Here is a 71,140-nt window from a genome sequence, read left to right on the forward strand (position 1 = left end):
CATCTCCTGAAAACTACATGGACAAGACCACTCACCACTCCATAGGAACAGCTAAAGATCTGAGGTGTAGAACAGTCTCACAGTCCTTATAGGGCAAAGGAACCCAGTCTGTCAGTCACAATCACATAAACAAATTATTTAAGCAAACCAAACACTTAGCTTCAGAGTCTAAAACAGCTGCCTTTGGTTAACTTCATAGATTTTTTATTCGTGTAACAAAGCAAAACAAAGGTCTGAAAGCTGAATTTGAACCTCTATCTCCCATAAGATCAAAACCTATTTCAGCTTTAAACAACAGTTTTTACAGCAGCTTACCCATTAAAGTTTCAGAAATCTTAGGACCTAAGTTACAAAAGACCCTACTTGTATGTGTCAGTAAGAAGCCTTGGTCCAGGGAGAGAAGAGTGCCCTAGATACAAGGAACACCCATGTGGATCATCAGTATCTAAACATCTCTGAAGCTTTCCTTAAGTGAAATACTTTGATGTGGACTTGGGTTGTAGGAATAGCCAGGCAAGCGTCCCAGTTTGCTGAAGGCAGTGAAGCTAATGCCCTGGGAAGAGCGGGCATACCACTTTCAATTTGGAAAGAGATGAAGAAGGCCAAATCATTTGAAAACCTTGGGAGGATACTTGCTGGTGCTCTCAGGATCACCCCAAACAGTGATTCCAGACTTCAGAGCACCATCAGATAGGAAGTAAAAGCTACCAAGACTGGAAGGGGCACCACCAAACCAGAAAGCAGTAGTGTTTCTCAGTGAATTGAGAAACCATTTGGCAGTTTGTAACTGATGGGCAGGATCTCCTTCTACTGTGATGAAAATAAAACTTTGCCCAGTGCTGGGGATGGGGGTGGGGTTTGAAAAGTGAGAGAGGCAGGGCTATATGCCACCCAACTCTTGTAAACGAATAGGCTTAGTTAACACTAGATGCTCTTCCACTTTAGGGATATTAACACACTGGAAGGAAGCCATGAGAAGACAAGATGACACAAGAAGGAAGAAGCAGAGGAGAGAAGCCAGCTATAGTAAAGCTAAGCACCCGGTATTCAGCTGTTCCAAAGAGATTTGGCCATGGGACTCCCCTCACCGCACCCCATGTCCTTCAGCAAAAATCAAAGCCAGGAGAGGGGGGCAGTGGCCCAAAAGGATCCAGCCCCTTTTAACTGTGAAGGAGCCAGACTGAGTGGGTGGAGGTAAAGTGTAGATAGTGATTTTGAGGATGAAGAAGGTGCTGCTGGAGACAAGCTGGGCAATCAGCCTACTTATTTATCCAAATCTAAATCTCTACGCTGCTGCTATTGTGCCTTCATTCCAGGCGCATAAGGCCAAGACAGAGCTTCCCCAGACTCAGTGAAGTGCCCAAAGTGGGTAGCTTTGAAATGGAAAAGATCCTGGATGGAGACCTAGCACCCTGGAGACGAAGCTGTGAAACCTGCTTAGTATTTAGATTCCCTTGTAACTCGGTTGGAGTGCCAGAATAAAGGATCCCCAGACAACTTGACGACGTTTACTGTATGATGGTTCCCAGGGTCCTGGCTCTGGAGTGCCCAGTGCCTTGAGCAAAAGACCTACCCTTTCTTCCCTACCCTCTGCAAAACAGTTCAATTTACTCTCTGTGGCAACGCATTCCTGAACGTTACAGTCTGATCTCACCTATGCTGTGAGGGAATTAGCAGAAGGATGTGTTCCACATTTGAGATCTAGTAGTAAAAGGAAAGAATGATGTCTTTTACTCCCCACCTCTTCTTCATGGCATTAGCAATAGCTATGGCACAGAGGCTGTCAGTCATCTAGAACCAGGTGAAGTCAGAGGCAGGGGTAAAACAGCCTGAATTGAGTCCAGGACAGAGGAACACGAGCACACACATTTTTTAGTCCACCTGAGACAGCTCTGTGGAACTCTCAGAAATGACTCGGAATATCATGGGAGAGGGGGCTAAATTCTTGCAATTCAATAGCTAAAAGTTCAAAGTTCTTGAATTTGGATAATAATGTATTTGGGGAATAATAACATATTATATATATATTATATAATAATGTATGTCATAGGCTGACGAGGCCTGGACATACTGATTACATTTTGGGAATTCCTTGTGAAATCTGTACTGCAGACTAGTTACTGGCCCTAGAGTTAGGGCTAGTTAACAGTGGAAATAGGGTGGAGACTTGAGTTATAATTGTATACTTAAAGGACTCTGTTGACTTTCTGTAAACAATTAACAGCTGACCTCATAGATGAATTCAAGACCCAAAGAAATAAACTATTTACTGCTTTAAGTGAAAAACTTCAAGATTTTGACTCATTAAAGATTTAAATAATAATCTCAAGGCCTGAGTTTTAGCCTGGGCAGCCAGTTACATAAGCATAATTGCAACTTAATTTTTATGCCTACATCTTATACTCCACTCCTCTAGAAATGGAATGAGTGAATGTAAATCTCTGGATACACATAAATCATGTAGCTTTGGTTATACCCATTTATGTGGTCCCCAGTGCGTACAGGAGTCTGCAGCATTGTGTATTGCCATTTAAAAATCTCTGTTAATGGCATGGTTGAAAATTTCTATCCTATTGTTCATTTCATTTGCCTTTCTTTAATGATTGATTGAGGTTAAAATAGTTTTCCTATGTTTATTAGACATTTGTAGTTTCTGTTTTGTGAATTGTCTGTTCACAAAGAATTTAAGTATTTGGGTATTTTTTTCTTAAGAATAATTTGTACTTTTTTATGTATTAAGGCCATTAACCTTTTATCTTTCATATTTGTTGCAAGTATTTTCTGTAGTTTTTCTTTTGAGCTGAAGATGCAGTTCAATTGTCTGCCTGCCTTTGATTTTAATTTCTTCCCAAGATCTTGCTTTAGGATCCTGCCCCTTGGTTCCAAAAGCCGCAGCCCATGGCCAAGTAACTGACTCTCTACCTCAGGATTAGGACCAGGTGCCCCCTCACCTCAGGATCTGGGACTCCTGCTTATTTGAGAACGAGAAATAAACACTTTACTCATGTATGTTTTCTTTCACAGTAACCGCTTCTTTGTGTAAATGTATCTCTCGTGAATGATGGGGAAACTGTTGAGCATAATTATCTCTTTCCTTTTCTCTCTCTTTTTTTTTTTTTTTTTGAGGAAGATTAGCCCTGAGCTAACTGTTGCCAATCCTCCTCTTTTTGTTGAGGAAGACTAGCCCTGAGCTAACATCCGCTCCCATCTTCCTCTACTTTATACGTGGGACGCCTACCACATGTGCACACCCAGGATCCGGACCAGCGAACCCTGGGCTGCTGAAGAGAAAGGTGCGAACTTAACCGCTGCGCCACGGGGCCGGCCCCAATTATGTCTTTCCTTTAAGTCTTGGTTCTGGTTGAAAATCTCATGCATATGGTATCTTCTAGACCTAGAAGCTTATTTCTAAATATTTTGTGTTGGATTTTCGGATTTACTTAAATTAACATAAAATTAGACATTAGTAATTTACTCTAAATAGCTGGCATTTGTTATATTACACCTCTGACACGCATTTAACTTCTTTTCTACTGCTAGCAGAAGAACAATCTGACCTTGAAAATTCAATCTCATGGAGGCAGAGACACTTTGCTTTATCTCCCAGCTATGATCAATCACTTCTCTTCTCTTTCTGCAAACCATATTAGAATACCAATCACCTTGCTTCACAGTAACAGCTCGTAAATAACAAAAGAGTTCTTTCCAGAGAGTGAAGAGGGTATCAACTCATAATTTGGGAGAGGAAACAATCTGGGGTATGAAGGAGAAAGGGTATACTGTGAAGACACCAAAGAAAAGGATGGCTATATTCACCACCTGGCTGAGATCCATCCTGGACTTGGAGAGGTGAGGGCCAAAAGATCTTGGAGGAAGAAAGACGAAGGGCCAATGTGGCAGAAAGCTCTTGAACTGTGGGGCCTGTGGCATTTAATTTAGTGGCACTCACAGGGTGGCTTGGGTGTGTGGCTCCAGCACAGCTCATGGTTGCATGTGATCCAGAGTCCTGCGTAGAGCTCAAGGCCATTCTTGATCACCAGGAACTGCACCCAATTCAGTGGGGACACGCAGATCAGCATCAGGAGGCTAAAACCACAGAGGCTGCCACAGAACATTCGGATGTAGGTGTGTGTTTGATCCACATGCTGCTGCCGCCTCTGGGGTGGCATCGAGGCACTCGGATGTTTGTTGGTGGGGAGGGTAGGCTACAAGGATGAGGGAAATATTGCCTACCCACACAGATAACCTTTGATCCCCCGGGTCTCCTAGTCTTCTCTACTTCAAGTATCCCCATGTGGGTGTGATTTGTGAATATCTTTTCCTACCCCTTCTGTAAAAACCAAGACCGTCAGGGGGGTCTTTTCTCTATCTTTAGGACACTCTGTCTAGGCCTGCCTTTAAGGAAATCCTCTTCCTCCCATCTGACCTATAATTAGGTACCTCCTTACCCTTTGGTATTTCCGGTTCCCCTTAATTTTGGGAACCTTAGGACTGTGGAAGGTCAAGACTAATTCTTTCCTCCTCTCCATCTTGGCAGGCAGTTCACTTCCTAACTGCCACGGAATTTGTCTCAGCACCTCCTCTCACATGCTGGCAGAACCAAAAGGGGCCAGAACCCATGGCACAGATCCCATTTCTGTTTCATATTCCAGGTCTAGTTAGATCAGGAAGAAATCATTACATTTTAAGGTGTGATGTTCACCCTCCCTTCTCGGACTCCTCCCAACTCCTTTATTAAATAAATCCACAAATAATTTGACAGCAGTTGCTGTGTGTCAGGGTTTGTACTAAGTCCTGGGACATAAAGATGAATAAGACACAGTTCCCTAAAAGCAAATAAAAACATTTAACTCAGATGTCTCCAGAACTCAATAGCTTGTGGTTATAATTTAAGATTATATATATGATCTTAATCTACTGATATGTATATATACATCAGTAGGCCAGAATTTATGTTCTTGCCCCAGCTCTAACTGGAAGGCCCAGATGTGTCTCACTAGGCTCATGAACCAGTCTGTCAACCATAGTCCTTGCAGCATCCACTTTTTTCTTCTTTTCTTGCTTTGGTTCTCACTCTTCAATGCTGTCTACTCATGAAGGCGTTTAAGGGTGCTACACCCTGGCCACTGCCACTGCTGAAAGGACCCACTGTGAAAATGCCAGAATCCCTAGCCCGGGGTCTACCAGCCAATGTATGGAAAGCTACAACTCAAGCTACTGCAGCAGTGTTGGGTTCTACGCGGAAGTGAGGAGAATGGCCTTTTCCTAGTTCTACAGCCAGCACAACTTGTGCCCAGAGTATCTCAAAGTCTCCTTTTCAAACCACTCTGTCAGCATTGGTCCTAACTCCTTTCCCCACAAGCACTCAAAATCAATCCAAGATGTTGAACAGATGCCATCCTATTCCACAGCATGAACATGCTTCAAATAAATACCCAGCGGGATTGCCAGCTCTTGTTTACCACAAACAAGATAAACTTTGATTCTTAAGTTTGGGCTGAATCAGAATGTCCTATCACCCTTTTCTCCTAGCATGCCCTCTCCTCACCCACCCCAGCCTGTTGAGGCCTATGCTTTCTGCCAGCTGGCAGGAGCTATCGGCAGTAGCGGGTTTATGTCCATGCCTTAGCAAGCAGTCCTCCTTCTGAAAATGTGTTATTTGACTCTCTGCCTCTCAGTACTTAGCTTAGTACCTGGAAAAAACAGTATTTAATGTTGAGAGAATGAGTGAGCAATACATTTTTATACAAAGTACAGAGGGGGAGAAAGAGGACAGAATAGTTAACACTATCAGAGGAAAATTAAGGAAGGTTTACTGGAAGACAGGATGTTTTAGCTGGATTTTAAAGGAATTTGCCAATTAATCGAGGTGTAAGGGCGTATGAAGCAAAGAGAATAGTGTGTCTCAAGGTCAGAAGCCATGAACAGCATGAAGTTCTCAGGGTACCAGAAGAAGTATGGTTCTACTAGGCACAAAATCAAGGGTAAGAGTTGAGGGTTGCAGATCTAGGCAAGTGCTGGATCACAAAGCGTCTTAGTCTTTTATGCCATGCTGTGCAATTATATTGAAAAGCTTCAATTGCTGGAATACTCTAACCCTACTGGCATGATTATAGGAAAGACTTTCCCATCAGCAGCAAACTGACTCTTACAGCATGGTTGTTAGATAGACATGTATGGCTAGAGAGCTAGCTGTATGCTTTGAATAGGCAGGCCTGCCTTTCTATCCTGGTTGTAGCACTTAGTTCCAACACCTACTGGCAAGCTTCCTTTGGGAAATTTCCTTAACCTCACTGAACCTCGGTTTCCTCATCTCTAAAACTGGGATAATAATCCTTCCCGCCTCATAGAATTATTGTGAAGATGAAATGAGATAATACACATACAGCTCTTAGCATGTTAATATGTGCTCAATAAATACTATTTATTATTGATGAAAATTGATATTATTGATATATATATTATCTTTATTAAGTAATTAATAAGTGCTCGGTAAATACTATCTATTATTATTTTTTTAAATGTCTTTCCAAGTTTGCTTGAGCATGATCTTGGCACAGGCCGCCCTGAGACAGATGAAATACTCATGTTAATGGAAAGGATGTGTCACTCTTCACCTTGTCACTAGTAGCACTAAATAAGCACATTACCAAAGAGATGATATTGATGTAATGTGGGGTAACAGGTCGTCTTGTGAGCAGTGTTTGATTTAGTAAATGATGCAACTCTCTAGCTATTGAAGGAATAGGTCAAGATCATTCAATTCCCAGGCCTACTTCAAGGCCCACCTCAGGCCTACCAAAAGGTAGGAGGTTCTGGCCAGCTGGGAACTTGCTGGGGCCTGGATGCATATGACAAAACAAGCATTTATTCATATCTGGTGGCTGTGTATATTGCCTTTCACTTACTTTAAAAAGCAATTTGGGGTCCCCACCGTGTGCTGCAGCCAGCTGCCCTGGAGCTAGTGGGCAAGCACAGCGATTCCTGGAGCCGGCAGGGTCCAGGCAGAGAGTGGTTGAGGCCAGCGGAGCAAGCGCCTTGGGCACTGACCCAACACCACACGGGCTGCTGTGGAAACGAGATTATGAAGGCTATTTCTGCTCCTGCTGCTCCCTGCAGAATCCCGGAGCTGTGCTTCTGCGTTGAGGCCCTTCAGTGTGGACTGGCTCAGGCTGGTTAAGGACTCGGTCTCTGACAAAACAATTGGACTGATGAGAAGGCAGATTTGGAAAAAAATGTGGACAATATGTACTGTAACAATACACACATCAGCCTGTGGCCACTGAACTATGGAAAGTTTGTGCACCAGCAGAGGCAGGCCCCGTTTCTGGGCCCCAGATTGACTTCACAGAGACCCAGGAAGGATGGAAAACCAGGTCTCCCACATAGAGGACTGAGAAAAAAAGTGGATGGAAAGCTGCTGTCAAGAAACATAATTTGACTAAAAGATGGCTTATGAGAGTCATTGATGAAGGAGAAAAAAATTGGATGACAAAGCATATTGCAATATCCAGGGACTGGAAAATCATGCTGAAAACACACAGAACTCTCTTCTTTATTTGACACCAGAAATATTGGGTATAATGACCTTCATGAAGATCATGTCACAAGCCACACTGGAAAAGCACAAGGCATTGTCACATGCTTGAGAGCAACGTCCTATAGTGGTAGCAGAAGAAGGGTGTGCCCTCCCTTGAATATTTATATCTTTGACCAATACAACACATGGGGTTTCACAAGAGGATTTTCTATGAAGAACCGAGGTAAAAATGTGAGGGATGCAATATATGTCATTTCTAGCCAGGCCCACTTGCACTGACAGCAGGCTAGGTCCTTCCATACAAAGTGTTCTTGTGAAAGCATTTCCTATTTTTCTTCTGGTTCTTCTGGAAGACTATTTAGAGAAAATTCAATAAGTGGATTTTAATATATTCCACCCATCTTTACAGGAGAAGAATACATTGCTTCCATTATCTTTGTATGTTCAGTCATAGAAAAAAAGATATTAGAATAGTTTCATGGTGGGGCCAGCTTGGTGGCATAATGGTTAATTTTGCACTCTCTGTTTTGGTAGCCTGGGGTTCACAGGTTCAGATCCTGGGCACAGACCTACTCACTGCTCATCAAGCCATGCTGTGGCGGTGACCCATATAGAAAATAGAGGAAGATTGGCACAGATGTTAGGTCAGTGACAATCTTCCTCAAGCAAAAAGAGGAAGATTGGAAATGGATGCTGGCTCAGGGCCAATCTTCATCACCCAAAAAAAAAATAAAAAGGAAGAAGAAGTTTCATGGCACTGAAGGAAAAAGCAATTTGATTAGAAGAAAACATAAACATCTTTGTGACATTGAAGTAGGCCAAGAGTATTTTTTTAACAGGACTTCTGTTCACCAGAAGATACCACTGAGAGAGTAAAAAGACAATCCATGGAGTAGGGTAAGATCTTTGCAATACATATATCTAACAAAGGACCTGTAGCAAGAATATATAAAGAACTCTCACAAACCAATAGGAAAGAGAGACAACCTAATATAAAAATGAGCAAAGTCCTTAACTGACACTTTGCAAGACATCAAAAAGGCCAATAAACATATAAAAATGTGCTCAGCTTCATTAGTCATCAGGGAAATACAAATTAGAACCAAAATGCAAAATCACTACACATCACTGGAATGGCTCCAATGAAAAGTATTGCCAAGTATGTGGAGCCACTGAAACCTCAGACACTTCTGTTGGGAGTGTAAAGTGGTATAATCACTTTGAAAAACTGCTTGGCAGTATCTGCTGGAGCTGAACAAACACATGCCCTTTTTACTCTAGGTAGGTGTGCCACAGAGGAGTGTCCATCTGTCCACCAGAAGACATGCATTACAGTGCTCACAGCAGCACTCTTCATTATAGCCCCAAATTGGAAGCTACCCAACTGCCCATCAACAGAATAGGAAATCATGGCACGTTCTCACAGTGAAAGACCATACAGCTAGATGAGTAATCTACAGCATGCAAGCAATATGAACGCGTCTCGTAAACATAAAGCTGAGCAAAAGAAGCCAGACACAAAAGAGTACATACGTGTGATTCCATTCATATGCAGTACAAAACAGGCAAAACTAGTCTGTGTTGTCAGCGGTCAGGGAAACCCTCTGGAGGAAGATGACTACGGACTAGGAGGGGACATGCAAGGGGGTTTGGGGGTGAGGAAATGCCCTATTTCTTGATCTGGGCACTGATTATCAGAGATTTATATGTATTTTATTCTGTAATAAAAAGTTAAAAGAGGGCCAGCCTGTTGGCATAGTGGTTAGGTTCACATGCTCTACTTCAGCAGCCCGGGGTTTGCAGGTTCAGGTTCCCGGGGCAGACCTTCAAGCCATGCTGTGGCGGCACCCCACATACAAAATAGAGGAAGACTGGCACAGATGTTAGCTCAGCAGCAATCTTCCTCAAGCAAAAACAGGAAGATTGGCAACAGATGTTAGTTCAGGGCCAATCTTCTTCAACAACAACAGCAAAAAAGTTAAAAGAATAATTTGGGCATATAAATCAAGAATCTTAAAAATGTCTCTTTTGTCTTGGTAATTTCACCTCCAGGAGTTTATAAAATAAATATTATTATTATTACAGTTTATTTATATAGCCTATCTACTAGGAATTGTGCCAGGTACTTCATATACATTAGCCCTTTTGCTTTTGTGACTCAAAGTTTTCCATTTCATTTTCTAATTTGTTATTGCAAAATATAAAGAAGTTATTTTTTCTACTTTTTTTTATCAGGCCACTTGACTGAATTATTTTTATTCTAATAGTTCCTTTGGATAATTCTCTTGGATTTTCTAAGTAAACAGCATATCATGTACAAATAATGGTAATCTGTCTCTTCTTTTACAAAATTTGTCCTACTGCATTGATTGGACCTTCCAAAATAGTTTTTTTAAGATTTTTTTATTTTTCCCTTTTCTCCCCAAAGCCCCTTGGTACATAGTTGTGTATGCTTAGTTATGGGTCCTTCTAGTTGTGGCATGTGGGATGCCGCCTCAGCATGGCTTGATGAGCAGTGCCATGTCCACGCCCCCGATTCGAACCAACAAAACACTGAGCCACTGCAGCAAAGTGCAGGAACTTAGCCACTCAGCTACGGGGCCAGCCCCCACAAAATAGTTCTTGTTGAGGGCAGTAGGTGTCCTTATCTTACTCTTGACTTAATGGAACTGACTCTATTGCTTTTTGTTTCATATGTATGCTCATTTTCAGGTTAAAGAAGTTTCATTCTATTTGTATTTTATCAAGATTTTAAATTTAGAATGGCTGTATCAAATTCCTTCTTAACCTCTAGAATATGGTCTTTCTCCTTTAATCTATTTAATATAAACATCTCTGAATGTGTTTCCTAATATTATCTAATTTTGCATTCCTGTAATAAAATATGTTTAGACAGGATACATTATTATTCTGGTATACTATTGGGAATATTTATTTTCATAGTTGACCCAAGAATTATTTAAAATTTAAAAAAATACACATATTTAGATTTTTCCAGTTTTAATATATCATGGTCAAAAATCATGTCCTATAAGAATTCTACTTTTTAGGGACTGGCCCAGTGGTGCAGTGGTTAAGTTCGCAGGTTCCGCTTCAGCAGCCTGGGGTTTGCCGGTTCAGATCCCGAGTGCAGACATGGCACCACTTGGCAAAAGCCATGCTGTGATAGGCGTCCCACATATAAAGTAGAGGAAGATGGGCACGGATGTTAGCTCAGGGCCAGTCTTCCTCAGCAAAAAGAGGAGGATTGGCAGCAGATGTTAGCTCAGGGCTAATCTTCCTAAAAAAATAAAAACAAAAATAATTTTAAAAAAAGAGAATTCTACTTTTCGGAATTTAGTACTATTTGTGTTTTTGCCAGTTTTTCCAAATGTCCTATAGGCATTTAAAAACAATGTATAAGACACAAAGTTTTAAACATATTTGTGTAGGATATAAGATTCTAAATCTATAACATTTAAATCACTAATGATCTTTATTAGAGATGTTTGTATTATTTTTTCTGCACTTGATAAAATATTCTCTGAGAAATGTTAATATTTCTCACCATGATTATAATTTTTTCTTTTCCCTTATATTTCTTCTGGTTTTTGCTTTATATATGTTTGTTTCTTCATTGTTAGGTGTGTAATGGTTCATGATATCTATCTTCTTTGTGAATTATACCTTTTATCATTAACAATATTCACCTTTGTTCCATGAATTTTTTACCTTGGGTTCTGTCAGATGTTAATAAATGCCTCCCTTTGCTGTCTTTTTTGTTTACATTGATAGGGTTCAGGGCAGGCCACCCCAAGATGCACCACTCTGGTATGCAGATTATTTCGATCTGAAGACAATAAAGGCTCAGACTCAGGAGGAACATTTGACCTTTCCCCTCTAACTGCCTAAAACAAATTTAAAATAAAGGCCTGTCCCCAGGGCAGATCATCCCCATAGATACCAGGTTCCGGTAGACTGGGAGGGTCCTTGCTATGCCCACTCTTATCAAAGTTCTATTCACCAAACACTTGCTTTTCCATTTCCATGTGGGTTGCCTTCTTCCCCTTTGAAGCCCTAAACCACTACCCTAAATGTCCTCTTTGTCTGTAGCTGAAGATACTTAAACAGGCAGCCTCGGCCAGTTGGCTGAGTTGCTCAGTTTTCCTGAGCCTCTCCCATGTATACATGTTATAAAGCTTTGTTTAATTTTCTCCTGTTATTCTGTCTCATGTGAATTTAACTCGTTGTCTGGCCAGAAGGAACCAGAGAGGGTAGAGGAAATGTCTTCCTCCCCTACAACATTCTCCTGGTGTATCTTTGATATACCATTCTTTTACTGTCATCACTTTGGTATCATTTTAAATGTCTCTCATCAAGAATATTTAGACTATTCTTTGCTCCAACTGAGAGTCTGTCTTCTAATGGGGGAGCTTAATCTATTTACATTTACAGTTATGTGTCACTTAACAATGGAGATATATTATGAGAAATGTGTCATTAATCATGGTTGTGTGACTATCACAGAATGTACTGAAGGGGAACAAAATTTGCCACCCCAAAATGTGTCTTTTTAATATGAGGCTTTATTACTTTAGGCTGATTATTTTTAAGAAACCAAAGACTCAGAAAGTTTTTCTTATTACCTCCCCCTTAACTGCCTAAAAGAATTCTGACTTAAAAAACCTGTCTCAGGAAGTGAGCTGTCTTGTTAGCATAATATGAACTTGGTGGCAGACAGGGAGGAACCTAGAAAAGCCTGTTTGTTGGGCTCCTTCTGTGATCTTCTGTTTCTGTGTGGCCAAACAATGCTTGTTTCCAAATGTTTGCTCCTTTTCACCTCCCTGTGAATTGCATTCCTTCCCTTTGGAGTCCCTGACTCTCCCCGCCCTCAACACCGTCTTTTGTGTTTCGCTGAGGATGGTATTTAAGGTAAGGGCTTTGGCCACTTTGGTGAGTTACTTGTTGTTCCTGGGTTTCTCCCACGTGTACATGTTATTCAACTTTTGTTTCTTTTTCTTCTATTAATCTGTCTAATGTCAATTTAATTCTTAGACCAGTCAGAAGAACCTAGAAGGGTAGAGGAAAACTTCTTCCTCCCCTCTGGTACTTACACAAACCTAGATGGTACAACCTGCTACACACCTAGGCTATATGCTACTAATCCTATGGGACCACCATCATATATGCAGTCTGTTATCGACTGAAATGTTTTTATGCCATGCATGATTGTAGTGTGATAGTTTAGATAGACTGGATTTATTCCTATCCGCTTATTCTTTATATTTTCTGTTAATTACACATTTTTGTTGATTCCTCCCCTCTCTCTTTTATTTTTCCAGAATGATCCATAATTTTCTTTGGTCCTTTTCTTTTTCTATAATGATGTGGAAGTCATGTATACTGTTCCTTTATTGCTAGAGCTTATCAATATTATTAGAGACATCTTTTTAAAAATTAATTTCAAGGCGTCAACAGTAGCAATGACCTCTCCTATATACAGGTTGCTAGGAGTCAGAATCGACTCAATGGCACTAACAGTAACAAACAATATATGTGAAAGTTCTTAAAAGAGTAGATTGTAAGAGCTACACAAGGGGAAAAATATATATGTTTATATTTTTGTATCTATATGAGCTGATGGATGTTAACTAAACTTATTGTGGTAATCATTGCATAATATATGTAAGTCAAATCATTATGCTCTACAACCTAAACTTATGCAGTGCGATATATCAATTGTGTCTCTATAAAACTGGGAAAAAGCCCCAGAATATTAGCTCTTTTACATGATACAATATATTGTTAACTGAAAAATTTGTAGAATAGTGGCTATATCATGCTCTAATTTTTGTTGTTAAAAATTATAGATGTGTGTATATAGAAAATGGTCATACACAGAAATGACCATACATACTATGTCATACATATACATACACAGAAATACGTGCTAAAGTGCCAGTAGTCTTTATCTTTCTGGCTTTTATGTGGTCCCTTGGCACTGTAAATGGCTCAAAAGTGTGAAATAATCCCAGAGAAGGGTGTAAACATCAGGAAGAACTGAGGTAGCTGTGGGGGATCAGAATTGGCCACCTCAAAATGCATATCTTTGGCTTGATTATTTTAAGAACAAAAGACTCAGAAAGAAACTTTGGCCTTCCCCCTAACTGCCTAAAAGAATTTAAGATAGAAGGCCTGTTCCTAGGACAGGCCATCCCCATAGATAACTCTGGGTATCAGTAGACTGTGAGAGTCCTTGCTAAGCCCATTCTTACCAAAGTTCTGTCTACCAAACATTTGCTTTCCCATCTCCATGTGAATTGCCTTCCTCACCTTTGAAGCCCCAAACCACTACCCCAATATCCTCCTTTGTCTTTAGCTGAAGATGGTATTTATGGTGGTGATGTTGGCCATTCTGGCAAGTTACTCAGCTTTCCTGGGTTTCTCCACGTATACACGTTATAAAGCTTTGTTTGATTTTCTCCTGTTATTCTGTCTCATGTCAATTTAATTCTTAGGCCAGCCAGCAGGACCTAGAAGGCAGAGGGATTTCTTCCTCCCCTACATGACACTTCCTTGTAAATGCAGCAGATCAGGGGTTTGGGTCATGAAGTGAAAAAATAAATTATTCTGGAAAACAAACTTTTAATCCCTATATAGCCAAGTTTGTGAACTGAGAGCCATACCTTCTATGCACAATATTGTGTTGTTTGAATTTTCAAAAATAAATATGTATTGCTTTTATAATAAAGAAATGACAGTCATTGCTTCCCCACATATTCCTTTCTAAGTGAATCTATTCCCACACTAGCACTTGTTCAAGGATGGAGCTTTGACCATCTAGAGATTATATGACCCTGCCATGCCTTACCTATAGTCACAGCTGTTTGGATCAAGGATGATATCTCTTCCTAGCTGGGCCAATCACATTCTCTCTCTGGAAAATTTGAAACTGGAAAACTAAGGGAATAAATTAGGAATAGCAGGAGAATGAAGCAGCTGCAGGGGTGGGGATGAGAGACAAGATGGGTCCTGAGAGACCAAGGGTAGTTCCTGATTCCTAATACATATTCTATCCCACCTGACCCTGGCTATAATTAGCTTCTTATGTCTAGATGCTTGTGAAGATGATAATCTCCTCACTGTTGAGCTGGTTAGGGTTCTCTTCCTTGCAACTTAAAGATCTCTAACAAGAATATCAAGTCTTTAATCTTTTGCACCTAGAATATGAATCTTTTTAATTACTGAAGCATTCTTGTATTACATATCATCACTCATAGTAATGGGAAGGATCGCTGTTTTTTTTACCTTTGTCTCCATAGTTAGAGCTCTAATTAACTCATAACAACTAATTAGCCCTGTGTTCACCTGTTGGCTCTGAACAATTCTTTATCCTTCCACTGATCTCCTGGAAACTCAAGGAAGGTTAATGGATTTTAATATTTTCTTAAGCAAACTTTCTTTAGGAAGATAAATCAGTTACTGCCAAGGGAGAAAAGCATTGGCCACACACAGTGACTTTTAAGTTATCTGCATGATTGCTTCTTCCTAGTTCTAAACTTAATTGAAAGTTGGCATGCACATTCAAATCTAATGATTATTCCTTTCTAGAATAAGGCAGTGGGCTAAGAATAGGATGTATGCACAGTGGGCTCCAGGACCAAACTGCATTCAATCTCAAGGAGACTAGATGACTGCAGGCACTTCCAGAAGCACAATCCTGTGCAATAGAGAGAGTCTTGGTGGCAAAAGCCACACATCAGTGGTCTATTTCCAGCCTTACCACTCTCTGGCTATATTTGCACTTGGTTGAACAATTTCAATGTAAAAATTTGTTGGCGTGCCTACTGCATGCAAAGTGCTGTACTATGCATAGCGGGGAATGAATTTAGTCATTTGACAAACATTTATTCAGCACCCACTATGTACTTGGCACCGTGCTAGGTGCTGGAAGTATCACTTTGAATAATACCCTATTCTTGCTCTTGAGGAACAGCACTTCACCTCTGGGGTTCAGTTCTCTTATCTTAACTGAGAGAAGGAAACTAGATCATTTCTAGGATCACCTCTAGGTCTAAACTTTTATGGTCCTCAACGACTTCCCCTAGATCTCTATCATGTACTCCTTTTGGGGGGGGGAGGGGAATGTTTTGTTGTTGTTTCAGTTCAAACAGAAGTTTAAAATAGGGCATTAAACAAAGTTTTCAAACCTGCATTACAAACATCATATATTGACTTGAGTTCAATAGCATAATGCTTCTCCCTAAATCTTTGTTAGAGCTTGATTCTTTCTCTATGGAATTTTATGGATGCTTGATCTTTATTCAAGATAGTATGAGGCTGAGAGCAGAATCTTCAAATCACTGAATTCTGACCAACTACCTAATATGGCTATAACCCTGCCAGGTCCCATTGGAAGAGACACACTGAGGACACTCCAGGGCAAGAAGCACTCTAGCTGGGGCCTTGACCCACATCTCTAATGAATACTCTAAATGGGCAAGCTAGGCATCCCCATCGTGGTATTACAGGGAGTTCTTCTGCCTAGACTACATCCTGCTCCAGGCCACCTTCTTCTGGACACCTCCTGCCTCCTCTCTCCAGTTCTCTCCTAAGTGGGAGGAAGCCCCAGGGCATTTTCTGTGCCACCCACATGGGAGACAAATTCTAAGAGAGATAATCAACCCCAACATGAAAAAAAAGAATCCAAGAGAAAGATCCAAAAGGCACTCTCAACAGAAGACATTTTAACTGTGCTCTTAACACCAAGAGGTCTGCCTGTAGCATCAGTGAAATTAGACATTTTGAAAACCTATATCACAGTAATGTGCCACTGGTATTTTCTTTTTCTTTTTCTTTTTCTTTTTTTTTGAGGAAGATTAGCCCTGAACTAACATCTGCCGCCAATCCTCCTCTTTTTGCTGAGGAAGACTGGCCCTGAGCTAACCTCCATGCCCATCTTCCTCTACTTTATATGCGGGATGCCAGCCACAGCATGGCTTGACAAGTGGTGCGTAGGTCTACACCTGGGATCTGAACCAGTGAACCCCAGGCGAGAACCAGTGGAATGTGCGAACTTAACTGCTGTGTCACTGGGCTGGCCTCCCACTGATGTTTTCTGAAGCCAAATGTTAGCAGATAGCCAAAGGACAGAAAAGTTGAAAGGATCTGTGTTCTAGGGTTTTTCGAGGCTGTAGCCTTCCTATTAGTCAAGGGAGGAAAATAAGATATGGCGGACCCATGCAGGGGGAGAATGGGAGGAAACCATGGAGGGAATGATAAATCTTTAGGGCCACCTGGGGAATTCCAGTGGGCAATAATGTAGGGTCTGAATGATTTTCTGTAAAGGACTTATATACCCAGTTTAAGGTTTCATCACTATCCCACCTCCCTCAAGGAAGTTTCAGATTATTTCTGTGGATTTGGCCAGTGTAGGGGAGGAAGACATTTCCTCTTCCCAAATGCGGGTTTGTCTGGCCAGAGAACGAATTAAATTCACATGAGACAGAACAGCAGGAGAAAATTAAACAAAGCTTTATGAGGAACCATGGCCCGGGGCCTTTCTTCCCGAAGGAAGAAAGGGCACTGAAGAAGTGGGGTGCACATAGTGGTTATATACCCCCAAACAGGGTGTTTCACATGTGATTGAAATGTCCCTCCCACAATAGTCACAAGATTGCCCCGTCAGCACAGGACTTGATGGACACAGCAGGTAGTGGTCTGCTAGCTCGGTGGTGGGCGTAGCAGGAAGCAAGTCGATTGTCGGGAGCTGGGCGGTCACAGGTGAGCACAGCAATCAGTTCCTAGCCTAAGGAAAGATGCTTAATCCTTAAAGAAACGCCAACATTGGGAGGGGGAGGGAAGTCAGTTACAGGAGGTTACCAGACTAGCACAATAAAATGCAGATTTTAAGTCCTTGCCTTTGGTATTGATTAAGAGTTTCTAGAGAGAAGGTCATCTTCTTTCTTCTTCCTGGTACAGAGAGGGAGGCACCTTTTACAGACAGAGATTTACCTTACAAATGTAAATGTGTCCCAACAAAGGGTAAGCTCCATTCCTCAGAGCCTCCTTCCCTGTCCCAGTTTATCGAAAGCAATCAGCCTCAAATAATCCTGATGCCAAAGAGACATATCTTGGGGTGGCCAATTTCAGGTCCCCACACCAGCATGAGCATTTATAAACACTGAGGCTCTAGGCATGAAGGCCTAAGAGACCAGACTAGAGACAAGATAATCCTAGTCCAGAGCAGCCATCAGGATGCGGGGAGCAGGATGTAGTTTAAGCGAAAGGAGTCCCTATTGAAAGGGCCTTAAACACCACATAACTGCCCTAACTATATAAATTTGCCCCTTTTTGGTCTAAAAATCCCAACATCAGAGGCCCTGGACTGTTGATCTAACCCTGGATAGGATTTCTGATGTTTTTCCATGAGTTTATCTGACTTAGATATAAGCTTAAAGTGGGCAAGAGCTTTAATCAAACAGCTCCTACGGGAGAGGGGAACTAACATTGTTTCTATCAGTATTTCTCTTCATGCACTCTTGGTTCTTGACAAACAGAATGGTCACTTCCGTGGTATCACTCCAGGTTCTTCAAAGATCTCTGCCTAGGTTCATTTGCCATTTCATTCTATTCATTCAAAAATATTCGTTAAACGTCTGTGTGCCAGACCCTGCTCCAGGACCTGTGGATCCTAAAGTGAACAAGTTAGACGGAGTTTTCCTTCTGACTTGTAGTCCTTCTTCCTGGACTGCTCTTTTCATCTACACATGGAAATTCTGACCGTCTTGCAATTTTTAATACAAACGTTTCCTCATTCATGCATTCTTTCAACAAATACTTGGGTTTTTTTTGTCTTTTGGGGGCTTTTTTGAGGAAGATTGGCCCTGAGCTAACATTCATGCCCGTCTTCTTCCACTTTATATGTGGGACGCCTGCCACGGCATGGCGTGCAAGCGGTACATAGGTCCACACCCGGGATCCGGACCCGCGAACCCTGGGCCACCAAAGCAAAACGTGTGCACTTAACTGCAGTGTCACCGTGCCAGCCCCAGCAATACTTGTTGAACACTTACTGTATACCTCCCTCTCATTCAGCATGTGGTCTGTGGGGGACACGGACAAGATGCTAAAATGAGGGTGCTATAAAGAAGCACCCCAAAGGAGGTGATGTCCAAGTGCTTCTCAAAGTTTCTCACGTCACAGCACGTACAGGAGATTGGTCTTGGCTAGAGGTGACTGGCCAGGATGTCCAGCTGCCCCAGGCTCTGCCTGGCCACCCTAAGGATTGAGGAGATCACTGTCTCAGCACACCTGTACTCCATCCACAGCACACCTGTTGGTCTGGTCTCGGCTAAGACCTGAAGGATAAGTAGATGCTACATAGGACAAGAGATATTAGGACCCTTCAGTCGTTCATTTAACAAGTCTTTACTGAACATCTCCTGTGTGCTAGACACTGTGCCAGGAACTAGGAATACAACAGTGAACACAGAATCTGCCCTGCAGGAGCTTTTACGTTAGTGAAGAAGACAGACAAACGGACAGGGAATTACAATACTAATACTAAAGTGTAATTTTAAGATAAAAAAATTACCTACGAGCCAAATAATGCCACAATAGCATTATTTTCTCCTCCTTTTGTAGTCAGGGATGCTCTGATGATACAGTGGTGAACCAGGAAGACAGGGTCCCTGACTCAATAAGTGTCTGTGAAGCTCTCACTGATCAGCCCTCTGGCCTCTCTTGTATTAATTCTCTGCTTGCCGTTACCCACTATTTCCTGGATTGACAGCTTTCTTCCTTCCCCACTGCTGTAGTTCCAGCTCTCATCATCTTCCACCTCCAACAAAAGAGGGCCTTTTAACTGGTTTCTTATCCATGCAACTATTCACCATAAGATTTCTAAAACGCAAATATTTGGGGTGATTTTCCATGGCCCACAGAATAAAGTCCTGACTCTTGGACTTTCCAGGTAAGCCCCTGTGGGACCAGGCCCCTGTCTTATTTCTGGGCATTCTCCATCTTGCACCCAAAGTCCAAGCAATAATTTACTGCTTGCAATAAGTTCAGATTCTGGTTTGTGGGGCTTTGTGTGAGGGAGGGGATTTGGGGGCAGTTACTAGGAGATTTATTATCAACCATCAAGGGAAGAGCCCACACCAGAGGCAGGAAATGGAATGCCGGCAAGCTTGCTCTGAAAGTAGATGTTTTTTTCCCCAGTCATAAGTAGATCACATTTTTGCGGTCTTGTGACTCCCTCTCTGGCAGAGCCACCCAGACTAGTCTTTCCACCTTACAGCATTTCACATCACAATGACCTGTGGTTTTAATTCTCCACTCTTCTGCTTCCGAAGTTCCCGTGGTCTGGGACGCCCTTTAACTCCCAGCAGGCCTGGTGAATTCTCATTCCTGGTTCAAGATTCGTCTTAGAAGTCTCTTGTCTGGGAAACTTTCCTTTCCCGCTCACCCACTCCCCTCTCCACCTGGCGCTTCTACAATCTGGTGGGTTTATAGTTCCATGGTCCGCAGGCCTGGCATCTTTGGTGGCACCTTAGCCACTGCTCCCCCAGGCCCGTTAGCCGCCTACACCAGAGCCGTGCCGACGCCCAGCAGAGTCAGAGGCACGCAGCAGGAACTCCTGGTCACGCCCGGAGCCGAGGTCCGGGGTCGCTGGCGCGGAGTCGCCTCCGGTCACGTGACACGCCGCTTGTCACGCGGCCGCCGCTCACCTGACCAGGGTCTCACGTGGCCCGGCCAGCTGGGAGGAAGGAGACCGGCGAGCCATGGCAGGCTCCGCGCTCTGGTTTTTTCTGCTGCTGGCGACAGCGCTCGCTGGGCGGGCGACAGCCCTATGGCCTTGGCCCCAGTACATCCAAACGTCCGACCTGCGCTACCCCATCTTCCCGCACAACTTCCAATTCCAGTACCACGTCAGTTCGGCCGCGCAGCCGGGCTGCTCCGTCCTGGATGAGGCCTTCCAGCGCTACCGTGACCTGCTCTTCGGGTCGGATTTTTGGCACCGTCCTGACCCCGCAGGTGAGTCGGCTCTGCCCCGCCTCGTTCCCGCGCTCTGGGAGAGCCCGCCTCGGGACAACTCCCCAAAAGCGCCTGAGACGCCCTTCTCTTGCCCAACCCTCTAGTCTAGTCACACCCTCTAGTCTCCGCTTCTTTGTGCCCCTTTTCTCCAGCTGTACTCTCAGCCTCCCCAACGTTTAGTTCCCCACCTCCACTCACTTCTTCACTGAGCTGACTTCCGGGGCCAGGATTTGTCCAAAGTCCTGCCGCTAGGCTGTGTTTCGCCAAAAATGCCTGCTGTCGAACTCCTGTTCAATCAGGATATCAAATTACTGAAAATACAGTGCCAGTAGAGATCTAAGGTGATCCCTCTGACCCTGTTCAAGTGTCACAGGGTCCTAGTGAGGCTGTGACCAGGGCTGGGTAGAGGAGACCAGAGCTGACAACCAAAATTGATGAGACAAACCATGAGAAATGTATTGACCTGTGCAAAATTACATAGCTGTGCAGTAAATCTTTAAACACTTCCACAGGGCAATGAGTTTTGAACAGCCACTTAAGTGAGGTGGTGGATATAATTGGCCAGGACTGAAAGGAGGGTGTTCCAGGAAGGAAGAAAGGCTTGAGCAGAAGCACAAAGGATTATGATTGAGCTCAAAGTGCTGGGCTAATGTGTGTGATGAGAGTGGGGGCTGGGTAGTGGGGAGGGATGAGGTCTGGGAAAGCGTGGGATTGCAATGAAGTCAGGAGTGCTTTGAATATTGGATTCATCTAAAATAGCAAGGGCTGACAATTTTCTCTAAGGCAGCTGCTGAAAATTGTGTTTAAGGGTTATTATTTCACAGAAAATTGATGAGTAGCGTCATAAGTAGAGTCAGCAACTTAAAGGAATAAAATTACTTAATGGGCTTAAAATTTGGAGTTTTCTTGAAACTCTCCTGGAATCTAGTTCTCTGGTTATGATGTATAGGTGTTTATGGCGGGGAGCCATACTTATGTGTGGGCCATCATTTTGTATGATGTTTCAAGTGTGCTTAAATTACTTTGACAAATGTTCTCATTTGATGTACAGAATTAAGAGCATTTAATTAAACAGATGGCACTTAGAGAGTGACAGATGATTTAGGGAAAGAAACAGAGTCTCTGCATCAAGGTAGTCCTTAACTGGAAAGATGCATTAGGGTGGGGAGGATAAAAGGCCTGCCCCTGTAGGTGTGGTAGATCACGTTTTTCTCTGAATCCTTCATGACCAATTAATAGAATGCCTTATACAAGATTGGCACTCAGAATATGTTTATTTTGGATAGAACAGTTAGGATCTGGCTTGTGCAAAAAAAATAGATCTGTCATCGAATTGGTATGTGGCTATCCTAGTGCGGGGCACTCTGGAGGTTACAAGGAAATTATAAGATGTAGGCCCAAGTTTTGCAGTCCACTTGGGGAAATATGAAGCAAAAGTATGCAATGTATTATAAAATGCTCAAGAGATAATTAGAATGTTTACTGCTATTATATAAATTAGGATAATTTCTGTACTTCTAAATTAAACCTTTATCTCCATTGCTCCAGCACTACAGTAGAAATGAGGAGGTTATGTGACAATGGGTGCCGTAAATTCCCTAATGAAAAAGACTTTGAGACAGATAAGAAACTCAATAAGATGTTTATTTCCATTTATTACCTTCCTATGAATGAATTTGCTCTATTAGTTGAGGGTCCTTGTCCACTGAGAGATAATGAAAACTGGTTTGGATGAAGCTGACCAAAGACATTCAGGTAACTTCCTTCTCTATGGTTCTTCCCATGGAGCACCTTCCCTTTGGAACATAGTTTTCCGGGGAGCCTTTCAGGTAACTTGAGCTATAATCCTATTTCTGCAAAAACAAGGATGAATTGATGGAGAGAAAAACAACATCCGCAGAACCCGAACCAGAGTATATTTCTCTGTGGTGCTGATTTTAGTAAAGAAAACAACATATGCAAGTTAAATCTTAGCTAACAACTTTCCACCCCCTTCCTGCAAATAACTTCCTTGTAGGCTGTGGGTCAGTGTTTTTTGTAATGCAGCACAACTTCTGATTTTAATATGAACTTGGAACTCAGTGAAATTCGTATTTCTCTTTTCTGAAAAACAAGTCTGGTACTGAGGTTTGGTTCTGTTCTGAATTTGCCTTCAAGGGTTGGCTGTGGTCCCACCAATTGCTAAACACCTATGGAGGTGTTTAGTGTTTGCTAATTGTCTTTGTCATTGACAAGTGACAAATGTCATTTCTGCCTACTGGAGGGTGTGTGTTGCATGTTGTCCAACCTGTTAAATGGAATTATTTTAGGCTCTAGATACTTGGATGAACCTAGTTCTCTGTTTTGATTATTAAGCCACATCCTGTTTGCAAATCAAAGGTGTGATCATTTGGGAGGGCACCCATCTAATGTTGCTCCAAATACTTTTTTGGGTGCTTGATGGAGTTGATAAAGCCTGAATTTTTCAGGTCAAGTGGCTAAATCTGATTCTTTCATTTGACTGCATTCTTCTTTGCTTTTCCTGAAACCAGTTGATTAAGCCATAGTACTTAATGGCTATTATAAAGTTCCCATCCTGTTCTGAGGTTCACATGCACATCCCTGTGAGTTACTTAGAATGTCTTGTCACTGAACAGAGTAATCCTCAGCCGCTTCCTCAGTCCTTTTATTCTAGAATGGAAGGAAGATTATTATATGAGTATCTAGATCCTTCTGCAGCCATTATCAATATTTGATTTGCTCATCCTCAGATATTAAATGAGTGACTAAGTTAATAACAGGCATGGTGCATTAGAATCTGAATCTCCTAAAATACCTTCTTAAGCCATTCCTTCTATAACTATGGCTGGAACGTGGTAGATATCGCTCCGCCTGCCTTGGATATTCTGCTTGAAGACCACATACAGTGGAGGACTCAGGGTCTCAAACATATTTTATTCAGGAGTCAGCCAGAAAATGTTTATTAACCTCTTGCTTAACTGTCTGCCTTCAGGCAAATCGTCTAATTTCCACGCAGCTGCTGTTGCTTTTTTTTCCTCCACTGCCTGCGTTCCAAGCATTTCTGAAGATAAGGAGATAGTGATGAATATCCTTACAATCTTTGAAGGAGGGTACAATACAAGGAAGAACTTCGTGATTTTAAAAGTAAAACAAATTAAAAATAAACAATATGAGCCCCAGAGCTGCCTTCCTCCCTTCTCCTTCCACCCCACTTCCTCATCTCCAAACAGGAGAATGAAGTAGGGCATTGCAGGGTTTTTGCCAGTTGATACCTTCTCTTTTGGTTTGTTTTGTATCTAATAGCAGGTGTGGGCTTTTTTTCCTTAGAGCTGCACAACCTCTTGCTGGGGCACGTTGTCGATTTCTTAGCCTGTTAATGGCATAAACCTCAATCCTTTTCCTGTGGATTATACAGAAGGTAAGGAGTTTTACTGCCCAACCAATACTTTTTTTAGAAATGAAAGAGGTTACTGTTATTTTTCTGCATTTTCCTAAATTTCCTCTGCTGGCCTTGGAAATAAATGATGAGAATAGAGTCAGTCTGCATCATCAAGAGGTTTAACCAATTGGAATAGGAGCTTTCTCCTGCCTTTGTGGGCCCGCTGACATCAAGGTCAGCTGAAGAGAGGAGATGGGATCTGTTGAGGTGAGACAGGTGTATATGGGGAGGATTTTCTGTGATCTAGCTCAAGGTTTATGGCGCTTTAATTCATTATAATAGAGAAATGGATTTGCTGTTCTCCTCTATTCCTGGCTATAGTGAGTAAGACCCCTTATTAGGTCAGGAACTTCTCGCTTTCATTTCCTTTGCTTCTGTTTTAAGCTTCCGTTATTGCTTAAGCTTCCTGGCCGTGCACTCAACCCTGATCCCTAGCCAGCAGTGGTGTGCTGTTGTTGTGTCCACATCTTGAGGTTGGTTGGGTCTGATGTAGAGCTCTTTCCTCTGGAACTGTACGCTCAGATGCAGGAAGTCTGGGCATTTGTCAGCTCGGGTGTCAGTAAGCAGCCTCCCCTTCTTTTGTACAGCTTTGGAATGGGAGCGAGGGAGAAGCCTTACTAGGTACACTGTGTCCTAGATGAAAAGGTTAGCTACTGTCTTAGTCGACCTTGTCCTGGTGGTAGCTAGTACTAGGATCCCCCGGTGGTGGCTTTAGTCTTTTGACTGGGGCCGCAGTCCTAGTTTGCAGCGGATTCAGAGTTCTAAGCTCATGTCCCTTTTGTATGTGGGAGTGTCAGCCTGTTTGCCATACAGGGTGGCACCACACAGTAGTGGATCCTTCAGGCTCCTCTAGGAGACTCATGAAAAGCCCTCAGGGAAGCTGCTCCTATGGTATGGTTGTCCCATAAGGCACCCTGTCCCTGGGCTCCTCCAGCCAAGTGGCAAAAAGGACTTTTTAGGAAAAGGGAAGTAGAAAATGGAAGGAAACGAGCATTTATTGAGTGTCTGGCACTTGTTGTATGTTTTGCCCTTTAATCCTCACAACAGCTCTGTGAGATTGGTGTTTCCCCGTGTTTCAGAACTGAGACTCATTGAGGCTAAGTAACATGTCCAGGGTCACACAGCTAGTAGTGATGGAGCAGAAATTCCAGTCGGGCCTGTTTGTCCACAGAGATTTTGCTTTTTTCACTGTGCAATCTTGAGGCAATCTATTCATAAATACCTTCACTGAACACTATACCTGTTAGCAATTTGGAAAACTGCTGGCCTCCGATACACTAAACCCTGATCGTACTTTAGGGTTAATTAGTTCAAGTAGTAACTTCTAACATCTAATTACTTAATCTTTAGCACTCAAATTATGAATATTTTGATCCCCGACCCATCATTATCAGATTCCAGTAGCATTTCTGACTGACTTCCTTCCTTCCATCCATCCATTCTTAGTACAACTAGTGTTTATTAAGCAACTATAATTTGACTCCAGATTTATGGCTTAGCAATTTGAATGCATTCTGCTGCTTCTCACAAAGATAGGGAGAATGGTAGGAGAGGAAGAGAAGGGTTGGAAGAAAGGAGTAAAAAGAGGAAGAGAGACAGAGGGAGAGATTGACTAAGAGGTTAAAGGTAGGGTAAGAATTATAAAAAGTAAGTTGGATTTTGGACCTGTTGAGCGTAAGGTATCTAGTATCTAGCAGTTAGCTATATGGTGCTGAAGCTTGAGAGAATGAATTGGAACACTTCTAGGGGACAAGAAAGTCCAAAATGTGACCATGGGAGGGTGTTGAGGAGGACGAGGAGGATGTTGCTGGATAACTGCTAAGCCAGAACGTGGGTTACTTCTTTCTCCTGAGTGTTGAAATCACCTAGGGTGATAGCCAGCCTTGAAGGAGAGGAAGACTGAGGATCAGCATCCAAAGTCTTGGGTAAATAAAGAAGTGACCAGGCAGTTGCAGTGTTGTGACAAGGAGAGGCTCAAGATTTTACAGCCAAATGTCATGGGCCACAGATGAGAGGTGTTTTTTTCACTTGATGGTAGAGGATGGGTGGCCTGGAAGCAGCCCCATATCTCAACCCTAGGAAGTGAGAAGGAGATGCCTCTCAGAGCAAGTCTTAGGTGAAGTAGTATTGCTGGGCAGAACCAGGCTTTGGTTAAGGAGGAAGTGGAAGAGACTAGTTAAAAAACCATGGAACGAGATTCGAGAGGGTTTGCCGGGGGTGGGTGACATACAGGTGGTTTGGCAGAGGAGAGGAAGCAACAGTTATGGGAATGAGAGTGTGGGTCCAAAAATGAGCAGGGACAATTATATATTGGGCAGAATGACAAAAGATAATAGCAATGTGACACGGTAGATTTCCCTGACTGTAAGATTGCCAAGAAAACAAGTTTGAGAGACAAGCAAGAGTTCATATACATGTGAGAATTTAATATATGATAAAAGAAACATTTCCAGTGAAAAGCTGTATTAGCCAATAAATATGTAGGGATGACTGGTTATCCATTTGGAAAAAATTCAAATCTTCACCTCATGTCAAGCACAATAGTAAATTCCAGGTGGATTAAAGATCTAAAGATAAAAGATATGCCATAAAACTGTAGAAGGATAAAGGAAACTGTTCATATAGTCCCAGGGAGTAGAAGAGGCCTTTCTAAACAAGCAAATAAAGTAAATGCAGAGTGATGCTCAAGTTCAGTCATTAAATACATTAAATACATTAATTAATACATTAAAGAAATACAAATTAAAACAATGGTCTTTCTTTATCTATCAGACTGGCACAAGTGAAAAAGAATTGAGACGATCTAGTTTTGGAAAGATTTGGAGAGATGGGCCCCTGTATGTTGGTTTAGGTATAGATCATTACAGTAATTTGGAGGAGTAATTTGGCAGTGTCAAAATAAAAAATTTTCATATCTTTGGCCTAGCATTTCCACCTCTAGGAATTTTCCTACAGCACTCTCACAACTGTTTAAAAAAAGAATATATATGACAATATTTACTAGAGCATTGTTTATAATATCAGAAACTTAGAAGCATTCCCGAATGCCTACAAAGAGGAGAGAAGTTAGGACTTTCAACTTTTTTAAAGATTTTATTTTATTTTTCCTTTTTCTCCCCAAAGCCCCCTGGTACGTAGTTGTATATATTTTAGTTGTGGGTCCTTCTAGTTGTGGCGTGTGGGATGCTGCCTCAGCATGGCCTGATGAGAGGTGCCATGTCCGTGCCCAGGATCCAAACCAGCGAAACCCTGGGCCGTTGAAGCAGGAGTGCACGAACTTAACCGCTCAGCCACGGGGTCAGCCCCCAACTTTTTTAAGTTGAAGTATATACCAAAAATGGAGTTCTACTCAGCACCTAAAATAATGACATAAATCTATGTATATTGACATTAAAAGATCTGCAGATCATTTTGGTAAGTGGAAAAAAGTTACAAACTACTATGCATTTGGATCTCATTTTTGTTTTAAAAATAAATAGTAAATCTGTGTATCTACAAAAAAATGGAAAGACTGTGCAAAATGTCAACCAAAGTTATCTCTTGGGATCTAGAATTATAGGGAGATGTTCTCTTTCTAGTGGGAGGGTCGGGGGAGAGGAGGAGAATGGATTAAGTTTCAAAAGTAGGAGGAAAATGAAAACTTTTAACTACAACTTTTACAAAAGAAGATGGAAGGGAGAACATTCAGGATTCGTCTCTGGGCTGGGGAGGTTGCACTTCTGAGTAGGCATTAGTAGTCTCTGGAGGGTGGAAAATCTTGAGACCCCTGGGAGGAGGCACCATGGTCCAGGCTGAGTTCAGCACTATGCAGAGGCTCCAGGCTCAGGGCAGTTGGGTTCTCAGATGCCCGCTTTGCTGGGATGAGAAATTTGACAGGGCTGGCCTTGCCTCTTCCCCTAGCCACACCAATGTTTTTTTGCTTCGACTGTTTCCCAGGCTTGGGATACCTACCACCTTCTTGGTAGCCTGGCAAATGCCAACTCAGGGTTCAAGGTCCTGCTCAGAGGTGCCCTCCAAGGTTCAGCCTTCCTCCCTTTCTGGAGGTAGCTATAATATCTACCGAAGCCCTTATCACACTGTTTTGTAATTGTTGTTTGTATTTGTCTCTCCCACTAGACTGTGAGCTCCTCAAGGGCAGGGCCCAGGGCTTGTTTTTCTTTTTAACTGCCCCAGCACCTAGCACAGTTCCTGATGCGCAGTAAGTGCTCAATATATCTTGGTTGGAATGAAGAAATGAGTGGGAAATGAATGATTTCAAGGGCTTTCATTAGGCTGAGTATCGGGAGAGGAAGCCTAGATGTGATGTATATAAAGAGGAGGGGGGACAAAATGGATGTGGAGACCAATATTGGCATCAGCCTAGGAGAGAGCCAGGACATATGGGGGCAGGGTAGACCTGAAAGAGTGGGAAGGTTGACAAAAGCTGAGTTGACTTTCCCAGTTCTCACTCCAGAAGCCAAATCAAATGCCACTTTATAACCCAAACGAATGTGTTTTCTCCATGCTGCTGAGATTCTGTGAATTAAACGTTTGGATTCAGGGAGGAGCAGGGCAGGTAGAGGGAGAGGCTATTGGGCACAGTTTCCAGATCCCCTAATACAGGAATGAGTTCTCCCTCCCAGAGAAGTACAAAGAGCTGTCTTTGGATTTATGGACCCAAGGGTCTTCAGAGCAGTGTCTTGAAAGGCACTTTCTGGGTGCCAGGGTGTCTTCTTACCATTCCCCACTTCAATCCCAGGACTTCAGAAATACTAAGTTCGGGTGTATAAAAGTAATCTCTATCTTAACTGTTTGCCATTTATGCGTAATTATCATGTGGATAATCATTTTGCATACATAGCATTAAATATGCATTTTTTAAATTCTAGCCTCATTCATTTCTTCAGCAAACATTTATTGAATGACTACCATATGTCAGGCACTGGGAATACAGAGGCACTGGGATTGGTCCCCACTGTTGAGGAACTTACAGGCTTGGTGAGGAGATAGACCAATAAGCAACATATATTAAGATAAGTGTTGTGAAAATGTGTGTATACGTTGCTTCATGATCACATAGGAAAGTCTCTTAGGAAAGGGTGGGAGAATGATAGAAAATTTTTATAAAAGGAAAACTAGAACTGGTTCTTAATCAGGTGAGATGTGGAGGCAATGTAAAGTTGTTTCAACTGACGGAAGCAATATATGTAAAGAAAAGTATGGAGAAAATGTGGCATTTTCATGGTTCTATAAAGAGTTCATTGTGTTAACTGTGAGAGTTCCTGCTCACGAACAGAGAAATACAAGGCTGGAGTTCTTATAATCATCCAGTGGATTCTGGACTTTATCCTGAAAGCTATGGGGAACCTTTGTAGGATTTTGAGCAGAGATTATCATAATCTGATTTTCATATTAAAAGATCACAGAGGATAGTAGATTGAAATGGGGCATATATGGAAGCAGGGAGAGAACTGGGAGATTTTTACAGTTATCCAGGTGGGAATTTGTGAGAGGCTGGATTAAGGCTTTTGACCCAATGGGAGTGGAAAAGTGGTGATGGTGTTAAGAGATAATAAGGATTTTGTAGTTATAAGACTTAATTGGGTCTTTCTTTTTTACTGTTGTAATCTCAGTGCTTAGCAGTGTTTGACACATAGTAGACAGTTAATGTTATGAGTGAATGAACTTGCGATCTACTCATAAAGATGGGAGAAGGAGGAGGTTTCTGGTCTGGGTAAATCAATTGATGGTGCCGTTATCAAACTGAGAGAGAAGATCAGCCAGGAAGAGGAATGAAGAATTAGTTCAATTTTGTATTTCACATTTGATGTGCTTTTGAGACATTTGAGTGGAGGTGCATGAGTCTAGAGCTCCAGAAGAAGAGTAGCATGGAAAGGCAGATTTGAGAATCATCAGGCTTCTGTGGGAATGGATGGCATTGTCCAGGGAGAGTGTAAGCAAGGAGAAAAAAAGAAGTCTGGACCCTGGAGACCCTGGGGAAAACCAGCATGTGAGGGTTTTTGAAGGAAAAGGAGAATGAGCAAACATATTCAAAGAGTTAGAAGGAAAACCAAGAGAGAGCAGTGCCCTCCAAGCTCAAGGAGTTTAGTTTCAAGAAGGTCAGGGGTGTCTGATGCTGCCAAGAGGTCCTTGAAGAAGTGAGTCGTCGCTATAATATTACCTCTATGAGAGCAGGGATTTTTGTTGTTTTGATCACTGTTGTATACCCAGCATTTAGAACAGCCTGGCACATAGTAAGTGCTCAGTAAATAGCTGTCGAATGAATGAATGAATTGAAAAGGATCCCTTGAACTTAGTTACAGAAATACAGGACCTTGGGAAAGGCATTTTCAGAGGAGTGGTGGAGAAGGAAGCCAGATTATAGTGGACTGAGGAGTAGATAGGATGTCAGGAAGTGGGTACAAAAAGAGGACTAAGGATGACCAACTCCATGAGCACTGTCATGTGCTGAGCACTGAGCCAAGCACTTCACATGCATTAACTCATTTAATCTTCCCAACAGCTCAATAAGACAGGTGCTGTTATGATCCCCATTTTACAGATGAGGAAACTGCAGCCCAGAGAGGGAACATAACTTGCCCAGGGTCCCACAGCTAGAAAGTATTAGAACCAAAATTCAAACCCAGATCTGTCTGACTTTGAAGTTCAGAACCTAACTGCTCAGGCTACATTTCCTCTAGAGTTTGTTTGTGACTGCAAGGTGAGAGAAGGAGTGACTGAGATGATGTGGAGTTGAGACCAGGAATACTTGCAAATATTTTAATGCTGATGGGAAAGAATCAGCAGAAAAAATAATTTGAAGATGTTGGAGAAAAGAGAAACAATTTATACCAAAGGAGCCTGAGGAGAGATCCAGAGCACAGGTGAAAGGGAACCCCTTCCGTCCAGGTAGCAGGAGGCGAAGGTAAAGCCCTAGTGTGTGCTGCAGATATTTTTGTCAGAAGAGGGGAGAGCAGGGGAAGACGGGCATTCTCTCCTGATTGTCTGCTGAAAGTAAGGGAGGCAGTGATCAAGTCATAGACTTGAAGAAAGTGGTACAAGTTTGAAACAGCTGTTGCAGAAAATAGAAAAAAGCAGTGGTAGAGATGGATTTTCAGGGCAGCATTGAGGTCCCAGTGAAGATGAGAGATCCTGACTTTACAGTGGCCCAACCACGCTGTTACGGGATTTTTCTCCCTTCCCTCCCATGGGGCACAGTAGCCAGGATTAGGTGCACAGAAGGCAGATGTTAGATTGATCCAGGGTTGAGGGTTCTGTCCACTGGGTGCAAGAAAAAAAAAAAAACAGGTTGTTGAGAGTATTGGTAGACTGTGTTTGAGATGGTGGATCACCACATCTATGCCAGCAGGGAAGGAAGTGAAGATGGGAGAGGACTGAGCACAGAAAGGTGATGGAAGGGTCATTGTACTGGCTTCTGGAGAAAGTTCAACAGTGGGACTTGGGTAGTAAAAGGGCCTCAGAGTTCCCTTGTTCTCAGAGTTCCACATCCAGAGCGGACCTGTCTGTCATGAACAAGGTTAAATTCTGCTAAAAAAGGGATACAAGGGTAGAAAACTAACAGCGCTTATCTCTTCAGAGAGGGCACTGAGGAGGGGAGCAAAAGATAGCTTTTATTTTTTTGTTGTGAACACTTCTGTACTGTTTGAATTTTTTCAGTTCTTAAATTTAAAAAAATACAAGCTTTTCAGTGAACCCAAAGAAAAGAGCAGGTTTGTGTGAAAGCAGGGGGATGAGGGAGCTGCGGAGATAGGAGGCAGTGGTTGAGGAATGGGACCCTAGAGTATATGATCTGTCTGTGGAACCAGAAGTATTGGCTCTGAAGAGGAGGGGCTGGAGTCTGGACCCACCCTGCCCTTGTTTACAGGCAAGGAAGTAGGAGCCCGAGACTCATGCAGCTTGGCAGTGCAGAACCAGAACCAGAACCAACCTTTCCTGATTCTCCAGCTCGCTGCTGTTTTCCATGCTGCTTCCTGAGCACTTGAGGCTTCAGAATTTCCTGCCGTCCCACCTGGGCTCATTGTGAGCGTGCCCATGAGACTGCTGGCTGATCGGGCTGTTTGCCATGCCGTGCTTCCCACACCTCTGTCCTTCTCAGTGCAGGGTGTGGGTGTGTGCAGAGGCGGCTGGCCTGTCCCCTGCCTGTTTCCTGCTCTCTTCAGAGTAGCAACTTGGAGGCGGAAAACTCCAATGATGACACTCTATTTACATCCTTTTAAATGACCCAGTGTCCCTCCTGTTTTGCCAGCTCTCACATCGCTGCCTCCCTCAAACCCTCCCCCTCATTGCTTGTTCAAACAGCAACCATGGCTCTGTCTCTTCTTATCAGCTCAAACCCAGATGAGTCACTGAGAGCACTCAGGACAGGGACCCTTCACTGTAAGATTGGTAGCAGGAGGTGGAAGGGTGAGCCCTTAAATTAGGGACATTGTTTTAGGTAAAAAAAATCCTTTCTTTTCATCAGATCTTCAAAGGAGTCTGTGGCCCTCCCCTCTAAAAGACTATGGATTTATAGAAGGGAGTGCAGGTGTGTTTTAGAAAATAAAAATATAATAGTAACAATAAAAACAATTAGATATTTTTTTTTCTTGCAAGTAATAGTTCAGATAAACCTGGTATTTATGCACCTCTCTTGTCATCAGGGCAGTTACCGTGGCAGTTGCATATGGATTAGTTGTGATTTCTCCTCAATTTGTGGACTGAAGTCCAGAGGATAAACACTAAAGCTCAGGACTTTTGCCCTCTTTTGAGTGGCCGCTCGGGTAGACACGCAGGTGGACTCTACACGATGACATTGGAGCTCTGTGATGTGTAGGGTGGAAGGGGGACAAGGAGGCAGGGGATGAAGACACAGTCTCGGGAGGAATGTTCTTCTGTAGTTCTTCAGCCCTGCCCCTCAGCTAAGCCCTCCTTGGTCTTGGGTTTGCACACGCAGCCTGTCTGCCTGGGGAGCTTGGAATGACCCTACAGAGTCTGCTTTGAGAGTGGTCTCTGCCCTGAAAGCCTGGTTGTCTTTCTCTGTTGTGAGGGTGATTTTTTAGGGTTTGGAATAGAGTTATGAGTTGGCCTGGCCCAGAGTAGCCTCAAGTTCCCTTCTCCCTGCAGAGTTTAGGCAAATATTAGAGTGGGGCTACAGGGTCTTTACTGGGAGGGGAGAGCATGTGATGGTAGGAAAGGGCCTCTGATTGGCTTGCTTCGTGGCGGAGCTGAGAGCTGAGATGCAGCCATGTGGTGGTGCTCAGGAGGTTTGAGCAGGCTTGTTTGGGATGGTTCAAGGCTCTTGGGTTCCTTCTGCCTAGATACGGATAACATTTGGGATTCCAGTTTGGTTTTGAATCCTCTCTCTGTGCTTTCTGCCAGGCCATCCTATTCCTGACTTTGTAGTTCCGTAGGAAGTCATAGATGTTGTGGTGCCAGTGGGGTTGCATGTGGCTCCATAGAAAAATAGAATGAGTTCATTGAGGTTCAGGCTTGGGGTGGTACAATTATAACCCCCCTGAAGGTCATGGAGAAGAACCGGTAGGAGGGTGGGAAGAGACAGTGCATTTGTATTTTGGCTTTTTTTTTTTGCATAGACTGGGATCTGTAGGACTATATTAGATAGGGGGTTGGCTCATACTGGGTGGCTTTCCACTGTTGGGCAGAAGTCTACCTTAGACAGACAACCTGTTTAGGAAGAGGAGGGAAGGAAGCAGGATGGACCGGTGACTGGAGCACCAGCTGGATCATCTCAGGCCCCCTTGCATAAGACAACCTCCTATTATCTGCTCACATCTAATTAACAAAATTAGAAACTCTTCATCCAGAGCCCTCAAGAGCAGTGCTTCGTCATGCGCCAGTCTGCAGTGAGATGAGAAGCATACACACCACAGTGTAAAACTGTTCCCTTCATCAAGAAAACCTTGTTAGGAAAAAATATTAGAACTAAACAGAGTGTTTACTTTGACATAATTGATTTACATTCTGGCGTCATAGAAGCTTCCTATCTAGTGACCAACCAGTAACACGGTCTGTAAATCAGCAGCTAATGTGCAGACCACACTTTGAGGAGCTGCCTCGAGTTGAGAAGCAGTTGTTGAGGTCCTAAAATCGTGTGCTTGGATGGTACCAAGCCAGAAATATAGAGCCCTGGTTACAAAGAGCTGCTGCTGGACCCTGTATACATGGGTCAGGGCTGGTTACTGGGGAAAGAGGGGAGCACAGCCAAAATGAAAAAGTTGGGCGGATGACTAGGCAGTGCCTGTGCCAAGGGTAATGCCTTGGTAATGTCCTCCCTTCCCTCTTACCACAAGCATGTGAGCCAAAGGGGCTAGAGCTAGGGACCCTCCTGTAGGACTTTGTTTTTGCCTCTTGCTTCTGCTGGCAGGTCAGCCACACTAAGTTTACCCTGTCCTTACAGAAAAACAGCATACATTGGAGATTAATTCGTTGGTTATCCATGTGGCCACTCCTGGGTGTGACCAACTTCCTTCTTTGGAGTCAGCAGAGAATTGTAAGTACCACCCTGTTCCCTATTCTAGAAAAGCAAGCACTTGTCTGGAGCTCTGACTCTGGATGGCCTGGCCTAAGTTGCTGATGCTAGGCCTGGAGCCTCCTAGACTGTGGGGACCAATGGTCACCACGTGCTGAGAGCCCTAGAAGGTGAGTCTTTCTTGTGCATTCTAACCAGTGTCTGAAGGCTGACTGTGGAACATCACACTGGCTGCTCACTGAATCCCACAGGACGCTCGTCTTCTGGACTGAGTATAATTCCACTGCCATTTTAGGAATTTGTACACTTTGCTGATTTTTCTCTAAGAGACTCTACACTGGGAGGAGAAGTCGTTTTTAGTCATTTGTACTGAGATGAAGTCAAGTCCTTGTCCTGTGACTGCCTCCTGTCTTCCATGAACAGCAGCATTTGGGGACTTCTCAGTCTCCAAAGCGAACATTCAAGTCTCAGCTTCTCCCTCGCACTCCTGGATGAAGCAGCCACAGCCTGGAGACAAAGGGAAAGGAGGGTGATTATGAAGGCTTTGAGAGCATCGTAACCTGGACTAACCCCTCCACATGTCCCTGTCCCCTTCTTCCTTTCAGCTAAGAGCTGGCAGGAAGTCACGTTTCTGGTGGGGGAAACTGACCCACAAAGCAGGTGGTGCTTTGCCGAGGACTCTGCTCCAGCCTGACCCTTGTCTCATGTCATCTCTACAGAGCCCCTGGGTGACCACCCTCCCACTCTGGCTTTAGTCCTGCTTGCCCTGCAGCTGCCCCTGCTCTGGGGACGTCTCTTCTTTGAAAGATTTAAAAAAACAGTGATCTTGCTGTTGGTTTTTAATCCAAGGATTTACACAGAACATGTGATCTGTAATCTGAGAGTAGAAATCCTTAACCAAATGGGGTCATTTCTGTCATTTCAGACACTCTAACCATAAACGATGAGCAGAATTTCCTCTTCTCTGAGACTGTCTGGGGAGCTCTCCGAGGTAACAAGGTGGGGCTGATGTGGGGAGGTAGAGAAAAGGGTGATGTGGGAAGGTTGGCACTGGAGGGGTGGGGGCCCGGGACTGGGGGCCCAGTGAATGCCCCCACTTTAGGAAGCTTCCTTTATGGAGACCATTGGAGTATTCCCCCATCTCCCTGACAGGAGTGTTCTCCTTACAGCTGTCCTAGAAGTTGACAGGCGTCAGCCTGTGCAGTGGCAGTAGCTCCCGCTGCAGGCTGACGCTGAGGGTGCCAGTGGCGAAGAGGGCTGGCTTTGCCACAAACACTGCCTATTCAGCTCTCACTAAAGCCACGTAATTGGAAAAGATCTTTAAAAAGGAAAATTATATCAAAAGAAATAGGTAAATGTCAAAAAAGAGGTAAATAGTAGAAAAATACGTAGAACTATATTTCAGGAGAAAATTAGGACTTTATTACTTAATAAGTGATAGGCCCACAACCTTCTTCTTGGTTTACTGGAAAGGTATTTGGTCCCCATATACAGAGTTAGCCCAATATCTCCACTACTTTTGGTAAAACCTGTGCTGGTGAATGATGAGAGAGAGAAGCCGAAACAGTATTCTAGCAGCCTGCCTCAAATTAGGCGCTGAGTGACCACGAAGGTCTCACAGATCCTTTCATTCTGAAAATTTGGGACTCTGGGAGTCCTTCACAGGGCTTCTGCTGGGTTTTCAGTAGTGGGGCCCCAGCAGTTGGGAATATATAATGCTCTGGACTCAACATGCCTGCCCTCGGGCCTTGCTGGAATCTAGGAGTCTGCATCCAGCAAACTGAGCAGTCCTCTGGGGCAACTGCTGCCTGTCATACCTCAGCTCCATCTAGCTGGTTCTCCTCTCAAGCTCTGAAGAGGAAAAGTGGTTGATTCTTTGTCTTCTAGGTCCAGCCGTGGACCCAGGCTTCTTAGAAACTCAAGCTTATGATCACTTTCTCACCATTCAGTCTGGGAGAAGTGAAGGGGCAGCAGATCGGGGACCCTTTTCTTCAGCTCCCTTAGCTCCTGAATGGTATTGTCCATGGAAAGCCTTAACCCCTTGCGAGCTGGCATGTCCCTGCATCTCTCCTCACAAGCACACATCTTGGCCTTCCTTCATAATATTCGTGGGAATTCAAGGCTTAGGAAATATGGATAAGAGTTATGTGGGTTTTGAGGGTTAGTGTGTTGCTAGGGGGAGCACTAAAACCCCTTACATTGCCACCTCCCAAAATACAATACAGAGTGAAAATAGATACTGGCTTCCTAGTTCCTCTTTTCATAAGTGTTGAGAATCTTCAGGCTACACCACATCCACTTTCCTGTGTGCCCAGGCATTATCCTCTGCCACACTGAGAACCTTCCAAACAGGTGCATCTCTTTTCCCACCTCCCTGAGTTTTTGCTCTGCCTGCTTCCCTGTAGGCCTGGAGACTTTCAGCCAGCTCGTATGGAGATCTCCTGAGGGCACGGTGAGTGTGGGCTCTCAAAAAGGGCTCCTTTTCAATCTCTGGGGTTTGCTCCCAATGTTGAGAGTCCTGGAAAAATCTTTTTTTTGCCTTAGACAGAGTCCCGGTGGCTTGAGATGGCCCCAACAAGAGTATACAAGGAGATATGGGTGGAAACTGGTTTGGGAGATTTGGCCTGTTTGGAATTACTAAGTTCGTTCCCCTGAGTCATTACTTATTAATGACCTTAGACCACCTTCTTTGAAAAAAGCAAACATATTAACAGTCAGTGAAAATCCAGAATTTGTAGGCTGAGTGGTGTGTGGGACAGCCGTGTTTGGCTAGCGTGAGGCAGTTGCTGTCTAGACTGCCCGCTTGTGGTCATTGAGGTAGAGGTGTGGGGCATTTGGGGAGATACTTACCCTGCAGAACGGTGACAGATTAGCTTTTTGGGCATCCTGGGAGATTTTCCTCATTCTCTTCCACCCCCACAGTGAGTTCCCTTTGAATTCTGACACATTCAATGTTTATTCGGCACAGTTCTTTATCAACAAGACGGAGATTGAGGACTTTCCCCGCTTCCCTCACCGGGGCTTGTTGTTGGATACATCTCGCCACTACCTGCCACTGTCTAGCATCCTGAACACTCTGGTACCCAGGCCTTAAGGCCTTCTTTGCCTTTAGGGTTCTGGGGTGATGGGGCAAGGGATAAACCAGGTACCATATTCCTAAAGAGTTACAGAGAATTTATGTAACTTTATGAGTTCCTGGGGAAAATGTGGAAGATGACCTGCTCTAGGACTCAAAAAAATCACAAGAGTTATTTAAATCTACCCCACTGGCTACTATGGACCAATGTCCAGGCTAGCAGAAGGTGGTTTGGGGAATTGGCTTCTTTGACCAAACCGGGGTAACTTTCATTTAGTTAGGACAAGGTCATAGGAAAGAGATGTTCAAAGCCTCAGCTGGGGACCTTCCTAACTATCTCAGGTTGGATGGGTGGTCTTATCTGACTGTTGCTGATCCTTCTCACGTGTCTACCTTTTCCTTTGCCTCTCTGCTGGAACCAAAGGAGTGGACACATCCATCAGTCTTGGCTTCTGAGATTTATGAGTTATGGGACTACTAAACTCCCAAAAGAACTCATACTTTGGTTAAACACTAGTCAGGCAACCCAAAACAAATGGCAGGAGGAAGAATTAGTCTTCAGAGCATTTGGGGGCTTTTGGAAGACTCCAGGGTACACATACCATCCCTCTTCTCAGTGTGGCTAGAACTCATCTCAAAAGGGAGACACCGCTTCTGTCAGCCATCTTTGGATGTGCCCCAGGAAAAGAAAAAAATGTTCTGGGTCTTTCTTTTCTCCATGCCAGGCACTCGCTGACAGGAGAGTGTGATAGAGACACCCTATAAACACTTAACAGTAAGCTGGGGCAGGTTGAGCCTATGGGGGTGTGTGGAGCAACCTGCCAGTGTGCCCAGCTTCCCAAGTTTGACACTGAAACTGGAGAGGCTGAGATGGGTTCACAGTGTGTGCTCTGACCTACAGGATGTCATGGCATACAGTAAATTCAACGTTTTCCACTGGCATATGGTCGATGACCCTTCCTTCCCATATGAAAGCTTCACTTTTCCAGAGCTCACCAGAAAGGTATGTCTCAATTTTTCCCAGACCAAGTTTATAGGTCAGTGTCTGAGCCTGGCCATGGCCCTGCTGGCAAGGACACTGGCTCTCATCCTAACCAGCCAGTTTTAGGACACACTAACATGGGGGAAGGCTCTGGATTTGGATTTAGGAGACCTGAGTCAAGTCCAAACTTTGCCATTAATTTGCCTTGTGACCTTCAGGAGATGCTCTCTCCTGCTCTCATTCCCTTTTTATTTATTTCTCTTCTGTTAGATGGGCATAATACCTACCTTGTTCATCTCAGTGGCATTATGACACTCAGCTAAAATAATAGATGTGATAGCTTGTAGGAAATTGTGATAAAGTTCCTTGAAGATAGTTTCTGACACCAAACAGCTGTGGGTAGGTTTTCTGACATCTGGGGAGTTCTAGAGGCAGTTTGAGTACCCTCTACTCTGCTAGCCTGCAGGAAATGAGACCCCGAAGTGTGTCTTTGCCTTTCAGGGGTCCTACAACCCTGCCACCCACATCTACACAGCACAGGATGTGAAGGAGGTGATTGAATATGCACGGCTTCGGGGTATCCGTGTGTTGGTAGAGTTTGACACTCCTGGCCACACTCAGTCCTGGGGACCAGGTAAGAATAACTTCTGGGGATAGAGGGAGTCTACTGATCCCCCTCAGTGGGGCTTCAGGGCGTTGGCTCATGGATATGGCATGTCCCGGCCTTGGTCCCTAGAAGAATGTTTTCCATCAACTTCTTCCACCTGGGAATTTAGTAGGCAGAACCTACTTTGGGCAAAGAAGGCCACTTCTTAACTATTAAAATATGAGCAAATTCTTCACAGACGTCCTTGTCTTAATGATGCCTTTGCAGTGGAAGAAAGATTTGGCCAATTTGGCTGGATCGGGCTCTCTGCTTTTCTGCCAAAAGGTGGCATGAAAAAAGCAGCCTTTGGGAGCAAGGGTGACCCCTGCTGGAAGCAGTGTGTCAAGGCAAGAGTGTGTGTGTGCTGACAGTTGTCTGGCTTGTAATCCAGCCTTGGACTGTTTGTGATTGTGGATATGTTTGTATCTCTTTGATTGTGACTAAACGCTCATGATTGCCAGTGTCTGTGAGTGCCTGTGTGTTCCTACATGTGTGCGTGTAATGTTTATGAACACAATTGTCTTACTTTTGGTGACTTAATGTCCTTAAGTATGTGACTGTGCGTGGGGCTCTGTGTATTTGTGACACTTGTGTGGGATTGTCTGTTGGCTTAGGTGCCCCCGGATTGTTGACTCCTTGCTACTCTGGGTCTCAGCCCTCTGGCACCTTTGGACCAGTGAATCCCATTCTCAACAGTACCTATGAGTTCATGAGCACGTTCTTCTTGGAGGTCAGCTCTGTCTTCCCAGATTTTTATCTTCATCTTGGAGGAGATGAGGTTGATTTCTCCTGCTGGTATGAGCCCCTTGATCTTCCCAACCCAGCCTGACGAATTTCTTACTCAGAGTAGAGGGTGGCCCCTGGAGGCTATCTGTGTCAGGGGCTCCTCAGGCACTTGGGCCTTCCCTCTGCCCACCTACAGAGAGGCCCGCCCTGATTTTGGCCAGACTGTAAATGTGAAACTCTATCTCCCCCCTGTCATATCCTTGAGAAATTTATGGAAAAACCAGCTCTGGGCACAGAATTGTCTTGGAAAAATCCAGGATAAGGAAAAATGATCCCTGCTTTTGAAGGCTTAAAATAGTCTCATTGAAGAGTCAAGAGACAGATGAGTTTGAGACTAATATATGACAGTGTCTAGTTAATATTAAGTTGTAAAGTCCAAACCCTCAGATCTCGTTAGCTCAAAAGAGGTCGAGGGGCTTTTTAGAGAAGTGGGCACTAGAGCTGGATCTAGGGAAATGCTTTGGCTATTTCGAGACATAGAGGAAGGGAAAAACATTCCAAGAGGAAATGTGAGCAAGATGTAGACGTTGTGGGCCAGGGGAGCTGCAGCGGGTGACGTACAGGAGTGCTTGTATCTAGGTGGAATAAAGAATAAATACTAAGGGAAAAGCAGAATGTGCGCCTAGGGTGGAGGGCTAGAGAGGGAAGCCAGAATCCAGTGTGCCAGAGCCCCAGGCCAAGACCTCAGAACTGCATGTCTAGTCTGGAGAGACTAATATGTATTCTCCTTGACAGTTTGAACTTAAGCTCTTCATTGCAGGCCCATCTATTCTCACCCTATGTCAGTGGTCCCCTTCATATAGCTTTGTTCAGCCACACCTTCCATATTTTGGGCTTCTGAGATCCTTGGTTGATTGGTTTTTCAGGTGAAAAAGGAAATTGTGGGAGGCCAAGTGGCTAATCCTCAAGTTTTGGGCTTTGAGGCTGTTGAAAGAATTAATCTTCTTTTTCTCTTGGGATTCAGGAAGTCGAACCCAGACATCCAGGACTTTATGAAGAAGAAGGGCTTTGGTAATGACTTCAAGAAGCTGGAATCCTTCTACATCCAGACGTGAGGAAGGAAGGAGGGTGGGCAGGGTCCCTCGAGGTCACCTCCTGTGGGGTCCTCACTTTGCATACCAGGGCCAGGCCCTGCGTGACCACTCTCTGGGCACCTGAAAGGGTCCTTGGTCCTCTCAAGTTGGGAGTGGTCCGTTCCAACCTGGGGAAGACACTGCTCGATCAGGAATGGGCTTCCAGCCAGGTTCAACCCTAAATCACTGGCACTGACAGCCCAGAGCCTATCTGAACTGAACAGACATTTTCTTTCCTCACCAGGCTGCTGGACATTGTCTCTGCCTATGGCAAGGGCTATGTGGTGTGGCAGGAGGTGTTTGATAATAAAGTAAAGGTGAGCCAGGGGCAGAGAGAGAAGGTGCCACCCGTGGTGCCTCCCTCTGGTCTCCCAGCCCTTCCCCACCTCTACACAGACTGATACTCCTGGTTTCAATTAGCCTTTAATGTTCAGAGCACTGAGGGCCCATCTCTCCTTTCCCTTCTAGAAAGGTTGCAGAGGTCCCAGCCCTGGATGTGGGTGTTAGAGCCTCTGTCTATCTTCCCTCACTACAAACTAATCAAGAATTCTTTCTGTTGTTAGGTTACTTGGGATTCCTGAGACTGGCATGATGGGTTGGGTTTTCCTTCTTGAGTCTTAGACTAGAGTCTTCCAGGTCTGTGGGAGCAGGGCTACCTTCTCCATTGTTGATCAGTAAGATCTCAGGCTCCTGCCACATGCAGGGGCTCTTCAGGAACCTTGTCCCATCCTCAGAAACATCTGGAGATTCTTGGACATGGTAGCTCCTGATGAGTCTCCTGGGTCCCACTGCTTGCCTGTCTTATGTCACAGCTAGTATTAGTATCTCAGTGTGGACAGAGAGGCTGTGGAAGGACTGGGAGAGGAAGCAGCAGGGAGCTCTCCTAGGGCCCATGCAATCCTTGGCCTCTGCACTGGGCTAGGAGCTCAATGGTTAGGAGTCACAGAGAAATACTTTGTGGCTGGGGAGCAGAGGGGGCACACACCCCTTGGCCTGGGTTGCCTGCATAAGAATGTGGCCCAGGAATCTCCTCAGCTACATGCCATTACTGCCATTTGACCTTTTGTAACAGGTTCGTCCAGACACAATCATCCAGGTATGGCGAGAAGAGGCACCAGTAAGCTATATGAAGGAGCTGGAACTGGTCACCAATGCCAGCTTCCGGGCCCTGCTCTCTGCCCCCTGGTACCTGAACCACATCACTTATGGCCCTGACTGGGAGAAGGTCTACATGGTGGAGCCTCTGGCATTTGACGGTAACAGCAGGGGGCTCTCCTTGCTGACCAGAAGGGTTGGGCTGGGACACAGGGCAGGAGGCAGGAGGGTCTGGGCTAGACATTTCAGGTTAGGAGATGAAACGACCTATCTGAGGAGAGGGCCACATTGGGAAGGTGTTTGAGGATTACCCCCTAGAGGTACCCCACCACCACCTGCACACTCTTTTTGCTTGTTTTCCCTCAGGTACCCCTGAGCAGAAGGCTCTGGTGATTGGTGGAGAGGCCTGTATGTGGGGGGAGTATGTGGACAGCACAAACCTGGTCCCCAGGCTCTGGTAAGGGTTTTCTGCGGAATGGAGGGCATGGGTTCTCCCTTACAGACTCAATTCGGTTCAGCCACCCTCAGACTAGTATTCTCCTGTCAGGCCTGAGGAAGGGGCGTTGCTGTGATCCATCTGTTTGTGTGGAGTGTTCACTTCCCACCCGACTTCCATATGCTCCTCCAATAACCCATTAAGTATGGAGGATAGAGACTGTTATCCCCACAGATAAAGATAACGAGGCCTGGAGAGCGTGGATGATGAAAGTCCCTGACTCCTGTAATAAGACTTCCCTGTGCAGTTTCCTTAGCAGCCCGGTGGGGGTGTGGAGTTGACATTCTGAGAACACCTGCTGCTGCCAGTAACAGTTCAGGTCACCTGTAAGACTTACTCTGGTCCCCATGTCTTTGAGAGAGGAGGAAAGTGGAATCACTCCACATTTTAATGAAGATGGAGCTGAGCCCTAGAAGTCCCTGGGAGCCTCCAATCAGGCTGCCACTCTGAGTAAGGTGTTGATCCCATCCCTTAGCCCTGAGCTAGTCCCGGGCGCCTAAACAAGAGACAGTAGCCTGTGGGTGTCCGGCACCCCTGCAGGGAACACAGGGCCCGACCTGGTGTGTGCCCCCTTTCTTCCAGGCCCAGAGCAGGGGCTGTTGCCGAGAGGCTGTGGAGCAGCAAGTTGGTGACAAATCTGGACTTTGCCTCTAAACGTTTGGCAGACTTCCGCTGTGAGCTGCTGAGGTAAGAGGCCGTGGGGCCTTCCCAAGGTGGGTGGGCAGGTCGGGGGCTTGAGACCCCTTACTGACAGGAAAAGAATACTAATAATAGCTAAAACTTACAAAGTCTTACTGTGTGGCAGGCACTGCGCCCAGCCCTTTACAGACATCATTTCATTGAATCTTCACCACAACCTTATAAGGTAGATACAGTTTTATCCCCATTTTAGAGATAGGCAACTGAGGCACAGAGAAGTTAAGTAACTTGTCCAAAGTCGCTCAGAACAAGGATTTGAACCAGGCTGACTTGAAAGTCAGTGCTCTTAGCCAAGGCCATGCTTTTATGGGCTTTCATGACACCTGCGCCCCTCTTGGGGCTGGGCCTGCGTAAGATGGTCATTTCCCTCATTCACTCATTGACTAGGTCTTGAGGACCTGGCGGACACAGCCTCGTGCAGGGCAGAGTCCTAGGTTGGGAGCCTAGCTTGGTGGAGTCTAGGCCTCAACTGTCTATAATTCACTGGGGGATTTTGAGCTGGTTCCTCACCATCTCTAAGCACGCTGTTTGTTTGGATAATAAAGGCGGTGTGCCTAGAGGTGCCCTAAGGAGACTGGTCCAGTCTCGGAACCTAGGCTGAGACCGAAGGACAGAATTCATGCCCACACCCTGGGCATGGACTGGACAGTGCCTCAGTCCCCCACTGCCACTGCATTTTACAGCATTTTAGAGCCATTAAAGGGTGGCTCAGTGGGCCAAGAACACTGGGCACCCCTCAGGCATCCACCTCTTTTCTAAAGGGACTGAGTTACTTGGAGCTGGGGTACAGAGACAGGCAGATTAGAAAAAGGGAGGTGCTCCCCAAAGTTCCTGGTTGTCCCTGTATCAAAATCACCCAGGCCATTTGTTCAGAATGCAGATTCTTGCCAAGATGTGGCCCGACCCCAAGCAAGCATCTCTGGAAGTGAGATCCCAAGTAATTTTGGTGTAGAGCAGCAGTGTGAGATCCACTGAAATGGGGGAAGGGGAGACTGTTGTTTGCGGTGGGGAAGGTGTTGCCTAAGCCTTGCCCCCTCTGAGTGGCTTATTTTGGCCGGTTTCTTCACGTCTTCCTGCAGGCGAGGCATCCAGGCCCAGCCCCTCAATGTAGGCTACTGTGAACAGGAGTTTGAAGAGACCTGAGCAAGCAGCCCCAGGCACCGAGGAGGGTGCTGGCCCTAGGAGAGTGGTAGTGGGGTTCCACTGCATCCTGGCCGGGGGACGGAGCCCCTTGCCCACATGCCCCTGTACCTGGAGAGAAGGGGTCTGTTGCTGGTGCTGGTGTCCAATAAAGAGTGATGTAGCATTTTTCTATAATGAACATGGATTACCTGTGTAAAAAAACATGAGTGGCCCTGGGGTCGGGGAGCTCCCAGGACTGGCCTTCACTGAGAGTAATAGGGCTCAGCAGGGTCCCGCCAGGTTGGGCTCAGTATCTGCCTCTGGAGGGATTTTATAAGCCGAGGGCTGGGAATGGAACCTGTAGCCTTTGTGCTGTCCTGCTCAGCCTGTGAATTATGTGATGTCTCTCCTACCGCCCTCATAGTCCAGACACATATCCCCATCCTCAGCCTCATCACTTCCCTCCAAGTGGGGAGGTCACTTAGACTTCCAAGACTTCTGTATGCAGAATAAGACATTATAGGGGCCCCAGTTCTGGGCAGCGGCAGGGGCTCCAGACCCAACCTGGTCACAGAATGGCCCTCCCCCGTGCATACTCACACACTTTCCTTCCCTAGGGCTTTTCTTCAGCTTTGGGTTTCCTGTTACTTCAATTTCATGCAACCATTACTTAAATATTATTGAACACATATTGTGGTCTTGGCACCATGGTAGGTGTTAAATTTGAAGGACTTGGTACCTAGGCCCCAGTCGACTCCCCCAAATGCCTGAAACTTCCACCCCCCTCCTCCCACCCATTTTCAGCCCTATAGCATGTCTTCAGAGAATCGATGGCATAGTTGAGACCGTGAGAGGAAAGTCTGCGGGGCCAGGAGGTGGGCATGTGGCTCTGGAAGGGGGTCTTTGCACAAGTGACCCGTTTTCTCTAGGAGGAAATGGCTCATTGTGGGCTCAGGCTGCCTCCTGATGGTTTCATGTTCAGAAGTGACAGCGCAGCCCCAAGGCTGGGGCAGTAGTGGACAGCAATTGTTTTAGATGAGGAGTCCTTTGATCATTATGGAGTTCTTTTACCTGGTCCTGGGCTGCAGGGACGATGGGGAGGTCCCAGATGTTTCTTTCAGAAAATTTCCAGCCTGGTGGGTACAGAATCTTGGGGAAAGCAGGCTGGAGAGGGATCCCAGTAAAATTTGGTCTTTAAAGAGCATCCACCAGTCCCTCGATCATACTCCTTTGGGGACTTGGTTGGAATTATGCCAGCCCTGCCTTCTTGTGCTATTTCTGTAGGAACAGGGTGGGCACCTTCTACCTGCAGAGTCCTCTTGGGGACAGGTTTTCACACAGCCCAGATTAGCCAAGCCCAAGGCTCAGGCCTAGAGAAACACAAGCTAAGGTCTACCATCTGCACCCACCAAAGGAGCCTACTTCTGTGACCCAGAGAAGCCCGTGGGGCATTCCCAGGCAAGGGCCCTGCAGAAATGCTGCTACACTTCAAATGCCCCTGCTTCCTTCGTGATCATAACTGTAACATTGCTATTGTTTGGGATAATGTTAAATAAAAAGAGTAGACCTAAATTGGAAGTCTCAAGTCAATGAAGGAAGAGACCATGAAAACACTTGTGTTAGAGCAATAAGTTTCTACGATTTCTTATTCCTGTTATAAACATTTTCTTTAATGTTATTATTTTTACAATTAAAAAAAAATCAATGTGGCCCGATCTAGACTGTCAGTGATGGGATGTGCTGTTCCCCAACCTCCAGCACCGTTCCTCTGATCATGAGGGCATTTACCTGAAGATCATCAGCAGACCTTGACCTGCTGATGGGTCAGAGGCGGTCCCCGCAGCGACCACTCAGTCTGTTGCGATGCACAGAATCACTGCCTCCCCACCTCGTCTCCCTTTACCCGGGCTGTAGGTTTAGTGCCCCACCTTGCACAGGGCCTGGTTGTGTTCTCTGTGCACCACCAGGGGGCGGGGCAGTGCCTGGACCGATGTGCTAGCTCCAGTCGTCTTAGGGCACAAAGGGTCCGCCTGTGCTCTCCTATGAATCTGCTAAGGATGCAAAGCAGGCCTAATGGGAGTAAAAGTAAAGGAGTGAATGGAGGCTGGGAAGACAGTCAGCGCCCCCTGTTGGTAGGAGTTGAGGCCATGTGCCAGGTACCCCTCCCTTCTTAGAATCTGGTGTTTTCAGGTGCACGTCAGTGGATTAACATAAGGATAGGACAGCAGAGGACTTGGGAGCACAGGTGCTCCACAGCGCTACTGATGACAGCAAAGGGGTGAGGAAAGCCAAGTGATACTGGGAAAGGGTGAAAAAGGATTGTTTGGATACAGACTGAATTTATATTAGTGTAGATATACATGCCTGGTGGCAACATTACAGCCCTCTAAAGTTTGGATTTTATAGTTTTTGTCAGTATCACTTGTAAGATTAATCAATACAGGCCATGACAATGTATGGTATCATGTACTTTTTTTTCCACTAAGAAAATAAATAGGAATTGGGTGCTTTGTCTGTTAAACTCATTCTGTATTTTTTCCTTTACAAATAAATAAATTCTGAAAGTTTGAAAATTCGTATCCTTTTATACCAACTGTTAATAAATATATGTATAACATATAAATACATAATAAGTAATTTCAGTGAAATATTTACTTGAATTTTTTCATTACTATTCACTCTAACTATATACATAAATCTTATAGTCCTCACCGTTGTTTTTAAAAATACTTTTTGAAGCAGTTCTTTGTGTGTGTGTGTGTGTGTGTGTGTATTTTCCTGCATTTTTCAATGAGATTTTTAAAATGAAAATATCCAGGAAACTTGCTTATTTTATTTTTTAATGATTTCAAGTCTTTCAAACAGTAAATTGTAAAGAATAAAATAATAAACACAGTATAACCACCACCCAGCTTTATCACATCTCAGTAGTTGTATTTGTTTCCGATTTGCTTTTTAAGAGATGAAAGATTATATCTGTCCCCCTTCCAGTCCCAGTCCCTTCCTTTCCAAAATAACCACTTTCTAGAATTTATTTTAAATCTCATTTCCTCTGAAATAGCTGATACTAAGCTGTGATTTCTCTTCATTGTTAGTAAATTCTTCATGGCTCACTTTATAGCAAATTAGAAAGCGACGTTTTGGAAACCAATCAAAAAAAAGGGAGTGTGTGTGAGAGGGGACAGACCAGCTGGCAGGCAGACATGGCTGGGAAGGGGGCGTGTCTGTGCTGTGCTGCTGTGCAGCTGAATGTGAGAGAGCGCATGTTGGGGGTATCTGGATAATCTATGTATTATAAAAGAGAATATATTTGAACGTAGAAATTCAGAGAAAACTATGTGGAGGTTTATCTAGAGTCAGATAAATCAGAAATTTGAATGAAGACATCTGTGGGGATCCATCTAGGGGAACAAAAGCACTTCGTCATTTGTATGTGCCTGCTGTGTCAGGCGCTGGTATAAGCCCTTTGTTGCATGTTAATTTATTTAATCCTCATCCCAACCAGTGAGGTAGGTATCAATATTATCCTCTTCTGAGAGGTCAGGAAACAGGCGTAGAAAGGTTAAATGACTTGCTCATGGCTGCACTGCTAGGCTGAGCCGGGCTTTGTCCTCAGGGAATTTGGATCCAAGCTCACCTAGTCAGTTCTACCCTGTACTGCACCTGGCCGTCGGCCACTGCCCCGCCCCGCACTGCACCAGACATCTTTCTGCTCTTGGACACCACACACGGACACACAGACAAAGCTGGGTACTCAGCTGTATCTGGGCTCAAGTCCATTTCCTCCCACCTTGTTCTTCCTTATGGATGCCTCCTTTCTCTCAGCACACAAATAGGCACGTCTCCCCTGTCTTCACACAAATTCAAAGCTCAGTGCTGCTTTTTCTCAGTCAAGTTGCTGAAACAACTGCGAGTTTTGTCTCATTTCTTTACTTCCCATTCAGTTTGCAGGATTCTGCAATTTGGCTGTAGTCCTCATGAAGGCTGCTTTCACTGAGGCCAACAGTAACCTACATATTGCCAAATCAAGGGACACTTGTCAACAATAAGTAAATCATGATTTGACATTTCCTTGTATTTTGAGATTTGGATCACTCCTCCTCTGAAATTCTTTCTTCCCAGACTTCTGTGACACCATTCTTCCCTGCATCACTGATTTTTCCAGCAAACTCCCATTCCACAACCAATCATATTTTTAAGGGTTTGTCCTCTTTCTTCTTTTATACTTTCTTCTCAGTGATCTCATTTACATGCAAACAAATCTTCAGCTATCTATCTGTCGTCATCTATCTAATCGACATCCTCTGAGCTCCAAACTCGTCTACTTCATATCACCTGAATGTCCGTCACATACCTGAAGTTCATATGCCAGGCAGAATTCATCTTCGTTCTTCATAGCTCCCCATTCTACTCCTATACCACTATTCTGCTAGTCATTTGGGAATCATCTTTAATTCCTTCCTGTCATAATTGCCTTCTAATCTGTCACCAAGTCATGCCCACTCTATATCAATAACTCTTAGATCCATTTACTCCTCACCATCTGCACTGCCACTATCTTTGTACAGACCTGTCACATCTCCCTTCAACTTAGAATGGGATCCTGACACACATGCCTCAAGTCTTCTAGAGTCATCTTTTTAAACTGCAAGTCAGATTATGTCAATTTCCTGTTTTTTATTTTGTTTTGCTTTTTGATTTTGCTGAGGAAGATTAGCCCTGAGCTAACATCTGTTGCCAATCCCCCTCCTTTTTTGCTTGAGGAAGATTAGTCCTGAGCTAACATGTGTGTCAATCTTCCTCCACTTTATATTTGGGTTGCTGCCACAGCATGGCTGACGAGCAGTGTAGGTCCATTCCTGGGATCCAACCCACAAACCCAGGCCACCGATGTGGAGCGCACCAAACTTAACCACTATGCCATGGAGCCAGCCCCTCAATTTCCCGTTTCTAATTTTTCAAAGTTGCCCCATTGTCCAATTCACTTAGCAGGGTATTAGCATTAGTCTTCCATTCAAGAAGATGTGTCTCTTGAGCTCTCTATCATTTCCCGACACTCTACCTGTATTAGGACTCCTTTAGCTGCAAGGAAACAACTCAAATTGGCTTAAGCAAAAAAGATAACACTGTTTCATGTAACAGAGGCCAACAATTATATGATCCTTTGAGTGAATCTAATAAAGACATAATAAGAACTTAACAGAGAAAATTATTAAATTTTTGAAAGACACGAGAAGACTCAGATGTAGATATGTAACATGTTCATGACTGAGAAGACAACATTGTAAGGATTTAAAAATGATCTGTAGAGTCAATGTGAGTCCAATTAAAATCCAAATTTTATTTTTTATTCTTAATTGACCTAACAAATAACAGTTTTTCCAAAATAATAATACTAACAATGTATTTGGTTATTAGACCTTATGGATAAGTGAAATAAATGACAGCAATGTTATAAAGGATGGGAGTAAAGAATTGGGAATACTCTGTTAGAAGGCTCTTCTACTACTCATGAAGCAGTATAGTGTTATTTGAAAATGGACTTGGATTAGTTGTAAATGTGTTTTACAAACCTTAGAGCAACCACTAAAAAGGTAAAAAAGGAAGTATAACTGATATGCTGAGAAAGGAGAGAAAAACAGAATAATATAAAATGCTCAATTAAAACCATAAAAGGCAGAAAAAGAATAGAAGATAAAAATAGAAACAATGGACAGGAGCAACAAATAGAAAACAGTAACAAATATGTTTGATAGTAATTTAACTTTGTCAATAATCACTTTAAACATGAATGGTCGAAATACACCAATTGAAAGACACAGATTTTCAGAATGGATTAAAAAACAAGACTCAACTACATGTTGTCTACAAGAAACTCACTTTATAAAGACATAGATGGATTACAAGTAAAGGGAGGGAGAAAGATGTTTCATACTAACACTAATCAAAAGAAAGCTGGAACAGCTATATTAATTTCAGACAGAGCCAACTTCAGAGAAAGGAAAATTATCAGGGAAAAAAGGGGGTATTATATAATGATAAAGGAGGTAATTCTCTAAGAAAATAGATTCTTTAATGCATATGCTTTATCAAATTTTGTGAGATACAGCAAAAGCAGTGCTTAGAAATTTATAGCATTGAATGTATATATTAGAAAAGAAGAAAGATCTAAAATCAATAATCTAAGCTTTCACCTTAGAAAACTAGAAAAAGAAAAAATCCAAAGTAAGCAGAGAAAAGAAATAATAAAAATTAGAGGGGGCCAGCCCTGTGGCTGAGTGGTTAAGTTCATGTGCTCTGCTTCTGTGACCAGGGTTTTGCTGGTTCAGATCCTGGGTGCAGACATGGCACCACTTGTCAGGCCATGCTGAGGTAGTGTCCCACACGACACAACTAGAAGGACCCACAACTAGAATGTACAGCTATGTACTGGGGGGCTTTGGGGAGAAGAAGAAGAAAGAAAGTAAAGAAAAAAAGAAAAAGAAAAAGATTGACAGCAGATGTTAACTCAGGTGCTAATCTTAAAAAAAGAAAAAAGAAATTACAGCTAAAATCAATGAAATAGAGGGGCTGGCCCAGCTGTGTAGTGGTTGGGTTTGCGTGCTTTGCTTCAGTGGCCCAGGGTTTGTGGGTTTGGATCCCAGGCACAGACCTACACACTGCTCATCAAGCCATGCTTTGGCATGGTCCCACATACAAAATAGAGGAAGATTGGCACAGTGTTAGCTCAGGGCCAATCTTCCTCAGGAAAAAAAAAATGAAGGAAAGAAAAAAAAGAAAAAGAAAAAATCAATGAAATAGAAGAAATAAAAGTAAAGAAAATCAACAAAACTAAAAGCTGGTTCTTTCAAAAGATCAATAAAATCAATAAATCTCTAACCAAGCTAACCAAGAGAAAAAAGAGAAAATACGAATTATTTTTATCAGAAATGAAAAAGGAACCATCACTACTGATTCTGTAGACATTAAATGGATAAGAAAATAATATTATGAACAACTATATGCCCACAAATTTGATAATCTAGATGAAATGAACCAGTTCCTTAAAGACACAATCTACCAAAACTCACACAAGCACAAGTAGGTAATCTGAAAAGGCCTATATCTAAGAAATTGAATCAATAATTAATATTGTTCCAAAATTGAAATTCTCTACAATCTCTTCCTGAAAATAGAGGCCAGCATTATCCTAATACCAAAACCAGACACAGACATTACAAGAAAGGAAAACTACAGACCAATATCTCTCACAGATGCAAAAATACTCAACAAAATTCTAGCAAATCAAATCCAACAATGTATACAAAGAATTATATCCATAACCAAATGAGATTTACTCCAGGATACAAAGCTAGTTCAACATTTGAAAATCAATTAATGCAATTCATTACATCAACATGCTAAAGAAGAAAGACATATGATCATATCAACAGATACAGAAAAAGCATTTGACAAAATCCAACACCCATTTGTGATAAAAACTCTTAGCAAACTAGGAATAGAGGGGAACTTCCTCAACTTGATAAAGAACTTATAGAAAAAACCTACAGCTACCATCATGCTTAATGGTGAGATGCTTTAACCCTAAGATCAGGAACAAGGCAAGGATGTCCCTTGTCACCACTTTATTTAACATCATACTAGAAGTCCTTGCTAATGCAATAAGACAAGAAAAAAAATAAGAGGTGTACAGATTGAGAAGGAAGGAATAAAACTGTCTTTTTTTCACAGATGACATGATTGTTTATAAAGAAAACTACAAAGAATTGACAGGAAAAAAATGGAACTAATAAGCAATTATAGTAAGTTTGCAGGATACAAGACTAATATACAAATGTCAACTGCTATCCTATATATCAATGAACAACTGAATTTGACATTAAAAACAACACTATTTCCATTAGCACCAAACAATTAAATATTTAGGAATAAATTGTGCAAAATTTATTTGAAGAAAACTACAAAACTCTGGTGAACAAATCAAAAAAGATCTAAATAAATTAAGAGATATTCCATGTTCATGGATAGGAAGGTTCAATATTGTTATCTGTTCTTCTCAACATGATCCATAGATTCTATGCAATCCTAGCCAAAATCCAAGCAAGTTATTTTATGTATATCAACAAATTTGTTCTAAGGTTTACATGGAAAGGCAAAAGACCCAGAATAGTCAGCACAATTTTGAAAGAGAAGAACAAAGTTGAAGAACTGACAACATCCAACTTCAAGACTTACTGTAATCAAGAAAGTTTGGTATTTGGTGAAAGAATAGACAAATAGATCAATGGAACAGAATAGAGAACCTAGAAATAGACCAACACAATTTAGCCAAGTGATGTTTAACAAAGGAACAAAGGCAACTTTATCGAGAAAGAATATTCTATTCAACAAATGGTGCTGGAATAACTGGACACCTACATGCAAACAAATAAAATAAAATAAGAACATCCAAAATCACTTAATATAACAACATATTAATAGAATAAAGGACAAAATCCACATTCTCCTCTTAATAGTCACAGAAAAAGTATTTGACAAAATAGAAAACCCATTCATGATAAAAGCTCTCAACAATGTAGGAATAGAAAGGAATATTCATAACCAGATAAAGCTTATCTACAAAATAATCTACAGTTGACATGATATTTAACAGTGAAAGAGTAAATTTTTCCCCCTAATGTTGGGAACAAAGCAATGCCTTCCATTCTTACCTCTTGTATTCAAGATTGTACTCTAATAAAATTATATGTTCCAGTTTTCTGAGTTTTATGAATTTAACTTTGGTACCCCTTAATGAAGATGCGTGCTATAGACGTTTTTGTAATAAATAATAACACAGCATATACTGAAAACAAATAAAAGTGCCTACGGTAATATTATACATGACTGTTATGAATGTTGCTGCTACTTGGGGAAAGAACTCTGGCCAAAGATATAAATTCCAACAATGTCTTATTTTTTATATATATAAAAAGAGGAAATTGGACTAGATATAGCTAAATTTTGTTGGGCATTGTAATTCTGTGATTGTTTCCCTGATTATTTATTTCTAAATATAACTAAAAAGAGAAATAAATACTAAAACACTTTTTAAAAAAAGATTGTACTAGAAGTTCTAGTCACTGCAATCAGGCAAGAAAAAGAAATAAAAGACCTACAGATTAAATAGGAAGCAGTAAAACTGCCTTTATTTGTAGATGACATGGTTGTCTATGGAAAAAACCCAATTGAATCTATTAAAATAGCCACAGAACTAAGAACCGAGTTTAGTAAGAAGGCAGTATACAAGATCAATATACAGAAACCAATTATATTTTTTATACAAGCAACAAACTACTACAAATTGCAATTTTTTAAAGAGAGATCATTTACAATAGCATCAAAACTTGAAATTTGACAAAAGATACGAAAGACCTATACACTGAAAACTACAAAATCTTTTTGAGAGAAATTAAAAGTCTAAACAAATAGAAAGACATACTTCATTCAAGGGGCAGAAGTCTCTGTTTAGTTAAGACCTCAGTTTTCCCCTAAACTGATCATAGATTCAATGCAATCCCAGGCAAAATCTCACCAACGTTTTTGTAGAAATTTACAAACTGGTTCTAAAATTTATATGGAAATGCAAAGGTCACAGGGTAGCCAAAACAACTCTGAAAAAGAACAAACTTGGAGGTCCAAAACTAACTGAGTTCAAGAATTATAGTAAAGTTGCAGTAATCAAGGCAGTGTGGTATTGCCATAAAGAATAAAAAAATAGATCAATGGAACTAAATAGAGGGTCCATAAATAAACACACGCATATACATACAATTGATTTTTGACAAAGGTAATTCAGTGATAGCCTTTCTCAACAAATGGTGCTGGAGCAAGTGGATATTCACATGCAAAAAAAAATTTTTAATTAACTTGATCCATACCTCATACTATACACAAAAATTAACTAAAAATGATTCACAGAACTAAATGCAAAGCCTAATATTATGAAACTTCCAGAAGAAAACATATGGAGAAATCTTTGTGTCCTTGGTTTAGGCAAAGATTTTTTAGATATGCTACCAAAAGCATAAACCATTAAACAACAAAATTGATAAATTGGTCATGATAAAAATTAAAATTAAAAACTGCTATTTAAAAGTCACTGAAAATATAAGCCACAGCCTGGGAGAAAAATCTTTGCAAAGCATAAATTTGACAAAGAACTTGGAACTAGAATATCTAAAGAACTCCCAAACATGACAATAAGAAAACAATCACCCATTTTTTTTTTAATGGGGAAAAGATTTCAGCATATAGTAAATAAGCACATGAAAAAATTCTCAACATCATTAATCATTAGGGAAATGGAAATTAAAAACACACTGAGATACCACTACACACCTGTTAGAATAGCTAACATTAAAAAGAATGACTAGAACAAATGTTGACAAGAATGTGGAAGAACTTGAACTCTCATACACCACTAGTGAGAACATAAAATTTAACAACTTTGGAAAACAATTTGACAGTTTCTCGAAAGGTTAAACATACACCTATGACATGATTCAGCCATTCCACTCCTTGGCATTGACCCAAGAGAAAAGAAGACATATGTCCATAAAAACTCTTATATGGGAGCGTTCATAGCAGCTTTGTTTGTAATAGCAAGAAACTGGAAACTCTAATGTCCATCAAAAGGTGAATGGATAAACAAATGGTGGTACATACATATAATGGAATACTACTCAGCCATAAAAGGAAATGAGCTATTGGTGTACACAACAACATCGGTGAATCTAAAAATAATTCTCTCCACGAAAGAAGCCAGAAAACAAGAGTACATGTTGTATGGTTCCATCTATATAAAACTATAGGAAGTACAGACTAATCTATAGTGGCAAAAATGTATTAGTGGTTGGTTGGGGATGGGAAAGGCAGGGAGGAGCAGAAGGGAGAGATTATATAGGAGCACAACTAAACTTTTGAATGTGATGAATCTTTTCACTATCTTGATTTTGATGATGATCTTGTGGGCTCATATGTCAAAATTTATCAAATTATATACTTTAAATATGTGCATTTATTGTATTCAATCATACCTCTGTGGGGGATCAGAATTGGCCACCCCAAAATATGTCTCTTTGCCTTGCCTTGATTATTTTCAAGAACAAAAGACTCTGAAAGAAACTTTGACCTCCCCCTCTCCCAACTACCTGAATTTTAAGATAAAGGGCTTGTCTCCAGGACAGGCCATCACCATAGATAACTCTGGGTATCTATAGACTATGAGGGCCCTTGCTAAGCCCATTCTTATCTGCCAAACATTTGCTTTTCCATTTCCATGGGAAATTGCCTTCCTCCCCTTTGAAGCTCCAAGCCACTACTCCCAACACCCTCCTTTGTCTTTAAGCTGGCATCTCGATCTTTCTGGAGAGTTACTCAGCTTTCCTGGGTTTCTCTCATGTGTACATGCTATAAAGCTTTGTTTGATTTTCTCCTGTTGTTCTGTCTCATGTCAACTTAATTCATAGAGCAGCCAGAAGGACCTAGAATGGGTAGAGGAATCGTCTTCCTCCCCTACACCTCAATAAAGCTATTTTAAAACAAGACATCACCTTACAAACCCCAAAATACTCGCATTTGGGAATGAATCATCAATGCCTATAAAACCAATATTTGTTTAGCATCTGTGCAGGAGAAAGCAAAGGGAAAGCAATGAGGGGTCTAATATTCCCAAGAATAGAAGAGGCCCCAAGTCACCGACAGGAAGTACATGGTAAGTACAATCTGAGAATAGCACCAAAACTGGGAGGAAGTAATGCAGACTCGATTTACAACTGAATGCAAAGGAACTGCAGTAATTTCTGGAGATGTTGAAGTGGTTTGAGCCCTATAATTTCTTGAATATTAACAAATCAAAACCTCCTTCCAGGACAAAGCCCAAACTGAGGAGAAACTCATGGCAGTAGAATCCAAATAGCTGGGCAGGGACATTAAGGGCAAAAGAAAGACAAAGCATCAATAAAAGTGGGTGGTACAACCCGTTAGAATGACAAAAATATCTAAAACTAATAGTAACAAATGTTGGAGAGGTTGCGGAGAAAAAGGAACCCTCATACACTGCTGGTGGGAATGCAAACTGGTGCAGCCACTATGGAAAACAGTATGGAGATTCCTCAAAAAATTAAAAATAGAATTACCATACAATCCAGCTATCCCACTACTGGGTATTTATCCAAAGAGCTTGAAGTCAGCAATTCCAAAAGTCCTATGCACCCCAATGTTTATTGCAGCTTTATTTACAATAGCCAAGACATGGAAGCAACCTAAGTGCCCAGCAACAGACAATTGGATAAAGAAGATGTGGTACATATATACGATGGAATACTACTCAGCTGTAAAACAGAACAAAATCATTCCATTTGCAATAACATGGATGGACCTTGAGGGAATTATGTTAAGTGAAATAAGCCAGCGAGAGAAGGATAATCTGTGTATGACTCCACTCATATGAGGAATTTAAAATTATGGACTAAGAACAGTTTAGTGGATACCAGGGGAAAGGTGGGGTGGGGGGTGGGCACAAAGGGTGAAGTGGTGCACCTACAACATGACTGACAAACATTAATGAACAACTGAAATTTCACAAGATTGTAACCTATCATTAACTCAATTAAAAAAAAAGTGTGTGGTACAGTAGAGGTTGCAGATCTCAGAAGTCAGAGGTGATATTTTTATCACTTCTTTAAAGAAAAATGCAGAAAACTCTAAAGCTTTAAAGCTGAAAATGCTATTCTTCCTATTGCTTCTTGTAAACAGAAAAACTCATTGCACTTAAGCATGAGTAATTGAAACTGGTCCAATTGAATCCCATACATAGTCATTGTAGAAAAGAAGAAAACAAAGCATACAGTCATGTCCCTGCTGACAGTGAAGGCATGACAGAACGATTTACCCAGGGGGCAAAAAGACAGAAGAAAACCATCAAGAAAATGAAAGCAGCTGTTAAAAAAAACAAGTATAAGTAAGAATTAGAAAAATTCAGAAATGTGATAATTAGAAAAACTGAGATTTTTAAAAAGTAAGCTTACAGAACTCAGGAAAGAGAATAAACTAAAAGTTGTTTCTAAAATGAAAACTACACTAGAATGAATACAAGAGAAAATGGCAATGGATAGTATCTTCAGACAAACAAGATTAAATGAAGGACAATTTTTGAAGGATAGAAGAAAGAGATAAAAATGGCTTTGAGAGAAAGTGATAGAAAAAGGAGGTAGGCAAAGAAGATCTAACGTGTGTATGATAGAATTTACTGAAGAGGAAAACCAAAGCAATGGAACAGAACATGTACTAAAAATATAATAATATTTTTTGAGGGGGCCAGCCCCATGGCCAAGTAGTTAAGTCTGCGCGCTCTGCTTCAAAGGCCCAGGGTTTCGCTGGTTCGGATCCTAGATGCAGACGTGGCACCGCTCATCAGGCCATGCTGAGGCAGTGTCCCACATAGCACAACTAGAAGGACTTGCAACTAGAATATACAACTATGTACTGGGGGGCTTTGGGGAGAAGAATAATATAAAGAAGAAGAAGATGATTGGCAGCAGTTGTTAGCTCAGGCACCAATCTTAAAAAAATTTTTTTTTCTGAAATCAAAAGGCTTCAAACTACAGGTTGAAGAGATACACAAGCACCTGGGAGAACGAACCCAGATTGATCCACACCTGAAGAGATGGTGACACACATCTGCAGTGCCAGTGCTGGGGCTTTGTTCTATAAATTAGCCAAAGAAGCTCTTTGTATATTAGCCCTGTGTTGTTTACTTCTTCAGACAGACTGGAACCCATTAGCTCAAAAGCCCACTAGCAACATTTTTCACATTGAATTGTTTTAAATATAGCTCAAATAAGCAAATTAAAAAAATTTTTTTATTTGAGTTCATAATAGTTTACATCACTATGAAGTTTCAGGTGTACATTATTTCCTGTCTGTCACCACATAAGTGCTCCCCTTCACCGCCGTGCCCATCCCCCACCTCCCCTCCCCTGGTAACCACTGAACTGCTCTCTTTGTCCATGTGTTTGTTTATATTCCACATCTGAGTGAAATCATCTGGTGTTTGTCTTTCTCAGTCTGGCTTATTTCACCAAGCATAGTTCCCTCCAGGTCCATCCATGTTGTTGCAAATGGGATGATTTTGTCTTTTTTTCTGGCTGAGTAGTATTGCTTTGTATATATACCACATCTTTATCCAGTCATCGGTGGACGGGCACTTGGATTGTTTCCATGTCTTGGCTGTTGTGAATAATGCTGCAATGAAGATAGGTGTGCATGTGTTACTTTGGATTGTTGAGTTCAAGTTGTTTGAGTAGACACAGTAGTGGGATAGCTGGGTCGTATGGTAGTTCTATTATTAGTTTTTTGAGGCATCTCCATACTGTTTTCCACAGTGGTTGTACCAGTTTGCATTCCCACCAGCAGTGTACAAGGGTTCCCTCCTCTCCACACCCTCTCCAACATTTGTTGTTTTTAGTCTTAGTGATTACAGCCATTTTAACAGGCATAAGGTGGTATCTTAGTGTAGTTTTGATTTGTATTTCCCTGATGATTAGTGATGTTGAACATCTTTTCATGTGTTTATTGGCCATCTGTCTATCTTCTTTGGAAAAATGTCTGTTCATATCCTCTGCCCAGTTTTTGATTGCGCTGTTCATTTTTTTGTTGTGCAGTTGTGTGAGTTCCTTACATATTATGGAGATTAACCCCTTATCAGATATATGATTTGCGGAAATTTTCTCCCAGTTGGTGGGTTGTCTTTTGGTTTGGTCCTAGTTTCTTTTGCCTTGCAGAAGCTCTTTAGTCTGATAAACTCCCACTTGTATATTTTTTCTTTTGTTTCCCTTGTCTGAGAAGACATGGTATTCAAAAAGATCCTTTTAAGATTGATGTCAAAGAATGTAATACCTATCTTATCTTCCAGGAGTTTTATGGTTTCAGGACTTATCTTCAAGTCTTTGATCCATTTTGAGTTTATTTTTGTGTATGGTGTGAGATAATGGTCTACTTTCATTCTTTTGCATGTAGCTGTCCAGTTTTCCCAACACCATGTATTGAAGAGACTGTCTTTTCTCCATTGTATGTTCTTGGCACCTTTGTCGAAGATTAGCTGTCCGTCTATATGTGGTTTTATTTCTGGGCTTTCAGTTCTGTCCCATTGATCTGTGTGCCTGTTTTTGAACCAGTACCGTGCCCTTTTGATCACTATGGCTTTGTAGTACATTTTGAAGTCAGGGATTATAATGCCTCCAGCTCTGTTCTTTTTTCTCAGTATTGCTTTAGCAATTTGGGATCTTTGGTTGCCCCATATGAATTTAGTATTCTTGGCTCTATTTCCGTGAAGAATGTCATTGGGATTCTGATAGAGATTGCACTGAATCTGTAGATTGCTCTGGATAGTATGGACATTTTAACTATGTTTATTCTTCCAATCCGTGTGCGTGGAATCTCTTTCCATCTCTGTATGTCGTCTTCTATTTCTTTCAATAATGTCTTATAGTTTTCATTGTATAAGTCCTTCACCTCCTTAGTTAAATTTATTCCTAGGTACTTTATTCTTTTTGTTGTGATTGTAAATGGAATTGTATTTTTGAGTTCTCTTTCTGTAAGTTTGTCATTAGAGTGCAGAAATGCAACTGATTTTTGTAAGTTGATTTTGTACCCTGCAATTTTACTGTAGTTGTTAATTATTTCTAATAGCCTTACGATGGATTCTTTAGGATTTTCTATATATAAGATCATGTCGTCTGCAAACAATGAGAGTTTCACTTCTTCACACTCTATTTGGATTCCTTTTATGCCTTTCTCTTTCCTAATTGCTCTGGCCAAAACCTCCAGTACTATGTTGAATAAGAGTGGTGAGAGTGGGTACCGTTGTCTTGTTCCTGTTCTCAGAGGGATGACGTTCAGTTTTTCCCCATTGAGTATGATGTTGGCTGTGAGTTTGTCATATATGGCCTTTATTATGTTGAGGTGATTTCCTTCTCTGCTCATTTTATTAAGAGTTTTTGTCATAAAGGGCCGTTGGATCTTGTCAAATGCTTTCTCTGCATCTATTGAGATGATCATGTGGTTTTTATTCCTTATTTTCTTGATGTGGTGTATCACATTGATTGATTTGTGGATGTTGAGCCATCCCTGTGCCCCTGGTATAAATCCCACTTGATCATGATGTATGATCCTTTTCATGTATTGCTGTATTTGGGTTGCCAATATTTTGGTGAGGATTTTTACGTCTATGTTCATCAGCGATATTGGCCTGTAGTTTTCCTTTTTTGTGTTGTCCTTGTCAGGCTTTGATATCAGAGTGATGTTGCCCTCATAGAATGTGTTAGGAAGAGGTCCATCTTCCCTAATCTTTTGGAATAGCTTGAGAAGGGTAGGTATTAAATCCTCTCTGAATGTTTGGTAGAATTCCCCAGGGAAGCCGTCTGGTCCTGGGCTTTTATTCTTTGGGATGCTTTTGATTACTGTTTCAATCTCATTACTTGTGATGTGTCTATTCAGATTCTCTATTTCTTCTTGATTCAGCTTTGGGAGGTTGTAAGAGTCTAAGAATCTTTCCATTTCCTCTAGATTGTCCATTTTGTTGGCACATAGTTTTTCATAGTATTCTCTTATAATCCATTGTATTTCTGTGGTATCCATTGTTATTACTCCTCTTTCATTTCTAATTTTATTTATCTGAGCTTTCGCTCTTTTTCACTTTGTAAGTCTGGCTGGGGGTTTGTCAATTTTATTTATCTTCTCAAAGAACCAGCTCTTTGTTTCATTGATCCTTTCTACTGCCTTTTTTGTTTCTGCTCTGATTTTTATTATTTTTCTCCTTCTGCTGACTTTGGGCTTTGTTTGTTTTTCTTTTTCTAATTCAATTAAGTTTAGTTTGAGATTGCTTATTTGGGCTTTTCTTGTGTGTTAAGGTGAGCCTGTATTGTGATGAACTTCCCTCTTAATATGGCTTTTGCTGCATCCCATATGAGTTGGTATGGTATGTTCTCATTTTCATTTGTCTCCAGATACTTTTTGATTTTTCCTTTAATTTCTTCAATGATCCATTGCTTGTTCAATAGCATGTTGTTTAGTCTCCACATCTTTGTCCTTTTCTCAGCTTTTTTCTTGTAATTAATTTCTAGCTTTATAGCATTGTGATTGGAAAAGATGCTTGTTATTATTTCAATTTTCTTAAATTTCTTGAGGCTTGCTTTGTTTCCAAACATATGGTCTATTCTTGAGAATTTTCCATGCACACTTGAGAAGAACGTGTATTCTGCTGTTTTTGGATGGAGTGTTCTATATATGTCTATTAAGTCCAACTGTTTTAGCTTTTCATTTAATTCCACTGTTTCCTTACTGATTTTCTGTCTGGATGATCTATCCATTGATGTGAGTGGAGTGTTAAGGTGCCCTACTGTTATTGCGTAATTATTAATGTCTTCCTTTAGGTTTGTTAATGGTTGCTTTATGAACTTTGGTGCTCCTGTGTTTGGTGCATAGATATTTATAAGCATTATTTCTTCTTGATGGAGTGTCCCTTTATCATTATATATTGCCCCTCTTTGTCTCTCTTTACCTGTCTTATCTTGAAATCTACTTTGTATGATATAAGTATTGCAACATCTGCTTTCTTTTCTTGCCATTAGCTTGGAGTATCATCTTTCATCCCTTCACCCTGAGCCTATGTTTGTCATTGGAGCTGAGATGTGTTTCCTGGAGGCAGCATATTGCTGGGTTTTGTTCTTTAATCACTCTCGCCACTCTGTGTCTTTTTACTGGAGAATTCGATCCATTTACATTTAGGGTGATTATCGATATATGAGGGCTTAATGCTCCCATTTTGTCACTTGTTTTCCAGTTCACCTGCATTTCCTTTGTTTCTCATCCTCTGTAATTTGGTCTACCAATCGAGTTATGTAGTTTTTTATGCTGTGTTTCTTTGTTTTCTCCTTATTTATTATTTATGTCTCTGTTCTGCTTTTTTGTTTAGCATTTACCCTGAGGTTTTATTCAAAATCTCGAGGATAACATAGTCCCTTTTCTGATGGCTTCTAATTTCCTTAGACCAAATCTATTCAGTCCCTTTCCTCTTCCCCTCCTAAGTTGTTTTTCTCACATCTTATTCAATCTTCTGTTATGAGTTTGTTGTTAAAATGACAAGATTATCTTTGTTTTTGGTGTTTTCCTTCCCTTTGTCCTTAATGCTATACTTGAGTATTTGCTATCCTGCTCTTATTCTGTCTCTATATTTATCTCCTTATTCCATGCTTTGTAACCCCTTTCTCCCTTTTTTTTCTCAGATATAAGGGATTTCTTGTGTGTGTGTGTGTGGGGGGGGTCTTGTGGCTATGAACTCCCTTAGCTTATGTTTGTCTGGGAAAGTTTTTATTTCTCTGACATATCTGAAGGATATTTTTGCTGCATAGAGTATTCTTGGCTGAAAGTTTTTGTCCTTCAAAGATTTGAATATGTCATTCCAGTCTCTCCTAGCCTGTAAGGTTTCTGCAGGGAAATTCGCTAAAAGCCTGATGGGCGTTCCTTTGTAGGTTATTTTCTTCTGCCTTGCTGCCCTTAGTATTGTTTCTTTGTCATTCCGTTTGGCCAGTTTCACTACTATATGCCTTGCCATAGGTCTTTTTACACTGACATATTTAGGAGATCTGGCAGCCTCTTCCACATGGATTTCCTTCCCTAGGTTTGGCAAGTTCTTTGCTATTATTTCTTTGAACAAGCTTTCTATTCCATTCTCCTTCTCTTCTCCTTCTTGAATACCGATAATTCTTATGTTGCAGTTCCCAATTGAGTCGGATATTTCTTGGAGACTTTCTTCATTTCTTTTTAGTTTTAGTTCTCTCTCCTCCTCCGTCTGGAGCATTTCAACATGTCTATCTTCAATTATGCTGATACACTCCTCTATGGTGTCTGCTTGAGCATTCAGGGAATTCATATTTTGTTTTATTTCTTCCATTATGTCTTTCATCTCTAATATTTCTGATTGATTCTTCTTTATAGTTTCAATCTCTTTTGTGAAATAACTCCTAAACTCATTGAATTTTTCCTCTACATTCTCTTTTACCTCATTGAGTTTTTTGATGATAGCTGTCTTGAGTTCTTTTTCATTTAGATTACATATTTCTGCGTCCTCAGGACTGATTTCTGCATACTTGTCATTGTCTCTCTGGTCTAGAGATCTAATATAATGTTTAATATTGCTAGAGGGAGTGGCTCTGTCTTTTCACATCCTGGCCTTATTTGGTCGCATTTACAACCTATTGCCACTGGGTGGGGGTCAAGAGCCAGGTATTCTAAGCCCTCTGCCTTCAGCCGAAATCCCAGGGGCTGGAGCTGCACTGAGTGGGTTGGGGGAGAGGTGCTTCTGCATGATCTCAGGACTTTCTCCCTCTGCTCTTGCTGTCTGCTCTCCTGGGGTATGGGCTTGATAAGATCACCCCCCATGAGAGCTTTCATCCTGGTAGAGGGCTTCCCTCTAAACTGAAAGGGCTCTTGGGAGTCCTTGACATTCCCATGAATGAATGTCCCCTCCCCTGTTCCTTCCCTCTCGAAGGCCTGCTGAGGTCCAGGATCACAGTCTTTGGTGGGAAAGTGAAGTTTTCTCTTACCCCATTCCACCTCTTCCAAGGGGGGCTCCAGCCTCTCCACCCTCCATCGTATGGCTGTGTGGGTCTCTCTGACATCTTTTGTGTTGTGTTTGGATGTCCTCTGTTGGAGTATGGATGTTTATTCATTGTATGTTGGAGGGGAAGGATTACTGGAAAAACTCACTCCACCATGATGCTGATGTCACTCCTCTCTATGCTTAAACTGTAGGTCTTGATAAAAGATGGCTGGATCACATCCCCCATTTCTGATTCAGCTGGTGTGTTGTATTTCTAAGAAGTTCCCAGGTGACCACTAGCTTGGGGAACATACTTTGTGAACCACTGGAACAGACCGCTCGGCCCCTCTAAGACCTGATACTGCAGAAACCACCCCCAATAAGCAAATTTTTAGCTCCTTACATCCTGCCTGCTTTGCATACCCTGTGAAACTGAACCCAACATCTGCTAGCCATGGATAAGATAAACCACAGGCTATAAAGATCCGAAGCCACTGCTGCTTTTCAGAGCTTTCTGAGCCAAAGACTTTCCACCATGCTGCTGAGCAACATCATCTAGACACATAAACCCCCTCTTTCATCTCCCTCTCCCCATGAGTTCTCTTGCCTTAGTCCCCTTCTGGGTGGTGGCCCCTGTGCGGTTGCCCCTAGAAGGTCTCCTGCTTTGAGGGATACCTCCCCTCACCCCCATGTAAACCTGTCAAAGCACCACCCAAATAAAACTCATTGTGTGCTATTGCCACCCTGTGGTCATATGTTTTACATTGATCAACCCTGAAATCTTTCAAACTCAATACAGGCCAGTACCCCTGATTATTATGCTTGCTGGATCCTACGGATACCTCACGAGATTTCCCAGCGTTTGATTGGAGACATCACCAATTGGGTTACAGAGTTTCCACCTGATTCTCAGGCTACCTCCTTGGAGACAAGCTGTCCTCACCATCACGAAACATTACCCAATGGCAAGATTGAATATTACTGTATATTGTGGCGTACAGATATGACTACAATGACAGAAATAGATGGGGAAATTAGGCACAAAACTCCTGGCTCAATTTGGGCCCTTGTGCCTGGTCACATCCTTCTCCTTGTGTCAGGGGTTGATTCTCACTGTCACTGTTCAAAGTTCCCATGGGGACAGTCACATTGATCTATGAACAGTGTGCTCTTATTACTTTTCTAGTCAATCTTGGTGTTTCACTCCTTTCTATATCTGTAAAAGTGATAAAAATGTGGGCAAAGATATGTCTGCCAAGTTCAAAGGAAAAGAGAGTATGGATGGTGAAACAATACAAATCATAATTAAATGCAAGTAACTTGAGACCTGACTGTGAAGATAATTTTAACTTGTAAGTATAAACTCTCAATGAAGATATAACCTCTCTAAATCTTAAAACTCAGCATAACTTAGCCTCAAACAATATAATACAAAAACTAGTAGAAAAAAATATATGTATGCAAATATGGCAAAAGGAAAGACATACAGTAGTTAGGAGAGTTGTTGGGAAAATATAATCCACCTCTCTCACAATGATACTTCATGTAAAGAGTGTAGGCCACAAAGGATGTGCAAATTACAACTGAATTAATACATGTCTGCAGAGCTTTACATCCCAGAAACAGAAAATCAATGTTTCAGCTAGCTGGCAAACCAATCACAAGCTCCAGCTTCCTTCTCCTGTCCCAAATCATAGAAATATTATTATATATATTCCAAAATTGCAGTAGATAAGAGAATTGGACAAAAAATTATGGGTAATTTTTCTAAAACAGAAATGAAATGGGTTAGGATTAAAGATCAAGCCTCAATCCAAAAAAGATTATTGCAATAAGTAAGAAAGGCTTTAGGGTATCTGAAGGAGTAGATATATAGGGTAAAATATGCATAATATCAGATACACCAGTGAAATCAGAGTAGCTGCAACTAGTTGCTTCAGGGAAGCTCTTTCTACCTGTGCCAAGGAGTAAGTAGTTAAAGATGCAATAAAGATGAATGTAGAAATTAATGAAACAAAAAAATGCAACAGAGTTAATCAATAATACATAAAGATCATTGTTTGGAAAATTCAAGCTTTAGTCAACCATGATGAAGAAAAAAAGAGAGAAGAAAAAATCTTTAAGAATGAAAAACAAGATATAGTTGCAGGAATAGAGGAGACGAAAAATTGAGAAAAATAATATTAGGTAAGACATTGTGCAAATACATTTAACACTGTAACACAACTAGTTTTTAAAGGAACATACTAATTACCAAAACTGGCTCATGAAGAAGGATGAGGATATTTGTGCGGTACCAGATGTTTGTGTGAAAGAGATGCATCAGACTTCCAAGGAAGATTTCATAAATCTTTTAAAATAAAAGTTTTATACTTTTTTTCTAGAACATGTTTTATTAAATTTTTCCAAGACAATGTAGTGCTAGAAAATTTTGTAAAGCAATATCTTTTTAAAAATTCATAGCAAAAATAGCTGAAAAGAAAATTAGTGAGTTAATCTAAAGTAAGAGCTCTTAGGAAATTGCCCAGAATGCATCAAAGAAAGTCAAAGTGTGTGGCCAGCCCAGTGATTGGCGGTTAAGTTCACACACTCTGCTTCAGCGGCCCTGGGGTTCACATGTTCAGATCCTGGGCATGGACCTAATACCACCCATAAAGCCATGCTGTGCTGGCATTCCACATAAAATAGAAGATTGGCACAGATGTTAGCAAAGTGACAATCTTCCTGATACACACACACAAACTAAAGTCAAGGTGATGGAAATTGTGAAAGAGGTAAAGAGGGAGATAGAGTGAGACAACTTGACATATTTAATCAGAGTTTCTGAAGGAATGACCAGAAAGAATGGGATATTGCGGGTTTGGTTCCCTAGGAAGCTGCTTCTTAGACCAAATTTAGCATTTAGGATGATTATTGAAGAGTGCCATTGGAATCAATTTCCACAAAAGGGAGTGAGGGGAAGCAAGAAGAGATCGAGGGAGAAGATGAGCTGTGATTCAGGGCCGACAAAACTACAGCTGACTCCATAGGAGCTCTGCTGGTCTTCAGAATTGTTCTGATTTGAGCTGAGATTTGTAGGTATATATAATCCTATATTGATCAATCATTTGATGTGGGCCACCCTGGGAAGGGGCACGACCCACAGGCAATCTCTAAAGGGGCTGTCAGCTGAAGACTGTCTGCCCACAGCACTTCCAGCAACTATAAAAACAGATCCTTCACCAAAGGGGAGGGAAGGAGGCCTCGGCAGCACATTACACCACATGGCAGAAAGACACTAGTTGACAAAACAATGAATGAGGACTCTCCAGAATTGAAGAAAAATTAAAATATGCAGATTTAGGAAGCACAAGCAATTTCAAGCAACTTAAATAAAAAGAATTAGACACTTACACACATCATTTTGAAAGCAAAGATTACCAAAAGAAATGAAAAGATCTTAAGAGTAGCCATAGAGAAAAACTGATTACCTGCAGAGAGTTGAGAAGTTGGCAGCCAGTTGACTTCTGAGAAGCCAAATGGAGACCAAAGCATGGTGAAATAATATCTTCAAAACGTTGAGAGAAAATAACTGTAGACTCACTAAGCTATCATTCAAGAAGTGCACCAAAATAAAAAATTTCCAGATAAGCATAGCAGAGTTTACCACCAATTAACTCCTCACTAAAGGAACATCTAAAGCAGGAGCTCTCAACCTTGTTTGTAAGCACATTGGAATCAACAGGGCAGCTTTAAAGCATACTTATGCCTAGGTCACACCTCAGCAATTCTGATTCAATTAGTCTAGGCTGTGGTTGTAACAAGGTATTCTTTCTCCTCCTCACCACCAAGATGGTGTCAAAGAAGGTCAAATCAGGAGCTGGGACTTTCATCCCCATGCAGCATTAATAAGCTCCTCTACTGTGGGTACAATGGAGAGCATATGGGACTCTCCTCCCTCCTTGCTGGAATGGTGTCAAACAGACCTAGTTGAAAGCTTCCACCTCCATCCAGTAGTAATGAGACTGCCTTCCCTCCCATTCCAGGTGATTTTAGCAGAGACCTAGTAGGAAACCTAAACTTCAATCCTTACCTGTCAGTAACAAGGCAGTGTCTCTACTTGTGTAGGGTCAAAGGATACTTGCCAAAATAGAAAATTTAAATATTCAGAGGCACCACCCTTGATATGATACAGATGTTGGAATTATCTGTCAAAGATTTTAAAGCAGCCATTATAAATGCTTCAACAAGCAATTACAAACACACTCAAAACAAATGAAAAAATAGAAAGTCTCAGCAAAGAAATAGAAGACATAAATAAGAATCAAATGGAAATTTTAGAACTGAAAAATACAACAATCAAAATGAAAAATACACTGGATGGGCTCAACATCAGAAGGTAAATAACAGAGGAGAGAATCAGTGAACTTGAAGATAGACTAGAGCTTACCAAATCTGAACAACAGAGAGAAAATAGACTTCTAAAAAAATTTAACAGAGCCTCAGGGACCTATGGGATTACAACAAGAGATCTAACATTCCTGTCCTCATAGTCCTAGAAGAAAAAGGAGAAAGATGAAGGGGCTGAAAAAGTACTTGAAGAAATAATGGCTTAAAACTATCCAAATTTAGCAAAAGACATCTATAGATTAAAGAAGCAGAGCAAACCCCAAACAGGATAAAGCCAAAGAAACCCACATCAAGACACATCATAGTCAAACTTTCAAAAACTAATGACAAAGACAGAATCACAAAAGCAGGTAGAAAGGAATGACACCTAACCTATAAGGGAAAAACAATTCGAATTACAACAGATTTCTCATCAGAAACTTTGGAGGTCATAAAGGAGTGGCACAACATTTTTTTAGGTGCTGAAAGAAAAGAACTGTCAAACCAGAATTCTGTATCCTACAAAAATATCCTTCAGGAATGAAGGAGAAATCAAGACATTTTCAGATGAAGGAAAACTTAGAGAATGTGTCACCAGCAGAACTACCTTAAAAGAATAGCTAAAGAAGTTCTTAAAATGTAAAGGAAATTATAAAAGAAGGAATCTTGGATTATCTGGAAAGAGGAAAGAACAATGGAAAGAAGAAAAATATGGATAAATACAATAGGCTTTATGGCTCCTCTTGAGTTTTCCAGACTGTTTTTGAATAAGAATTTCTGATATGGTTCTCAAAGTATGTACAGGACATAATTAAGACAATTATATTGTAAAGGAGGGAAGATAAAGGGACTTAAAGGAAGATACATTTTCTACAATTCACTCCAACTGGTAAAATGTTAACACCAGCAAACTGTGATATGTATGTATAATATGCCTAGAATAAGGAACAAGTAACCCATAGGAAGGCAGAAAAAAGAAAACAGAGAAATGACGAACAGAAGGAACAAAAAGAAGACAAAAAAATTAAGCAGCAGCTTTAAGCCCTAACATATTGATAATTACATTAAATGTAAATGGTCTAAATATAGCAATGAAAAGACAAAGATTGGTGGCCTGAATTAAAACATAACCCAACTATATTCTGTCTATAGGAAACTCACTTCAAATATAACAGTATAGGTAGGTTGAAAGTAAAAAGATGGAAAAAGAAATACTATGCAAACATTAACCAAAAGAAACCAAGAGTGGCTATATTAATATCAGACCAAGTAAATCTCAAAGCAAAAAATTTGTTAAGAACAAAGAATGACATTACATAATGAGGAAAGTGTCAATCCACCAAGAAGACATAGCAATCCTAAGTGTGTATGAACCAATCAACAGAGCTGCAAAATATGTGAAGCAAAAACTAATAGAACAGAAGAGAGAAATAGATAAATTCACAATTACAGTTGGAGACTTCAACACTCCCTCTCAAAAATTAATAAAACAGACATACAGTCAACAAGAATGTAGAAGAACTCAACACCACCATCAACCAACAGGATTTATAGAGCACTCCACCCAAGAATAACAGAATATATGTTCTTTTCAACCACGAACAAAACATTTCCCAAAATAGGTCATATTCTGAGGGTTACAAAACCTAACAAATGCAAAAGAACTGAAATTGTACAGAGTATGTTCTCTAACCACAATGGACTCAAACTAGAAATCAATAATAGAAAAATAACAGGAAAATCTCCAAACACTTGGAAAACTAAACAATACACTTATAAATAATCAATGGATCATAGAGTAAGTTTCAAGGAAATTAAAAAATACGTTGAACTGAATGAAAGTGAAATGTTTTGGTAACCCGTTTCATTATCAGGTACTTACAAAGAGTAACTTTTATTAAAAGTTAAAAAGTAATTTAAAAATCGGTTTATTTCTGAATTTGTATATTGCTGTAAGAATATTTTGTTGATTCCAATTGCCACTGCTGCTCTTCAGCAGTTTCTTGGAGTAGTCAATGGACACAGATTAGCAATTTTACTGAAAGAAGGCAAGAAAAAATTTTTATTAAATAAATATGTAATTTTTCAATTATTTATCTTTATTATATTACTCGTCTGTCCAAACGTCACCGGCCCATCAAGAGAATACTCAGACACGAGGAAGAGTAATAAAATTCCAGCGGCTCTATTTTACCAACTTTCGGTTATATAAAAAACAGCTTTACAGATATTTGTCATTTTTTTATGTGTGCATTTGTGAAAATGAGGCGAACATATTTCATTTAACAAATTGTAACTTGATTTATATCTTTAAAATATTTAGACACACGATATGTCTATTTTCATTTGTTGCCTTGGGCCCAGCAGACGATAGGGGCGGGCCTGCTCCTAACCTCCTTGACCCTCAGACCCTCAGCTTCCTTTTCCGGAAAAGGAGGATAACACTCCTAAGCTCATGGAATTGGGATGAACCAGGCACCTGAACAAATATGGCTAATATAAATTCCCTCACTCTCCTGAGGAGGAATCTGTGCTCAAGGAGTGTTTTGGAGTTTTTGTTTTGTTTTATTCATTTAAAATGTTTTTATTTTGGGGGGGGAGGATGCAGGGGAGACGAACATGTTTGAGGCTCGTGGGTAAGGAAGTGGTTGAAGCCACCGAAGAGAGAGACGCCTGATGATGGGGCGGGGT

General features: G+C 41.9%; 2 protein-coding genes and 1 pseudogene across 2 annotated transcripts in view; 2 read left to right on the forward strand and 1 right to left on the reverse strand.

The window, feature by feature from the left end:
• Window positions 1–4,529, reverse strand: part of LOC124233136 (transmembrane protein 202-like) — an 8,298-nt gene extending 3,769 nt beyond the window's left edge. Inside the window, exons 1-2 of the mRNA XM_046650274.1 lie at window positions 4,449–4,529; window positions 3,950–4,205 (exon numbers count right to left, since the gene is read on the reverse strand). Coding sequence (XP_046506230.1) covers window positions 3,950–4,205; window positions 4,449–4,529 — 337 coding nt within the window. The remainder of the gene's footprint in view (window positions 1–3,949; window positions 4,206–4,448) is intronic.
• A 2,637-nt stretch (window positions 4,530–7,166) lies between these two features.
• On the forward strand, window positions 7,167–8,009 carry LOC124233084 (NADH dehydrogenase (ubiquinone) complex I, assembly factor 6-like; annotated as a pseudogene).
• Window positions 8,010–20,260: 12,251 nt separating this feature from the next.
• On the forward strand, window positions 20,261–44,634 carry LOC124233083 (beta-hexosaminidase subunit alpha). The gene is made up of 14 exons (XM_046650181.1): window positions 20,261–20,557; window positions 34,393–34,485; window positions 35,390–35,455; window positions 36,870–36,916; window positions 37,433–37,543; window positions 38,442–38,543; window positions 39,024–39,156; window positions 39,783–39,963; window positions 40,919–41,005; window positions 41,272–41,344; window positions 42,100–42,283; window positions 42,489–42,579; window positions 43,201–43,305; window positions 44,397–44,634. Exons 1-14 carry the CDS (start codon window positions 20,305–20,307, stop codon window positions 44,458–44,460), a joined length of 1,590 nt encoding a protein of 529 aa, XP_046506137.1. The 5' UTR covers window positions 20,261–20,304; the 3' UTR covers window positions 44,461–44,634.
• The last annotated feature ends 26,506 nt before the right edge of the window (window positions 44,635–71,140 follow it).

Source organism: Equus quagga, unplaced genomic scaffold, assembly GCF_021613505.1.
Source record: "Equus quagga isolate Etosha38 unplaced genomic scaffold, UCLA_HA_Equagga_1.0 153_RagTag, whole genome shotgun sequence".
Classification (NCBI taxonomy): domain Eukaryota; kingdom Metazoa; phylum Chordata; class Mammalia; order Perissodactyla; family Equidae; genus Equus; species Equus quagga.

What these genes read in the sequence shown, in the direction of transcription:
- LOC124233083 (XM_046650181.1), top strand. Translation starts at nt 20,305, where the DNA reads ATGGCAGGCTCCGCGCTCTGGTTTTTTCTGCTGCTGGCGACAGCGCTC. An exon ending in GGAGATCTCCTGAGGGCACG is followed by an intron (nt 36,917 to 37,432) that starts GTGAGTGTGGGC and finishes TATTCGGCACAG; the next exon opens with TTCTTTATCAACAAGACGGA. An exon ending in GAGGTTGATTTCTCCTGCTG is followed by an intron (nt 39,964 to 40,918) that starts GTATGAGCCCCT and finishes CTTGGGATTCAG; the next exon opens with GAAGTCGAACCCAGACATCC.